Below are 72,089 nucleotides of genomic sequence, written 5' to 3' on the forward strand. Positions count from 1 at the left end.
ATTCCTTTGCCATGAAAAGGAAAATTTAATTAATTAAAATTAAAAACCTTTTCTTAAATCATATGGTCGGCCACAACCAAATCTCCAAGCAAATAAAATTTTAAACACAAATTAAAACTTCCTTATTTGCTTCCGGAAATTTTATAAAAAATTTCTCCAATAATTTTTCCCTTCATGGTGGATTATAAAAAGAAAATTTTATAAATTAAAATCATTCTTTTAAATATGTGGATAATTTTCAAAAAGGAAAGTTATCTTTAAAAAAAATTAAAATCTTCATTTAATCTCCAAATAAGTAAAGATATCAAATCTTTTCTTAATCTCTTGTAGAAACTTATAAAAGAGATATTTAATTTTTAAAATCTCTTTTAAATCATGAACATGGTTAAAAAAGGAAAGTTTTCTCAAAATTAAAATCTACCTTTCAATCTACAAATAAGGAAAGATTTCAAATCTTTTTCTTAATCTTTTGTAGAAAGCTATAAAAGGAAAGATTTAAATTTCAAACTCTCTTTTAAAACCATGATATCCACATAAGAAATAATTTTAATAAAAAACTCTTTTTAATATGATGTGGCCGGCCACCTAAGCTTGGGCTCCAAGCAATTGGCCGGCCACCATAAGGCTCAATCTTTACGCTTGGCCGACCCTAAGCTTGAGCTTCAAGCTTGGCTTGGCCGGCCTCTATAGGTTGGGTAAGAAGTGGGTATGTGGTGGGTATAAATCTCTATATACAAGAGGCTATGATAGGGACCAAGAGGAGGAATTGGTTTTGGTCTCCCGATGAAATTAAGCTTCCTGTGTTCGCCCCGAACACACAACTTAATTTCATCAATAATAATTCATTCCACTAAAGAACTATTATTGAACTACCGCACCAATCCCAAATTATATTTTGGGCTCTTATTATGAGTGTGTTAGTCTCCCTGTGTTTAAGATGTCAAATGACCACTAATTAAATGAGTTACTGACAACTCACTTAATTAATATCTTAGTCCAAGAGTAGTACCACTCAACCTTATCGTCATGTCGGACTAAGTCCACCTGTAGGGTTTAACATGACAATATGAGCTCCTCTTGGGGTCATTCTCAACCTAGATTACTAGGACACAGTTTCCTTCTATAATCAACAACACACACTATAAGTAATATCATTTCCCAACTTATCGGGCTTATTGATTTATCGAACTAAATCTCACCCATTGATAAATTAAAGAAATAAATATCAAATATATGTGCTTGTTATTATATTTGGATTAAGAGCACACACTTCCATAATAACTGAGGTCTTTGTGTCTTTATAAAGTCAGTATAAAAAGAAATGACCTCTAATAGTCCTACTCAATACACTCTAAGTGTACTAGTGTAATTATATAGTTAAGATAAACTAATACCTAATTACACTATGACCTTCCAATGGTTTGTTCCTTTCCATCTTGGTCGTGAGCTACTGTTTATAATTTATAAGGTACTGATAACATGATCCTCTGTGTGTGACTCCACACACCATGTTATCTTCAATATAAATTAATTGAACAACTACATTTATCATAAATGTAGACATTTGACCAATGTGATTCTTATTTCTAGATAAATGTTTATACCAAAAGCTAGGCTTTTAGTATACATCCTAACAGAGAATCCACCCAAGCTACCTTCTTCTCCAAGCAAGTTTCGGCCACCACAATAACTCCAAGAAAGGATGAGGTTCGGCCACCACCACCAAGCTCCAAGGGATGCTAGAAACAAAGCCTCCTTTCTCTCCTTCTCCATGTAAAATCCGGCCACCACAAGAGCTCCAAGAGATGATGAGGTTCGGCCACAAGAAGAAGAAAGGAGAAGATGAATAGGGTAGGCCACACCAAGGAAGAAAAGAGAGAGCAATAATAGATGATATGTTGAAAGATGAGGCACCTCTACCCTCTCTTTTATATTCCTTGGTCTTGGTAAATAAGGAAAGTTTTATAAATAAAAATTTCCTTATATTTCTTGCCATTGTTTTAAGAAGGAAAATTTAATTAAAATCTCCTTATTAAACCTCTAATGGCCAGCCACCTTAATCCCTCCAAATAAGGAATGTTTTAAACATAAAATTAAAACTTCCTAATTTGTTTCTAGAAATTTTTTAAATAAAAATTTCTCTTTTGAAAATTCCCTTCATGGTTGGTCATTAAAGGAAACTTTTATAAATTAAAATCTTTCTATTAAAATATGTGGATGATTTCCAATAAGGAAAGTTTTCTCTAAAATTATGTAACGACCCAGCCCTTTGGCCTCTTGGGCGGCCCTTGTGGCGGCCCAACTGGCGGCCCTTATGTCGTCGGCACATTTGACGACCTCTAATGTCGTCGACCGACGACCCTTAGCCGTGTCGTTACTCACTAGGACTTTCCACCCCTGGCAGTGGATTTTTGCCTCCCCCAGGATTTGAACTCTAAACCTCCAGGCTTAAGCATTCGAGTTTATGAATCCTGGTAACCAAGTGAGATCATTGTAACGCCCGAGAATTCTCAAAACTATTTTAGAAATATTCTAAGGCTAAGGGTCGTCGGTCGACGACATTAGAGGTCACCAAATGGGCCGACGACATAAGGGCCGCCAGTTGGGCTGCCACAAGGGTCGCCCAAGAGGCCAAAGGGCTGGGTCGTTTCAATAAAAAGGCGCCTTTTTATTATAACGACCCGGCCCTCTTGGCCCATTTGGCGGCCCATTTGGCGACCCTCGGGTCGTTGACCGTTGGCCCTTATGTCGTCGGCCCATTTGGCGACCTCTCATGTCGTCGACCGACGACCCTTGGCCGTGCCGTTACTCACTAGAACTTTCCACCCCTGGCAGTGGATTTTTGCCTCCCCCAAGATTCGAACTCTAAACCTCCAGGCTTAAGTATTAGAGTTTATGAATCCTGGTAACCAAGTGAGATCATTGTAACGCCCGAGAATTCTCAAAACTATTTTAGAAATATTCTATGATTTTTCTGGAATTTTAGGATATTTTTATAGAATTTTTAGAGTAGCGGAAGTAGCAAAAACAAATAGAAAACGAAAACGGCCTAAGCGGAAATTGAACCCGAGACCTATGGTTTAGGGGTAATTCTAGTAACCAGTTGAACCCAGCAGGGCCGTGCTGAAAGGAAAGGGAAATATTTATATTTAAGTTTCAGTTGGGCCGAAATACCCACTTAATATAAATAGGGAATTAATGGGTGAAGGGTTATTTGGTTTTCTCTTTGAACGTGACTTGCTCCTCCTCACCCTAGTTTCCGCCGACCCTCTCCCTTTTCTTCCTCCTCTCAGCGCCAACCACAAGAGCAAGCGAGGGTTCCGTCCCAAGGGCTCCGAGAGCACTTTCCGGCGACGACTTCGACACGAGGACGCTCCCCTCTGCGAGAGGAACGCATAGACGCGAGAAGATCGTCAAAGGGATCGTCTTCTCCGGAAATTCAGCGATTATAATCGTAAGAAAATCCTAACAGGAGGTAAGAAACCCCTCACTTGCAATATAAGTAGCTTCCATTTGAATGCATGCTTTTAGATTAGTTATACTCGGATTTTTGTCGACATCTAGGGTGTATTTAACCCTCCTCGCAGCTTTAGGGATTAGTCGAGCACCTCTAGATGGGCCAGACGCGTTTGCCCTCTTCAGTTGAGGTGTTAGACGTTGTCGGGTGCCTAGAGGTGGTCTCCCTACTAGAGAGGAGAGTTAGAGCACACCAAATGCTCGATAAAAAGATTAGGACAGCTTTTGATTCAGTGGGCATTTATTCAGCTCAGTCAAATGCCGTATAGACGTATTGATCCAGTTAATTAGCTTTATTACAGCTTTCATGGGACTAGATGTTCAATGGGTGGGCTCCCACAGTCGCCTCTAAGTTCAGACAACCTAGCTCTAGGTTCAAATAACCTAGAAACGGCTAAATAAAATAGTACAGCTATTCAGTATCTTATTTTCAGCAGTGGCACTGTACAGGATCAGATATCCATTGGGTTGGACTCCCACAGTCGTCCCTAGGTTCAGATAACCTAGTAAACCCTACTAGATTTGGAACTTGCAATCCCGGGTCTAGCTAGGGGTGCGTGCATAGCACGTACAGTTGCCAGGGCCCTTAGCAGCATGATTATTATTTTAATCTACTTATGTATACAGTTTTCAAAACTCTCAGTCACCTATGTGATCAGGATTTAATTCAGTATTAGCTTAGTTTAGTTCAGTTTCAGTTTCAGTTTCAGTTTCAGTTTAGTTCTTCCTGACTGATACCATGAGTTAGCTCCATTCTTAGATTTTGATATGCATGCTATGTTTCAGTATTTGTGCTTAGTAACTTTGCTATGTCATGCTTATCTATGTTCAGTACGTATTTCAAATAGCATGTTTTCAAAACATAAATTACATCGTGTGCATGTTTTGTGAGGTAGCTGGTTTCTTACTAAGCTTTAAGCTTACAGATACTTTTTCCTTATACTGCAGATAAAGGTAAAGGGAAAATGGACTAGCGGAGGCTGGAGGACAATGCGATGAAGATGTGTGTGGAAGGAACTTGGGAATAAAAGATCTTAGGAATCTAACAAGCTTTATTTATGTATTAGAACTTTCAGCAAAATTAGTTAACTGTTAGAACCTTATTATTCTACACATAGTACATTTGCATGCCATGAATTAGTAAACCATGCGTGATATCATGTTTAAAATGTTAGCTAATACATGTTAAAAATGTTTCTAGCTGTTATAGACTTGATGTGTATGAGTTGGGCACGAAATAGTCGAAATCGGGGTTCCGATTCGAAATCGAACCCGGATCGATCTACGATCGATCGAGTGGTTGTGCCATCGGATCGGCCACCGACCAATCCGATCATGACAGAGTTAGCGTCTGTTATGCATCGGTACCCGATCCGTATGACAGAGATAGAGCTCACCGATCGGTCACCGACCGATCGGTGAGCCATCGATCGCCGGCCGATCGGTGTACTCTGGATCGGTCGCAGACCGATCCACCCATACATAAGCAATATAGCTTATGGATCGGTCACCGACCGATCCAGTGCCTTAGAGCTTCCCATCGAATCGATCACGGCAGATCAATCGATTCATGGATCAATTGAAATGCCTGATTACAGCTAGCAGGACATCCGAGAGGCATAGATTATCTTCCCTAGCATGTGTACAACTCCTAGGTACACCTAGAATATTAAGTTCAGATTTTACAGTAATCAGTTTAGTAAAATTTTAATCAATCCAGATTTCTGCAATAGTAATTTAGCACAGCATAATGTAGCGATCGGCCTCACAGCCTAGTCAGTAGAAGGCGGGTCGTTACAAATTAAAATCTTCCTCTCAATCTACAAATAAGGAAAGATATCAAATCTTTTATTAATCTTTTGTAGAAACTATAATAGGAAAGATTTAATTTTAAAACTCTCTTTTAAATCATGAAGATGGTTAAAAAAGGAAAGTTTTATCAAAAATTAAAATCTTCCTTTTAACTACAAATAAGGAAAGATATCAAACCTTTCTCTTAATCTTTTATAGAAAGCTATAAAGGGAAAGATTTAAATTTTAAACTCTCTTTTAAAACCATAGCTTCCACATAAGAAAATTTTTTAAAAATAAAATCCCTTTTATTTTATTTTGGTCGGCCACACAAGCTTGAGTTCAAGCTAGGGTCGGCCACCTAATGAAACCAACTCACCTTGGTTTGGCCGACCCTAGCTTGGGCTCCAAGCTAGGCTTGGCCGACCACCTTAAGGTGGGTAAGAAGGTGGGTATGGGTGGGTATAATACTTTATAAATAAGAGGCTATGATAGGGACCGAGAGAAGGAATTGGTTTTGGTCTCCCGATGAAATTAAGCTTCTCATGTTCGCCCCGAACACCCAACTTAATTTCATCAATAATAATTCATACCACTAAAGAATTATTATTGAACTACCGCATCAATCCCAAATTACATTTTGGGCTCCTTCTTATCATGAGTGAGTTAATCTCCCCGTGTTTAAGATATCGAATGCCCACTAATTAAGTGAGTTACTGACAACTCACTTTAATTAATATCTTAGTCTAAGAGTAGTACCACTCAACCTTATTGTCATGCCGGACTAAGTCGACCTACAGGGTTTATATGATAATCCTTATTAGCTCCCCTTGGGGACATTATCAACCTAGATTACTAGGACACTGTTTCCTTCTATAATCAACAACACACACTATAAATAATATCATTTCCCAACTTATCGGGCCTTTTGATTTATAGAGCTAAATCTCACCCTTTGATAAGTCAAAGAAATAAATACTAAGTACACGTGCTTGTTATTATATCGGGATTAAGAGCACACACTTCCATAATAACAAAGATCTTGTTCTTTTATTAAGTCAGTATAAAAAGAACTTACCTTAAATGGTCATGCTCAATACACTCAGAGTGTACTAGTGTAATTTATCAGTCAAGATAAACTAATACCTAATTACACTACAACTATTTCAATGGTTTATTCCTTTCCATCTCAGTCGTAGGAATTGATAACATTATCTTCTGTGTGCGACACCACACACCATGTTATCTACAATATAAATTAATTGAACAACTACACTTAGCATATAAATGTAGACATTTGACCAATGTGATTCTTTATTTCTAAATAAATGTTTATACAAAAGCTAGGCTTTTAGTATACATTCTAACAATCTCCCACTTATACTAAAAGACTATGCTGCCATAAATGTTGTCATACATCTCATTCTCATTCCTTCATCATGCCTATCAAAAGCTCTTGCCTTAAGGGCCTTAGTGAAAGAATCTTATGGTTATCATCTGATGCAATTTAGGCGACAACAACTTCTCCTCGTTATACGATGTCTCGTATTAGGTGGTACTTACGCTTTATTGTGTTTACTTGCCTTATGGACTTATGGTTTCTTCGAGTTTGCTACTGCACCACTATTATTACAATAAATTATAATAATTTTTGGACAACCCAGAAATCATGTCTAAATCCATCATGAAGTTTCTGATCCATATAACTTCTATGGCTGCCTCAGAGGCTGCCACATATTCAGCTTCTATGGTGGAGTCCAAAAAACATCTATGCTTAACACTCCTCCATTGTTATGATTTTACCTCCTAAAGTAAATACAAAACCCCGAGGTCGATTTACTATTGTCCCTATATGATTGGAAGTTAAAATCCGTGTAACCCACAGGGATCAACTCATCTGTCTTGAAAACTAGCATATAATTTCTAGTCCTTCTCAGGTACTTTAATATATGCTTTACAGCAGTCCAGTGTCCCAGTCCTGGGTTACTTTAATATCTGCTAACCATGCTCACAGCAAAACAGATATCTGGTCTCGTTCACAACATAACATACATTAGGCTTCCTATAGCTGAAGCATAAGAAACTGCCTTCTATCTCTTTTGATGTCTTCGGAGACATCTCTTTAGATAAAGCTACTCCATCCCTAAAAGGTAGAAAACCTTTCTTGGAGTCTTGCATGCTAAAACGAGCTAGGATTATATCGATATATGAAGCTCGGAATAAGCACAACATTCTTTTCTTGTGATCCCTTATTACTTTGATAGCAAGAAAATGTGTGTATTCTCCCAAGTCCTTCATATTGAATTGCTTGGACAACCATACCCTTACTTCTGACAACACTTTGATATTGTTTCCAACTACCAAAAATGACATCTACGTATAGTACAAGAAATACCACCACAATTTCATCACACTTCTTATATACACAAGACTCATCTGGACACTTAATAAATCCATATGACTGGATTACTTCATTATACCGGATATTCCAAGACCTTGAAGCTTGCTTCAGTCCATAAATAGACCGATTGAGCTTACATACTAGATGCTCTTTGCCCTTTGCAATAAACCCCTCTGGTTGCTTCATATGGATGTTTTCTTCAAGACTTCCATTAAGGAAAGCTATCTTGACATCCACTTGTCAAATCTCATAATCCATATGAGTAGCAAAATATAAAAGAATCCGAATAGACTTAAATATGGCTACCGATGAAAAGGTTTCCTCATAATTGATACCCTTTTTCAATAAGCCTTGCTTTGAAAGTTTCCACCTTCCCGTCTGTCCTTCTTTTTCTATTGTAGACCTTAAACCCAATGTCTTTTACACCATTTGGTGGTTCTACAAGCTCCCAGACTTTTATTAGAATACATAGATGCTATTTCTGTATTCATTGCGCTTTGCCAAGATGTTGCATCTTTATCTTGGAGTGCTTCGTCATATTGTTCGGGGATCAGGTTCATGTTCACCAGGGATCAAGTCCAAATACTCTCCCATAACATGAATCTTTCATGTTACTTTATCTTGGATAGGGGAGGGAATTTTTTCTAATTTTACCAAGTGCTTCAAAAAGAAATATCCTAAATTAATAAGTACATTTTCTATCATTCCCCATAAACAATACAAGTCTGAAAGTCTTATAATTCCATCCTTACCGCCCTCTCCAAATATCGTGTTTCTCATCATCATATGGACATATCGAAAGATTGGGTTAATGATACTACTATCATTAAAAACGTGTGAATTAAAGCCAGACTCTCCACCAATTTGCTCTCATAAATTTGATTTTTCAAAAACAAACAAGATTATGTAAGCTCCATCCCTAGGCAAATCATAGCATATATTAAAATCCTCAAGACTCCATTCATAGTCATCATTAAATAAATGAAATTTTAATTTCCCTCCTCCTTGAACATTATCAACAGAAATGGAGCTTAAAATTTCTAAAACAATACGAGGATAAGTTGGGTACCTCAGGGCCATTATGCTAGACCAACCTATTCTATCAAGCAACCAATCAATATCATTTCCAAACCCCAATACTTCTAAGGTTTCTCGGTCCATAAATCTAGTGCTTAAAATGGGACGTTTAGATAAAGAATGATAACGATGCAAGTGATCATCATTAGAGAAAGTAATACCAAAGTTGTTCAATATACCTTCGAAGTGTGCATTCTCCTTGTTTGAGACGACCAACACTTCTTTTCCTTTCCTTTGATGAGAGTTCTTTTTGATGAAGTTCAACATCACGAATGATCGATTGGAATGAGATGAACGTAGGGAAGGAGCGGTAACACCTTGGGAAGTTGGAGGAAGAGAGGAGAGAAAGGAGGTATGGGGGAGAGGGTGAAGGTGGCGGCACGGGCGTGCAAGCCTCCACACCCGTCCCCTAATAAAGGAGGAGTTTGGGTCGGGCCGTGTAGGGTTGCACAACCCCTTCATGGTGATTCTGCACGGCCGTGCCAATTGGCACGACCCCCTCTTTTCTCCACTCGACTGAAGTTGCACGACCGTGCCGATTGACACGGCCAGCTCCTTCTTCCTTTCTACCTTGATCGCACGGCTGTGCCGATTGGTATGGCCTGTGTCTTTTTTCTCACTGGTGGCCTTGCATGGTCGTGCTAATTGGCACGGCCCGTGCCTTTCTCCTTTCTACACTAGCCACACGACCGTGCAAGGTTACATGGCCAGTGGCCTTTGCCTCTCTGTCGGCTTCGCATGGCTGTATATGGTCACACGGCCGACTCCTTTAAGTGCAAGGTGACTCGCCTTTCGCCATTTTAGTTCTTTTGACACCTCCATGCTCATGAAACGGTCACAGCCAGCTCGTGGAGACTATGCACATTCTGAAAATGAAAACCCAAAAGAAATAATAAAAGTATTCAACTCGAACTTACTAAAGAAATAAAACGATAAACGGAACGATAAACTAAAATGAAAACCATTGGGTTGTCTCCCAAGAAGCGCTTGTTTTAGGTCTTTAACTCGACCCCATTTTAACTCATTCAGGTGGACGTGGATCTGAGAAGTATATCAGCATATCTTCCTCTGCCGGCACATCGTGGAGGTATTTTTTTTAAACGCTGCCCGTTTACTTTAAATTCTCCATGCTCCTCGCTCCAAATGTCAACAGCTCTAAACGGGTAAACCTTCTTGACTTGGAATGGTCCTGCCCATCTTGATTTTAACTTTCCAGGAAAAAGTTTCAATCTTGAATTAAATAGCAGCACTGAGTCCCCTTCTTTGAATTCTCTCCGCATGATATGTTGATCATGCCATCTCTTTGAGAATTCTCTCTTTGTAGGATTTGGCATGTTCGTAGGCATCCATCCTCAACTCATCAAGCTCATTTAATTGGAGTTTCCTTCTATTTCCTGCTAACTTCAGGTCTATGTTAAGCTGCTTTATCATGAGTAAGTCTTGTATTCTAATTCTACTGGAAGATGACACGGCTTTTCATATACAAGTCAGAATGGGGTCATACCAATTGGAGTCTTAAAAGTGGTACGGTATGCCCATAAAGCATCATCTAATTTCAATGACCAGTCTTTGTGGGAATTGGACACTGTCTTTTCTAATATTGATTTGATCTCCCGGTTGGAAATCTCCGCTTGTCCATTGGTCTGGGGATGGTAGGGTGTTGCTACTTTGTGGCTAACTCCGTATTCCTTTAGCAAATTTTCAAACTGTCTTTCAATGAAGTACGAACCCCCGTCACTAATAACTGCCCTAGGTACACCGAACCGTGGAAAAATCACCTTTTTAAACAGTTTAATTACTGTTTTAGCGTCACTGGTAGGAGAAGCTATGACTTCTACCCATTTCGACACATAGTCCACTGCCACCAAGATATAATGGTTTCCACATGATGAAGGAAAGGGTCCCATAAAATATACTCCCCATACATCGAACAGTTCCACTTCGAGGATGCAATTCAGTGGCATTTCATTTCTTCTAGTAATGTTCCCGGTCTTCTGACATTGGTCATAGGACTGCACAAAATTCTTCATGTCTTTAAATAGACTTGACTAAAAGAATCCTGCTTGTAAAATTTTTGCAACTGTTTTTCACACGCCCAAATGTCCACTGTAAGATGATGAGTGACAGTGAAATAAAATGTCCTTAATTTCGTCTTCCGGCACACACCTTCAGTAGATTGTATCTCCGCATTTCCTAAAAAGTAGTGGTTCATCCCATATATAGTGTTTGACATCTGAGAAAAACTTTTTCTTCTGCTGCCAAGTGAATTTTGGGGGAAGTACTCCACTTGCAAGATAATTAACAAAATCCGCATACCAAGGAACTCTCTCAGAACTTACTGCCAACAAATGCTCATCAGGGAAAACATCATTTATGGGCGGATCAAAATCCACGTCTTTTTGCCCATTTGGCTATACTCGGGATAGATAATCTGCCACAACATTTTCAACCCCTTTTTTGTCTCTAATTTCCAGATTAAATTCCTGAAGAAGAAAGATCCACCTGATCAAACGAGGTTTGACATCTTTCTTATTAAGCAAATATCTTATGGCAGCATGATCAGAATACACTATCACTTTTGAGCCCAGTGGATAGGACCTAAACTTGTCGATTGCAAACACGATGGCCAACAATTCCTTTTCAGTGGTAGAATAATTCATTTGGGTTGCATCCAATGTCTTGCTCGTATAGTGGATTGCGTGCAGTACTTTGTACTTTCTTTGTCCTAAAACTGCACCTACTGCAAAGTCACTGGCGTCACACATGATTTCGAATGGGAGTTCCCAGTCTGGAGCTTGAATTACGGGAATTGAGATGAGAGCACTCTTGATTTTCTTAAACACCTCATTGCAGTCATCATCAAAATAGAATTCAGCATCTTTAATCAACAGGTTAGCTAGTGGCTTGGAAATTTTTGAGAAATCCTTGATGAAATGCCTGTAAAATCCAGCTTGCCCTAAAAAGCTCCTAACCCCTTTTACATTAAGAGATGGAGGTAGTTTCTCAATTGTCTCTATTTTGGTTTTATCTACCTCAATTCCTCGTTCTGAAATCTTATGTCCTAAAACAATTCCCTCTTTGACCATGAAGTGGCATTTCTCCCAGTTCAGAACTAAGTTCACATCTTCACATCTCTGAAGAACTTTAGAAAGGTTCAGAAGACAAGAATCGAAGTCATTCCCATAAACTGAGAAATTGTCCATGAATACTTCCATAATCTTTTCTGTGAAATCTGAGAATATTGCCATTATACATCGCTGAAATGTAGCTGGTGCGTTGTAGAGTCCAAACGGCATTCGTCGATAAGCATAGGTACCAAAAGGGCATGTGAAGGTGGTCTTTTCTTGATCTAGGGGATATATTGGAATTTGAAAGAAACCAGAATATCCATCCAGATAACAAAAATAGGAATGCTTTACCAATCTTTCTAGCATCTCATCAATGAATGGTAAGGAAAAATGGTCTTTCCTAGTCTACTTGTTTAGCTTCCTGTAATCAATACACATCCGTCATCCTGTAACTATCCTTATTGGAATCAATTCGTTATTTTCATTTCTAATCACAGTCATCCCTCCTCTTGGGGACCACATGGATTGGACTCACCCATTCACTATCTGATATAGGATAAATAATCCCAGAATTAAGAAGTTGCAATACTTCTTTCTTCACCACCTCTTTCAAATTTGGATTTAACCTTATTTGATGCTCAATTGAATTTTTATATCCTTCTTCGAGCAGAATTCTGTGCATACAGATCGAAGGGTTGATCCCTTTAATATCATCAATGGTGTATCCGATTACTTTTCTGTACGTTCTCAGCTTCTAGATCAATTTTTGTGCCTCCATCTCCGTCAAATTGGCGTTAATTATTACTGGGAAGGTGGAATTTGGACCAAGGAACGCATATTTAAGGTTAGGCAGCAGAGGCTTTAACTCCACTTGAGGTGGTACAATTTCAGGCAAGGCTGGTTCCTGTTCTAATAATCGTATTTCCTCATTTACCACGACTTCTTCTGGCACTCCCTCAATTTCTTGAGGCATTCCCTCAATATCATCATCATCATCCAAGTCCTCCTCCATACATGATGCTGAGGTAGATATCAAACCTCCCGGAGATTTTAATAAGACCTCTCCACGCCAAGGAAATATTTTTTGTACATCCTTGCACCGCACACTGATGGATTCCTCTAATTCTACCCGAACCTCATTCCCTACGTATCTTAATTTATTTTCATCCATCAACACTCCCATATCCTCTTCTGCTTTGATCGGGTGTAGAGATAAGTTTAGCACGTCTTGTCCTGACCACTCGCTGAGATTTGACACCACCATATGGATTATTTCTTTTGCTTCATCCAAACTTTTTTTCATGACTGCCCCCCCCAGCCGCTGTGTCCAGAAGGCTCTTGTTCTGGAATGAGAGCCCAATGTAAAATATGTGAAGAATCAGCCAACTCTCAATACCGTGATGTGGGCACTGATATATAATTGATAGGTACCTGTCCCAAGCTTGATGCAATCCTTCTTCATCATGTTGCTTGAAGTGCAGAATCTGATCCCTCAACTGAGCAGTTCTTTTTAGAGGAAAGTATTTGTTTAAAAATTTTCTCTCTAATTCATCCCACGTCCTGATGCTTCTCAGTTGCATAGTGTTGAACCAAATCTTTGCATTACTTCTGAGACTGAATGGAAAAACTATAAGTTGTATTGAATCAGCCGGAACCCCCTCAACTTTTAGTGTGTTGCAATAGTTGTGGAAATCTAGGAGATGCAAGTAAGGATTCTCTGAATGTAATCCCCCAAACTGATTTTCCTGCACTTTAGAGATGAATGATGGTCTGAGCATAAAATTCTTCGCTGGGATTTCTAGAAACACAATGGGCCCTAGCTCTTTAGCAGACTTCGGGGCTCCATAATCCTTTAATAGTTTTAACATCATGTCCTATCCGACCAGACCGGGAGCGCGAAATAGACAGACATATAGGGTAATTGAATCTCCTGCAAGGCTAACTTTTTTCATGCAAAAATAATATATGGAATAAAATGCAGAATGTTAGAAAAAGGAAAGATAAAGAAAAAGAAAGCAAAGTCTAATCTAATCTAATATGATTATCACTAATGTTATAGACGCAGTCCCCGACAACGGTGCCAAAAACTTGTTATGATTCTGCAAGTGCACGGATTCGTCGTCAGTAATAAAGATTATTGATCCCACAAGGACTGGTTATAAGCACAAGTGATGGCACACTTAGGATTAGCTATACTATCGATGGTTGTAAGTAATCTAAGAAAAGAGATTGGGAAGCGAAACGAGAACTAGCAACGAGAAGTAATCAACCTGGTTTATGAAGAGTTCTAGGAGTTCGGTTTCATTGTGGTGGTATTGATGTATCGCATACTATCCTATACTCATTATCCATCAGCATGCATTCGCCCGAAGCTAAAGTAACTATCCTTAAGTACCAAACAAAGACGATCCCTATGAAATCCTGTTATGGTTAACCCCTGTCACTAGGGTGTCTCGGTAGATCACAAGGACACAACTCTAATTGATGTTATCAAGGATAGAATTAAGGAGCTTAGTTTGGTCTCTTACTTCCTTGTGGAGGAGTCGCCTCTCCTTCCAAGGAAGTACTCTAGATGTCCGTGAACGGGTTACCCCTGTCACTAGAGCCCCTCAAGTGTACAATCTAAAGTATTCCTTCTACGAGGTTTGCAATTCCTATACAATCAATCAACACGATATAGAGATCGAGTAGTCGAAACAAAGCAAGCGAAATCATCCAATGAATATAAGCATAATACAAGTCTTACATCAAAACCAATCCATAATTACTCCCTTATCCTAGAACAAGGACTCTAATCCATAGACGTCGGAGAAAAACCCGAAGACATAGTGAATTTAAACATACAATCCTCAAAAACGAAGAGAGAAAGAAGAAGTATGCTTATCCAACGACGACGAGTGATCTTCGGATCCAATCCTTTGCTTCTGGAGTTGATATGGTGATGAAAGATCGCTGGATCGATGTCCTGGATGGCGTTGAACAACACCAAAGTAATTCTCCTGTTGACGGCTCGCTTCCCGGCTCTCTCCCCTTGAGGAAAAGGGTTAAAACCCTTTTATAGGCTAGGGCGCGGTTGCGGCGGCACGACCGTGTAAGGATGGCACGGTCGTGCCCTTCTTTGTCTCTGGCTGCGCTGCACGGTAGTGCTAATTGGCACGGTCATGTAAACTCTGGGTTCGGCTCCTGGGACACGGCCGTGCAGGATTGTACGGTCGTGTGCTGCATAGTTACGGTCATAGGAGGGCACGGCCGTGCAGGGTTGCACGACTGTTCCTTATTTGGTTGCTGGCTATGAGGCACGGTCGTGCAGGGTTGCACGGTCGTGCTCTGATCCCTCTCTGGATTGGCCATACAGCCGTGCAAGGTTGCACGGTCGTGCTCTCTGCTTTGTTTCGGTACGTCGACAATCATCGTTTTCTCTCCAAAAGTTGTCCCTGTTAACACAAAACCAAACAAAGAGCATATATCCGAACACAATAGTATATATGATGAATACATGATAAAAGAGGTGATCATGCAAGGAATATATACGTATAAAGTAAGTGAATGTGCATTAAAATATATATAAACGATCATAATATTTATGCACATCACATATGCAACCCTATCATAAAACTTTCCCTTAGCATTGGAGACATTAGATCGGTATCACAAACCTGATTTATCATTGTTAGTCTTTAACTACCCAACATCATACTTAACCCTCTAGACCAAATATTGAATCTATCTAGGGGTTTCTCCAATTGATCAAGCTTTACCTTCAAAGCTTGATTCTCCCTTTTTAGGTTCCTAAACCTAGAGTCAACATGTCCACCATGGACATTCTTAGACCTACCCTTCCTAGGCATGTGTCTCCCCTTCTTGGGATTAATGCCTTGGTTCTCTATTACCTTATTCTCCTTAGGTAATGAGAGTTTAAATTGTCTAGGTCTATTATGCATAAATTTCCTAGGGTTTTGATCTACATTAACCCTATTCCTATCATAATATTTAAATTCAAAATTTTGCATGGGCATATAGTGATTATCATTATTTTTTCCTAGCATGCATGAAGAAATTTAAATTTGACTTCAAATTTAAACTAGGGTTTACCTTACCCTTTACCTTTGGAGCTCCCCCTTGACATGAGCCTTCATTCTTTTTCCACATCTTCAAATGCGCCAACTTCTTGAGCTCTCTCTTCCTTGGGCATTTGGTGTGGTAATGACTCATTCCACCACATGTGAAGCATCTAATGTGCTTCTTCTCCTTCTTCTTCCTACAACTCAAATTATATTCTAAAGAAATTGAATTGATTTTAGGAGATACCTCCTTCTTACCCATTGGACACCTACTCTTATAGTGTCCTTTCTCATTGCACTCGAAGCAAGTGATGTCGTCCTTTAACTTCATTTCGGTGGAGGTGCTTGCTAGATTGACTTCCAAGACTTCCTCTTCACTTGTCTTGGAATCTTCTTCAATCCTTGAGGATGTAGATGACGCTTTCTCATCCTCCTTCTCCTCCTCGAATGTTGAGCATGGCTCAACTTCCAGTCGGTCCACATCCTCTCCTTGAGCAATTGAACTCATTTCCTTGGACTCTTCTTCTTCTTGTGTAGGCATAAATTCTTTGCCTAAAACTTTCTTTACTTTTCTCTACAAATCGTAGGCATTCTCGTATTCACCTACATCACTTATCATGTTAGGTGGTAAAATATCAATTAAAATCGATATTACCTTTGAATTTGCCTTTGCCCGTGACGTTTGCTCTTCCGTCCAATATCGCGATCGGAGTTTCTTTTCCTTTCTTATCTTTTGGGACTTCAAATGGTTCCTCGACGACCAACATGATATCCCAATCCGTCTCGAAGAAGTTCTTCATTTTCACCATCCAAAAGGTAATGTCCCATAAGCTTCCTCCTTCATACTTCAGCGGTTCTATCAAGTCAGTCATCTTCTTGTAGTTGCTCTTCTCGGCGATTAGTCTGGTGAAGTGTGACCTTGGCTATAATACCACTTGTTGGGAATCTTGTATATGGCTGGCTAGAAGGGGGGTTGGATAGACGGCACCCCCAACTCAATAGCTTCCTACGTATTCGTTAGTGCGCAAGCGAAAATACAATACTAATATGAATACGAAAGCTAAAGACAATAAGGAAAGACTACGCAAACCAATACACATCAATTTACGTGGTTCAGAGATAAAGTTCCTACTCTATGGCTGTCCGTAAGGTGCACGATCCCTATCCGTCGGTGGATTACTCCCCGGAAGACCTTCGACTAGTTCACGTAGCTCCTTGTGGGTGGAGAAATCTTACAACAACTCTCACAAGAACTCTTGAGAAGCTAGGGCACTGATAGACTATTAATAGGGGTTAACCACCTCTATTTCGTCAACCTTAACCAAGCTTCCAAGTCTTGGTTATATAGGCCATGGTTTGGAAAACTCCGCCTATCAATCGACTGCCAAAATCATCAGTCGACTGCCCTCTGTGGATATTCAATCGTTACAACCCAACGACTCAATACTAGTCGACTGGTGAAAGTACCAATCGACTGCTTCACACTGGCCGAGCGAACAGAAGTATTCTGTTTACTCCCAGTTGACTGCCCAATTGACTGAACCAGTCGATTGATGAAACATCAGTCGACTGGTACCCAAGTACAATCTCTCAGCACTCAGACCATCACCCTTACGACTCACTTGACTCTTCATTGCAACCTTGACCTCATGCCTTCAAGCCTACTTCCTTTGGCTCTTGTCCCTCGGATGCATTCAAGCCCGTGGCTCATCCCCAATGTATCCTTTGTGTATGCCTCGAAGTCACTTCCCTCGGCCCTTGTCCTTGTTGCCTTGTCCACGGTCCCTAGGGTGCTCCATCCTTCACTGGACCCGAAGCCGAGTCATATGTGTATCTTGCAAACCTGCACATTCACATATACATATCAAATACAAGGGTGAACCTAACTTAAACCCTTTGCCCAAACACCAAAATACATGGTCGCATAGACCATTAGAATTTCTCCAACAATAGGCTCCTAACGAAAGTCGCCTAGCTCTGACGCGTGAGGTAGCTCCATTTGTTAGCCAGTCGACCAGGACATAAGGGGAATCGATCGGATGAGAAAATAGTGAGATTTCTAGCCTTTATTCGAAGTAAACATTTTATCGAAAAAGAAAGGCTTCATTCAGGCTTGGAGAATAAAATCCCCCACCTCTTATTTCTTCAGAAAATAAAATAGTGAAAGACACAAGGAGTCAGGGGGATACAGTATAAGTGGAAAAGAATAACTATACCACACAGTAGTCAAATGGAATTAGGGGTCAACTGCTAGAGAGAGATATGAAAATATTGAGAAATTTTTGAAAAGAAATGGTGGATGGGAAAATGAAGATCCCTCAGAAAGTGATCTCCAAAAAAGGTAATGTAGTCAGGGGAAGATGGGGATGATAAAGAGTGTTAGGGATTATAATGTGGTAATCTTGAGGGAGTTCAAAAGTTAGCCGGACTTGGTCCACCTCCCCACCGTTGAAATCAGAAAGGGTGAAGGTGTACCACAAAGTAGGAACGTTCACAAGAGCATCGAGAGCCATAGTGCAAGAAAAATTAGGGAGCCAAAAAAACTTAAGGAAAAACTTACAAGTGAAGAAGAAGGTCGAAAGGTTAAATCACCGCGACAGACGATGAGCATTGGAAGGATGTGGTAAGCATAGGCGAAAACCCTAGGCCAACAGAACTTATAAACTCTAAGGGTGTAAGGTATGGTCGTCCAATCTCTAAGGTAAAAAAGCAAACTAATTACTATAACCGTTGGATCGAAAGAGTTTTTATTACAATGAGCGTAAATGAAACGATATCCAAAATGTGTCATTTTAGAAGGGATCAGGATTTAGGGTATAGGAGATCTGAACTGGATAAATATAGGTACACATATGTTAAATATATGGTAGAATAAACCCTATATTGTCAATTGCTTAAAAAAATAATAAAACGGGGGTATTTGTGCAAAGTTAGGTATTGGTAGCGAATTCAGGAACTTTCTCAACCCCGTGTTCTCGCTCACATTTAGCACTACACGGAGACTTCGTACTAATAATGTCACAACCATAGTGTTGTGTTCATCCATATATCTCCACAATGGCATAATATTGTCCACTTTAGGTCTACGCTCTTATGACTATGCTCTTGGGCTCTCCCCAAAAAGCATCATGCCAATGGAGATATCATGCATCCTTTTAAACTTATGATCTTTTCCAAATCTTTTTTAATGTGAGACTTTGATTGAATCCTAACAATCCTCCCCTCACATGAAGGACCACCATTACTCTCATGGTTTGGGCCTCCCCGCGAGCATCCTGTCACTCTGACATACTCCGAGCCTCTCCACGAGCATCCGGTCACCTTGACCCGCTCCCCCCCCCCCCCCCAATCTGGCGAACTTAACCTACTCCGGGTCTACTCTTAACTTCGTTCAAAGTCACCTTACATTGCATCTGGTCTGGACCATGACTCTGATACTAATTTGTTGTACCCAAAGGATGTTCATATATCTCCACAATCGTATGATATTGTCAACTTTTGACCTAAGGTCTTTTGGTTTTGCTCTTGGGCTCTTCCCCAAAAGTCTCATGTCAATGGAGATATCATATATCATTTTAAACCTATGATCTTTCTTAAATCTTTCCAACATTGGACTTTGATCGAATCCCAACAATCATCCCCTCAAATGAAGGACTATCATTCCTCTCATGGTCTGGGCCTCCTCGCGAATATCCGATCACTTTTACATGCTCCAAGACTTCCCGCGAGTATCCGATCACCCTGACATACTCCAGGTCTCTCTGCGAGTATCCGGTCACCCTAACCCACTCTGGGCCTTCCCCGCAAGCAATCGGTTATCCTGATCTGCACCAGGCCTCCTCACGAGCATCCAATCATCCTGACCCTCCTCCTTATACGAGCATCCGATTAACCTGACCTGCTCCTGATCCTACCCTTAATTTCGTTCAAGGCAACTCCATATTATATCAGATCTAGATCATGATTCTAATACTAATTTATTATATTTAAAAAATATTTATATATTTTTATAATGATATAATATTATTCATTATAAACATCTAATAATAATATAATATTATTCATTTTAAATTTAGATCTTTATGATTAGGACTCATGCTAATAAACAGGTATCTTTTTAAATTCATTATTTTTTTTCTAAATCTTTTTGAACGTGGGATTCGATTGAATTCAACCCCATAGAATTCGCGTCGCGGACCCGGCTGTTCGCTGAGCGTTGACGGCAAAATTTAATGCTAACGCCAACCGAGAAACCGAGCGGCTCCACCAGAACGTGAAAGGGCCAACACGAAGCCTAGCAACAGTGGGCTACTGAGTAACTGTGCGCATCAATCATATCGCGCTACCCGCACTACTTTCCCCCTTCCTTCTCGTGATTCCACCCGTTTTCAATCCATTCATTTGATTCCTCCGATCAATTCTTCCATTGTATTTCCATGGCTTCCCCACTCCACAACCGTGGCGGCGACGCCTTCCCCTCCAGGCCGCCGTTCCCAGAACTTCATCACCACCGCCGCAGCCGCCTGCACTTCCTCATTCTGCTGATCCGCATCGTCACCTTCGGCTTCGCTTTGGCCGCAGTCATCGTCACCGCCACCATCTCCTCCCCTTCCTGGCTCCGCTTCAATTCTTTCCGGTACTGAATTTCCTTTCCCCTCTCCGTTTCTCATGTATTGATGTCGGGGAGTGGCCCAGGTTCTTGCTCGCGGCGAACGCCATCGTGGCCGCTTACGCACTCTTCGAGACGTGTGCCGCCGTTTACCAGATCCTGACGGGAGGCGCCACGCTCTTCCCGGAGCCCATGCAGCTCCTCTTTGACTTCGCTCACGACCAGGTCAGTCTCGTATACTATAATCTCAACAGGATCGCTACTTTATTAGTCTGTAAACAATCACTAGATAAACATTGAATATGGCGTAGGCGTTCGCGTACATGGCTGTGGCGGCGGGGGCGGCGGGGGCGGCGGATGCGCGGAGGGTGAGGGGCCAGGGAGCGTGCGAGGGCGGGTTCTGCGTGAAGGCGGACGTGGCGGTGGCGATGGGGTTCGCTGCCTTCGTCTTCCTGGCGCTGACGGCTCTAATCACTGGGTATCGGATCGCCGGCTACCTGACAACAGGTTCCGGCCGGCAACAAATCCGGTAGAGTGGCCGTACGTACGTACGTACGTACGTAAGCAGAGTTCCATTGCACTGTGGATCCAGGATTTTTAGCTTTTGAAAAAAAATAATTATTATATACTGTATTTAAAGGTCATACAGTCAGCAGTGTTAGGTGGCAACGAGCTAGCGTGTGCTAAGCCTCAGTGATTGGTATTGATGAATAAACAACGACCACTCCCTTAATCATCCTCTCAGCTTTTAATTAAATAAATAAATAAATAATAAAAGGTCTCAAAATATATAAATTTTAAAAATATAAAATTTTTAATTGATCAAATAAATTTAATTATAAGTTCAATATTATCTAAATAAATTAATTTAAATCAAACTAAATTGAAATAAAAATTAAATCAAATTTAAACGGCCTAATTCTTTTTATATTTAATTTGATTTAATTCAATTATTTTATTAAATAAAATTAAATAAGTTTAGTTAGCTTAACTAATGCTAATTAGAGTTACTCCTAAGTTCATCTCGTTTACAACCCTATCTTTACTTTGAATCCTCCGCCGCCTTACCCAATGAAACTATTAAGAAGAGATCTTGTTTCCAGGAATTGACTCTTGGTTTGTCGGTGTCAACCATCTTAACGCCACCCCTTGTCACTGCGTGCGCTAGGCAAAGCTCTTCACCATCCGGAACATGGCCAGAGTCCCCGTCATTCATCGTCGGATCTAGCATCTTAGAGCTCGAGGTTTACACACATCATCTATCTCAGCGTCAAGATCACAACCAAAATTACATATCTCTTCAATTTCCACCATGTAAAATCGAAGGGAGATCTGTCGATGGTTGTCGACAATTGCACGGTAGATCCGTTGATGCTCTGCTTAATCTAGATGAATAAACTACGACACTGCATGATAAATTCATCAATGCTCTACTTGATCTTAGTGAATAAACTACGATAACTATTAACATAGAGACAGATTTACACTGGCATGGAGGCATAGTCCCCCTAGTCTCCATGTAAATCCCAGCTGTTGCAGTAAATTTGCTGCAATGGAGTCTATAATTATTGGTTCAGGAAAGACTCGAAGTTTGTATTTATCTTTTTTTTTAATATTTCATTATAAATAACAAATAGAATATGTGATTGTAAATAAAGGGAAAAATTTCAGTTTAAGCCTTAAAAATTATGAAAAAGTAATATTAAAATTAATTTAAAATTCAGATTAATGTTTATATTTTTCTTAAATTATATGATACACGTGCAATGCACGTGGCCTTTCGGCTTGGCGGTCTAGCAATTGTCTGGACATTTTTATTTAAAATTTTAGAGTGTTTACGTTAATTTTCATTTTTTTTTAACTCTTCTCACCGAAGCAAATTACGATGTTAGGAAATATCTTAACTCTCTTGGTAGCGCCATGTTCACACCCCTCACAACTATTTCATATCACCGAGTTCAACAAGAACCTAAATTGATAAATATATGGTTAAGAGTTCACAAAGATGATGAAATCCTTATCGAGTTTCGAATCTCCAATCATTATAGTCATTATCTCATGCACTTAGCAATTGAGTCAGTCCGGGGGGAGGGGGGGGAATATCTTAATTCTCAATATTATAGGATATAATGTTACTCGTAGGGCATATTTGATTAAATATTATTATTCATAATTTTAATTAGTCATCACGCACACGACATATGTAATATAATGCATGAATACACATAAATTAGTGTATCTCAGACCCATAAATTGGACTTAGTAAGGGTGCAACGTAACGGCAATGCTTGAGAACCCCAGCAACAAGCTACTGTAATAGACTCTCTCTTATAAAAAATTAATTAAATTTTTTATATCATATATTAAACTGATAAGAACAGATACTACACTTGAGAATTCCAAAAGGCCGAGAAATATATGCTTTCTAACGTCGTCAACCCAAAGTATTTATATAAATTTCTGTGCTCGCAGTGTTGTCAATTCTAAAATGTAGGATTAAAAAGAACTATGGCAGTGTATATTTTTTATATAAAAAATAACTAGAAAAAATTACTAATATACCTTTAAATTATTTTTAGTGTATAAAAGATATTAATTTAATTTAATTTTGGGTTTCACTAAAATTAGTTATTAAAGAGTTTATATTCTTAATTAAATAGTAAGATTATTTACCTAGTTATATTATTTAACTCTATTTAGTTCAAGTAATGAGTGATTCCTAAGTAATAGAGCATGTCCTCCATATCATCAAGTAGGGACATATAACATGGAATGTGATTACTTTGAAAGTGTGAGATTTTATGTGATTCAGAGGTAAAAAAAAAAAAGTTTTTCAAAATTAGGGATGTAATCGAACCGAACCGAGCCGAGCCAAACAATAAGAGGTTCGAGCTCGAGATCAATTCATTTTACCTAAGCTTGAGCTCGGCTTGAGTTTGATTCGAACTTTAATTCTTAAGCTCGAGCTCGACTTGTAATAAAATTAAATAGTTCACAAACGGCTCGAGTTTGGTTCGAAAATGACTCATTGAAAAGTTAAACGAGCTTAGTTTAACGAACACATTCTCGAGCCTTTAAATGATATGTTCGCAAACTCACGAACTAAATAGTATTAAGTTCGAGCTTGACTCGATAATATTTTCAAGCTCAAAATTAGGCTCCAACTCAACTCGTTAACTTAATCGACCAAATCTTTTTTTTTTTTTGAACTGAGACCTGAATAACTCACTTGTGGGTTGACTCGTTTACACCCCTACCCAAAATTATTCTCTGATTTTTACTCTTTCGGACAAAAATATCCCTAAAACTTTATCAAATTTCAATCCGCTCAAAATATAACAATGCCCTGCATGCCTCTGCCATTGTCAAAACTACCCCCCCCCCCCTCGCCACCAGGCCCACTCGTACCTACTCGTCCTCTTCCATCGTCCATTTACCTTTGAGACCCTCCGGACACCATTATCAGGTACACATCATTTGTCCAAGTGGCCCTACCCCACTCATTGGAGACAAACTAGAGGGAGTCATCCACCGACAACGTCGCCTGCACAACCTCATTGCTATGCCACGACACTTCTCCCTTCCTCCACGTGTTCGACATTCATTCCACCATCACCCCATGACCCCACCTGATATAGGGAGTAAATTGGGAGTTTCAACGTGTGTTGAGAATGTTAATAGTCTTGCCGAGATGGAGGTCAAAGTTCGGATGGGTCAACCGAATCGCTTCCAGTCTAGCTATCCAAGACAAGAAGGGTCGCCATTCAGTTTGGATAACCAAATGCTTAGCTCCATTCGGCCCCACTGATTCAACGCCCTTCTCAACTCATTCGGCTCCATGACTAAGTGCCCTACTCAACTCCATTCAGCCCCACTAACTCAACACCCTGCTTAGCTCTATTCGATCCTATCGACCCAATGCCCTGCTCGGCTCCATTCAACCTTACCGACTGGACACTCCCACTCATAGGACTCCCAGCTCTTTCCTTTGAGGCTCTTCGATCTAATTCTCCCTTTACTTATCAAACCAGGCTCTCTAGCCCAACTGATGCTATGTCTCACAGGCTTGTGACATCATTTGAATTGATGTGGCACATGGGATAGCATGTGGGGTGTCAAAGCACGTGAAGCAGTATGATTATACATATACAAAATATGAGCAATGTGACTATATAATACAGTGGAGATACAACGATGTGACGTTTCCTTTATTATGACATAATATCCAATTAATGAAGAGAGACTACCATTTTAGCAGTGTTATAAAAGAAGCCCATATCAATGAGCCAAGGTACACATACACAAATATGCATACACAAACACACACACATGAACATACATACACTCATCCATTGTTCATCATCTACATTTCTCCGTCGCCGTGAGCCAGAGTGTTGCGCAAAGAGAGGGCAACACCTTTCAACCTCTAAACCACGGAAGAAGAGGAAGAGAGAAAAGAGATCGCACGAAGCAACATGATAAAGACGCACAAAAGGAGAGCAAACACGAGGAAGGAGAAGAAGAAGAGAAAGAAGAAGAGTTACCGTGGTTCGACGATGTGCTTACTCCATAAAAACGGTCGAAGCTTTATTAGAATTCTCTCTACACAAGAGAATCACATCTAATGATTCTTGTATTTGTTATTATACAATAGACTTACAATAATCCCTATAAATAATGCTAAACTCCAGACCCGATAAAATCGTAACAGAATTTTGTTATTAAAAATCACAATAAAATTCTATTATATAAAATCTTAACAGAATTTTATTGTGAAAAATCTTAACAGATTTTTCTTCCATAACATCCCTCATATTAACCTTATCCAAATATGAGTCACCCGTCAACAATCTCCACCTTGGCGAATATTCACCCTTTCGAAGAACATGAGTATCTGAATAAAGCTCCACCTGGACCTCTGGATCTGGACTTCCTTCCTTTAGCATTTAAAGATATGGATTAAGTTCAAGCAATACTTGAACTTCTCTATAGTCACTGGCTTTGTTAGCATGTCTGCAACACTGTCTGCAGTGTAAATCTTCTCAAGTTGAATTTCTCTAGAAGCAATCAACTCTCTGATCTTGTGAAACCTCACATCAATGTGCTTGGTTCTCGCATGATACACTTGATTCTTCGTCAAATAAATAATACTCTGACTATCGCATAACAACTTGACTCCACCTTGCTCAACACCTAGTTCTTTGACCAACCCTGTAAGTCATAAAACTTCCTTTGCTGTTTCAGTTGCTGCCATGTACTCGGACTCTGTAGTAGATAATGAACAATAGATTGTATCATAGATTTCCAACAAATAGGTCCTTCTGCTACAGTGAATACATATCTTGTAGTAGACCTCCTGTTATCTAAATCTCCTGCATAGTCTGCATCTACGTGCCCAGCAATTGAAGGATCTTCCGGTTGTCTACTGAAGATAATGTCATAATCAGTTGTATTTCTCAAGTATCTGAAAATCTATTTCACTACATCCCAATGTGGTCAACTAGGATTTGAGAGAAACTTGCTCACCATACTAACTGCTTGCGCCAAATCTAGCCTCGTGCAAACCATGACATACATCAGACAACTAACTGCACTGACATAAGGAGCCTTTGACATCTCTTGGATCTCGTCATCTGTCTTTGGATATTGTGTACTAGATAATTTGAAGTGATGCGCCAGGGGTGTACTCACCGACTTTGCATTCTTCATGTTGAACCTATCCAGCACCTTCTCCACATAGCTATGTTGAGACAATCATAATTTCCCTGCAACTCTATCTCTGTGAATCTCCATCCCAAGAATCTTCTTAGCCTCTCCCAAATCTTTCATGTCAAATTCCTTGCTCAGTAGCCTCTTCAATTTGTTAACCTCTTTCATCTTCTTCGCAACAATGAGCATGTCATCTACGTATAGTAGTAAGAAAACCAATGATTCATCTTCAAGGCTCTTCACATATATATAGCAGTCATACTCACATCTCCTATATTCATTTTGAATCATGTATGGATCAAACACATTTGTACCATTGCCTAGGAGATTGTTTCAATCCATAGAGCGATTTCTTCAACTTGCAAACCAACCACTCTTGTCCGGGCTGACTAAACCCCTCGGGTTATGACATAAAAATCTCTCCTCCAAATTTCCATGAAGAAATGTCGTCTTCACATCCATTTGCTCAAGTTACAAATCGTGATGTGCCACTAAAGCCAACACCGTTCTAATTGACGTATGTCTTACCACCGGAGAGAAAATTTCTTCATAGTCAATCCCTTTTCTCTGTGAATACCTCTTTGCTACCAACCAAGCCTTGAAATTCACTTCTTCTCCCTCTGACATTACTTCTTTCTTTTTGAATATCCACTTACACCCTATAACTTTCTCTCCTTTAGAAAGTTCCACTAGATCTCACGTTTGGTTCTTATGCAACGACTCCATCTCCTCTGCCATAGCACCCATCCATCTGTCCTTCTTAGAATTGTGTATTGCCTCTTGAAAAGATGTAGGGTCTCCGCTACTAGTGATAAGCGCATAAGATATCAAGTCTTCGAATCCGTATCTAGTGGATGGTTTTACGACTCGTCTCATTCTACCACTAGCTATAGTGCGATGCTCCGTGTGCTTTGAGCTAGAATCATCAGAGTCATGAGTCTCTAGCTCCACCTGCACAATATCTTTCTCCATGTTGCTATTTGGTATTTCCTTTCCTTCTTCCAGAGTACGCTGTAACATAGCTTTCTCATCAAACATCACATCTCTGCTGATCACCACCTTGTTTGCCTTAGGATCTCAAAGCTTGAAGCCTTTAACTTCTTTTTGATACCCCAGAAATATGCACTGCTTTGACTTCGCATCCAGCTTTGATTTTTCCTCATTAGATATGTGTATATAGGATGGACATCCAAAAACTCGAAGATGAGAGTAATCTACTTGATTCCCTATCCATACTTCCTTTGATACTTTGCCTTCTAGTGCTGCCTTTGGTGATCTATTAATAAGATAACATGTCATGTTAACTTCTTCCGTCCAGAAACTCTTTGCAAATCCTACATTCAGCCTGAAACATCCTACTTCTCAATGATTGTCCTGTTCAACCTTTCTGCTACCCCGTTCTACTGAGGTATTGTAACGACCTAAACTAATTGTTTTAATTAAAATAAATTATTTAATTAGTTCGGGTATAGTTAGAATGAAGTTTAAGTTAACTGGCTAGCTTTAATTATGTTTAATCAAATATGTTATAGTATATCCGAACTTAAATAAATTTCATGACCTAAATATGCATAAAAGTTATAAAAAGGGGGGGGGCCTTGGTGAGGTAAATTATAACCTTTGTATGGCTTGGAGGAGTATAAAATAAATATATAAGGTTACTAGATATTAAAAATATGGATAAAGGTGTAAATAATTAAAATCTGGCCTAATTAGATTATTTTAAGGAAAAATAGATATGTTTTCATGGGTGATTTATCAGGAATTAAATTGATATGAATTTATAGAGTTTATTGAAATTTTTATGAATTTTCAGGGAGTTATTTTAGGTTTTAAGGGGTATAATTGAATATGAGAATGTCTGTTTAGGAATACCCAATTAAATTAGGAGTTGGTTGAGATCAAATACCCAAGATTAGGATTTAATTAACGTGAGAGCAGATCCTCTGGTCCGTAAATTACGGACCAGAAGATGATCCATTACATGAAGACCCTTGATTTAGATGGACCCCATCTTTAAATAGGTGGGATCCATCCAAATCAAGGGTCCACATCAATGGATCATCCCCTGGTCCGCAATTTGCGGACCAAAGGATCCCTACTAATTGGAGAGCAGATCCTCTGGTCCACAAATTACGGACCAAAGGATGACCATTATATGAAGACCCTTGATTTAGATGGACCCTATCTTTAAATAGGTGGGATCCATCCAAATCAACGTCCACATCAAATTCGTTTCTCACGCACCTTTCCTCAAATTTGTCGACTTCACACTTCGCACGGTGATTTGCGATGAAACTCTCCACCGTGGATTAGGACTCTGGCCAAGCAGCTCCTCACGTCGGCGAGCTTGTGGGGAACGACGAGCGGGTGAGGAGACCATCACATCGGCGACGCGGCTACGGCTAGGGTGAGGGCTTCAAAAGAGGGACGCGGAAGGGAAGACAAGTATTTTTCCCTATAATTGTATGAGATCCATGAGGTATGGGATTGGTATTTAGGTGAGTTTGAATTGCTAGTCTACTGTCGATTGATTGAATGTGTCGCGACCTAGGTTTTCTTGGTGTTCTTGCTCCATTCTGTGTTCCCCTTCATGGTTTCGTAGTAGATTTTTGGTACTTGCGAGTGGAAATGGTTTAGTTCAATTTCGTCTTGACGATTTGAACAGGTTTTTGGTTGTCTTTGCAAGTTCATACCCTTTATGATTGTGCGAGATCTGTGAGGAAAGGAGGTAGGAACTTAGAAGGTGTGTATCGTTCTCTTAGGTAAGGTGATTGGTGAAATGATTTACGAAAGATTTCTATTCTGTAGAGTCTCGTTTCGGTCGAGATTTCGTTGGGGTTTTCTTGGCTTAAATCACATGGTTTCTGGGCTTTGACTCTGCGTTCTGTTATTGATGGAGTCTGTGCTTTCGGTGGACTATTCCTTTGTGAATCTTGTGGATCTTGCTTGTTATGAAAGAGTGTGTACTCGATTTTTCCTCTGTGATTTACTGATGCGAACGAAGGTTCATTAAAATGCTTTTGGAAACGCCTGATTTCTAGATTTCGTCGGTTGGTCGGTGCTTTATGCTGTTGATGGAGCTCAATTTCCACTGGAATGCTCTTAATGTGAATATTGCAATTTGACTGTGAACGGGTTTTGATTCGTTTTCTGTCGTGTTGTTGTCGTCGTGAGTGTCCTGCAAGGAACCTGTTCGTTGATATGCTTAGCTGAGTTGCAGTGTGGACATAATGTAGGTGTTCTAAATCTTGATCACAAATGAGTCTACCTCTATTTACTTTTGTCTGCTAATGGCGGGTCTGATTTGGAAGGTGAGTGTTTGATTCATTGCTATTCTGTCTCATGGTACTGGTAGTTTTGTGCGGAGGCAATTTGATACTATTTTGTAGCTGTGACTGCTCGAGATCTTGCTGTTTTCTTTTTCGATTCACTGGATTAGAAGAATTTTGATGCGTGCTTTAATTTTATTCTGGTGGAATCGTGTCCTGTTTTGGTGATTGAAGATTTAATTCCGGTATTTGTCTTGCATTAGCTGTGGTTATGAAGTTATTGCTAGCTTGCACGTTGATTAGGATTGTTCTGATAATGGAATTATGGAATTAAAGTTTGCTTTTTATAATACTGATAATGGAATTATGGAATTATGCATGATTCGGATGTAGGTTCTTTAGCTTGATTCATATGTGACAACATGCTTTAGTTGTTCACATTCAAAATAGGGATGTTTACCAATGATATGGACTGCTATTGGATTGTGTACAGAATATAGTCATGGACTGGTTATAGGACAGAACGAGAGAATGATGATTAATTGAAATACTGGTTACGTACCTATTGATTGAAGAACAGTAATTTGTTGTTCCACTATGCATTTTTAAGTGTATAGCTCTATCTATATCCAGTTTTGTGCAGCATATTACAAATAAATTATGTTTTACTTATATGGCTAGTGGGATGAATATGAGCATATGGGGTGACAGTACGTTGGGTGACCCAGGATGAGCTTCGGGGGGCCCCATCCAAACTTGACTGATAATTTATGTTAGCTTCGGCTATATGATATGACTGCATGTTCTCCTAGAAGGTACCTCGAGGATCATGGGACTGTTGACTGACTCTTTCAGTGGTTACCGGATATATGACATATTCACCCTTATTAGCTATGTAGGAAACTTTACATATCGAACCTTCTTTTAGTTTACTGTATTTGAGATAATTTATATGTCTACTAGTTACTATACCTATTACTTTATGGATATCATCATATTATTCATAGTGGATTGTACTTGCTGGGTTCGTAGACTCATGATGCCTACGTTATAGGTGAGGACATCACCCAGGTTATGACGGAAGGCATGCGGACGGAGTAGGCGAAGAGGCGAGATGGATGCAAGACACTGTCCGGACTTTAGGAGTGCAAAACTTACTTGTTCCTGTTATGGGAGGTTCTTTATTTGTATAGGAAGATGTTCGAGAATACATTGTTCTTATTTGTTGAACTCATGTTTGGGATGCTGTCATTTACATTGGATAGGATAGTTTATTTCAATGGAATTGTACTGCGGTTATCTACATAGCAAAAGCCGAAAGGGGTGTTTTTAAAAAAAAAACTTGAGAGATAAGCTAGGGATGTTTTAGGTATCTTGCGAATCTAGAAATGGCTCATTATCCCATACTGCTCACAAAATTCCTGAAACTTTGAATCTGTATACTCAGTTCCATTGTTTGACCTAAGACATTTGATTTCCCTTCCGGTCTGGTTCTCCACTTCAGTTTTCCATAATTTAAACTTTGCAGAAGTTTCCGACTTGTGACTCATAAAGTATACCCAGACCTTTCGTGAGAAATCATCAGTAAAACTCACAAAATACAAGTGCCCTCCATGTGATGCTACACTGCTGGTCTCCAAAGATTCGTATGTACGTATTCTAGAATCCCCTCTGTCTTGTTTGCTGCCATCTTGAATTGTACTTTTCTCTGTTTCCCAAGAACACAGAATTTGCATAATTCAAGCTTGCACATCTTGACACCTTTAAACAAATCTCTCTTATGAAATTCTAGCATCCACATTCACCCATATGTCTAGTCGCATATGCCACAAGATAGTACTATCTGATTCAGATTCCACCGAGACGACTCCACCTACAACTGTAGTCCCTATCAACTTGTAGATATTTCCTGCTACCTTTTGTTCTTTCATTATCGTCAGAGCTCCCTTGCTGACCTTCATCACCCCGCTCATTGATTTGTAATTGCAACCAATACCATCCAGTGTGTCTAGTGAGATCAAGTTCTTCCTTAGCTCTTACTGACATCACATAAAGTTCTGATCACACCATCAAACATCTTGATTCTGACGTTCCCTATGCCAATAACTTTGCATGACACATCGTTTCCCACAACACTGAACCAAAATCCACTGCCCTATAGGTGTCAAACCAATCCTTGTTTGGAGTCATATGATATGAACATGTAGAGTCTAAGATCCATGTATCTGTCAGCTACTCCGAACTTGACATAATTGATAGCATATTTCCATCACCGATTTCTGAATTTTCTTCTTCAACTATGTTTGTAGACTTTGCCGAACTATCTTTGTTCTCTGTAACATATTTCTTTATCTCTGGATAATCTCTCTTGACATGACCTTTGCCTCCACATTTGTAGCACCTGATCACCTTTTTCCTTCTTGATTTAGAACGAGCCTTGTTGTTGTTACCCAATCCATGTCGAGATTTGCTCATACCACGCTCTTGGTTGCTATTTATCACAAGTCTTTCTCCCTGAGAAAATTTATCGCTTGTTTTCTTCCTTTGGTGAAAACCTAGCAATGCACCTGTGATCTCCTCCAATTTGAGAGTTTCCTTTTCCCACATCAAAGTAGTAATCAAATTCTCGTACGTAGGAGATGAATGTAGAGAATTCAACAACATCAGCGCCTTATCTTCGTCTTCGAACTTCACATCAACTCGCTCCAGATCACTTACAATCTGGTTGAATACGTTGATGTGTTGACTTAGATCGGTTCCTTCTATCATCTTCAGCCTGAATAATTTCTACTTAAGATATAGCTTGTTTGTCAATGACTTTGACATGTACCGACTTTCCAGCTTTTGTCAAACTGCCACCGGTGACTCCTCGTCCATGACATGGTACATCACACTATCCGTAAGACAAAGTCTGATTGTTGCTACTGCCTTCACCTGAAGTTATTCCCAATCTGATCTCTCCATGTTTTCCGATTTTCTTTCTCCTAGCACCTTCACCATGCCTTGTTGCACCAACAAGTCCTTGACTCTTCTCTGCCATAATCCAAAGTTTTTGGTTCTGTCAAACTTCACTAGATCAAACTTCGCAGAAGTTATCCCCGACATGTTGAAGAAATCCGCCAAAACCTGTAGCTCTGATACCAATTGTTGTGCAAAGAGAGGGCAACACCTCTCAACTTCTAAACCGTGGAAGAAGAGGAAGAGAGAAAAGAGATCGCGTGGAGTAACATGACAAAGACGCATAAAAGGAGAGCAAACACGAGGAAGGAGAAGAAGAAGAGAAAGAAGAAGAGTTACCGTGGTTCTTGTGTTTACATCTAATGATTCTTGTGTTTGTTGTTGTACAATAAGCTTACCATAATCCCTATAAATAATGCTAAACTCCAGACCCGGTAAAATCGTAATAGAATTTTGTTATGAAAAATCATAACAAAATTCTGTTATATAAAATCTTAACATAATTTTATTATGAAAAATCTTAACAGATTTTTCTTTTATAACATCCCTCATATTAACCTTATCCAAATATGAGTCACTCGTCAACACAGAGCATCCCCTGATTTCCATTCTAACCCTCCTTCCCCCTCTTTCATTCTCTCCTTCTTGGGATTGGTGAGCACCTTTGGCAACCCATTCCTCTTCTTGGTGATTTGAGACTTCGTCAACATCAGAAATAGTTCATCCGTGGCTCATTCGTTGGCAATCTTAGGTAGGAACACCACCGTTGTCACTGGCCAAGCAACCCCTGTTGTCATAGGCATCTCACCTGCCCGCCCTTGGCCTATCCACGTCGGCGCTAACGTAGTGGTGAGCAATTTTTCAGATCTAGCGCACCTTTGTTCCACCGTCATGTCATCCTTCCTCTTTGGAGTCTTAGGAATCAAGGAGAGAGTCATGATTGTGAGTGACGAGGATGTTATCAACGAACACAAGGCCAAGTCCTCCTTTAACGAACAAGACCAGCCAGTCTCCATCTTCCTCGCCTTCCTCCCTCTACAACCATCAGAGCCCTTCCTCTTTGTCTTCCTTTCGGTGGAGGATGACACTACGACGACATAGGCGGAGGCTACCCTAACGAGTTGACGCCTAGCTTGGGAGTGATTGGACGGAACCTGAGCATGATTCGACCCATCCTTCAAGTAGCCTCGACATCGCTGTTTCCATGCAAGTCGATGTAGCAACCACTCCTCTGCTCCATCTTCACTCTTTCGCTCAATTTCCTTGCTTTTGATTGACTCTCTGTGCTTGACTCGTTCTCAGAATCAATGAGCAAGAAGCTTAAATAGCAAGCTTTTCTCAAATCTCAATCCGTCCGAGTAAAATATTAAACTAAGTTACACATTAAAATCTTTAAATAAATAAATTTTTATTGTCTAGAATTGAATTTAAAAATATTAGGTTATGTTTTATTCTTTGTAATCTTGATTATGTACGATAATTTGAAATAAATACATCTTTAGATATATTTTTTTTAAGATTCTCTCACAAGTGAGATTTTCACATTTTCTATATCGTTTTAAGGGATGATTTTCAAAAGAATTTTGAGGGTATATTACATAGGGTCGGCCTATGCCTAGGGCCCATATATATATATATATATATATATATATATATATATATATATGATCATGTCCGAATCGCTGAACCAACGAATGCTGGGCACGTGGCGCTCTCATAGTCGATGGCGTAGGCCTCCGTCTGGTCGCACGAATCTCCGGCGAGCCTGCACAAAAGTCGGGCCGGGAAGGGGTTCCCGGTGACGACCCTCCGACGCTCAAGTCAGGCAAGCAAGCAGTGAAAAAGTGGCTCTCCAAATATTAGAACGCGTACCTCCGGCGAAGGATGAGGGCCTTTATATAGGGCAGCGGAGAAGCGAGTGTACACATACCGAGGTGTACACGTGTTCGCGGCCCATACCCCAGTAAGGGCTTGTCAGTGAGCTTACCTGACCCATACTGCTACAGTCCAAGCATGTCCTCGATGGGACAGCGGAACCCCCTGTCATAAGATTAGGAGTATGACCTACATGTGGAACATACCCGCTGTCAGAAAAAGATGTGTCACTTGTCCTTTTGCCCTTACTCCCTTGCCTAACATCCGGTCGGACAGCCTTCGACCTACGTCCGGGCGGCCGGATATGTATAGTGGTTGGGAGATCCTCAGTCGTGCTTGGTGGATACTGCTAGCAGCATGCTACCTCCTGTCTTCAGCCGAGCGTGCCCTCCGCTCGGCCCTGCGATCTTTGTCCAATGAGCGCCGGAATCTTGCTTTTCGCCAGGGTGCCTTTGACCGTCAACTAGACACCGGCCGGCCGGCCGGTCGCTGCCCTCTCCAGCCAGCCACCTGCCCTTTGACTTCCCCGTGGCGTTGACTCCACAGAACGGGGGTCCCCTGTTCTTACCGCCGGATCAATATATATATATATATATATATATATATATATATATATATATATATATATATATATATATATATATATATATATGGCTAAAATACATTTTAGTTAATATTTATTTTCATTGATAATTTTAATTTTTTACTAGCTAAATTATATTTAGTCAAAATTTTTTAATTTTTTATAGAATAAAGTTAAATTTGATCATTTTTATGTTTTTACATGTGTTAGATTTGATTGATAATTTTAATTTTTTAATTTTAAAGTTAAATTTGGTTGATAAATTTTTTATTAAAATTTGACTTATAATTTTAAATTTTTTACTGATAAAAATTTAATTTAATACCAAAAATTAATTTTGGTTAATAAATTAAAAATACTTTGGTTATACTTAATTGATATTTTTTTATAAAAATATTTTATAAACTCAAAAATATATTTAATATTGTACTATTATTTCTCTCAAAATTTTATTTTATTTTTTTCTTTTCTTGTATTATCATTTTTACACCATCATTATTATTGTGTCCTTGCAACGAGTTATTATGAACATTTTTTTAATAATTTACCGTCGATGTTTACTAGTTAAATATGTTTGACTAAATAAATTTAATTTATAATTTATTGAAGTTAAAATTGATAAAAAGAAAGCTTAGTTCACGAAGGTTCTACCAATATACGATCCTAGGGAAGGGTCTATTGTACGCATTACCTATATCTACTACTCGAACCTATTACATCTAGATCACACAATAAGAATTTTTAATATTGCGTTAAGATTTTCCTTCATCAAAGTTAAAATTGATTGATAATTTTTTAAAAAATAGTAATTAAAATTTATATTAATAGTATTACAATAATTTATTACTTCAAATTAATTAACATAAAATATTTTTTATTTTTAAAATTCTACCAATAAAGAAATAAAGTTTAACATGAGATAAAGTTATTATTATGCCTAGGGTTGAGACGGCCCTGATATTACATAAAGTCGACTCATGTTGCACAAATAGGTTACAGTTAATAAAAAAACTTGTAGGAATTCTCCGCTGTAGTTCTCAGCAGACAAGTTTAGGTTGGCGCATGATGAAGACTCTGTTCTGATGTCGTGGTGAGTTGCAGTACTTGACTTTATCAGCCTCGTGAACTTTCGTCTCCATCTTCCTCCTCGATCTATCGTACAGAGCAATTTGTGTGATCTAAAATTGATGGTAGGCAAGAGCTGCCAAGGATTATTGGGATGTAGGAGGCGATCAGAAGAGATAAGGTGATCATACAGGGCCTCCTTCCTGCTCCAGAATGTCGGTATAAAATATCTCAATGAACCTCTTTCGAATAATTCTGATCCTTTTGTTCGTCAGCACCGTCGTTTTTGCCCTCTCTCGATTTGTCCTTTGCACATGCCCTCAAAATTTGTGGAGAACAATGTGCATCTCCTACCTAGCTAACAGGAGCTAGTCATGCTTAATTATTAGATCGTTGGATTTCTATTTCGTCACTGGCCACTCAATGGGCAATCAGATAACAACATCCCATTTGTCAGTGTAGATACAGTTCTGGTGGTTTAATTCTCTCGATAATTATTCTGTACGTTTTCTTATCAGCCCTACCTTCTCCTTTCTGGTGTTTTGACGTCGTCGTCGTTTTCTCAATTTGTTCTCTGTTTTTTTCTTCTCAGGTTGCACTCCACATCGTACGACAGACAGCGCAAAATATACGCAGTCGATCGATCGGTGTTCCATGTGCACCCATTTGCATCCATAATTAAGGCCGATAACGTCATCGCTTATCGCATGATCCAATCAGGCGGTGAATACACAGGCGATCATTTAATTCCTTTCAGAAAAATAGCAATCTGCTGGTCACAACAGATAGCGACGACCACAGCTCGTTGTCTCCGATCGTGCATGATTCTCCGATCGAAATGCTTTGGCAGCAATTTGATGGCGACTACTCCTCCGTGGTTTTGCACTTCGATGGACAGCGCGGGCGCAGGTAGTTGGCGTGCGATCGATCAGAACATTCCACCCGTACCTTTCACGCATTTCGTGGGTATCTTCAAACATTAGTTAACAGCATCATTAATGACGCATACTAGGGAAGGAGGAGGACAGATGATTTAGCCCGAGACGGCAGCTCCTTCCACCGTCAATCTCCTCCGTCGACGTACGCGAGCAGCGTCGATCCAAATCCTGCTGTTCTCGTTTGCTTCCGTGGCACAATCCCATTCGTCGGCCAGCGGTGGCAGCGAAGCGAATCCAAACCGTGAGCGTCATTCTAGATCTCCTTATCCGATCCCTGCCAATGGCGTCGCGTCGCCCGCGTGGCCGCGGGTCCACCCGCGTCGCCTCGGCTAGCTTCTCGCATCTTCTTTAAAAATGAACTCCATTTTCACATTCCTCAGCTCGTGGTCTTTCATGGGTGAGCCTTCATCAGCTTCCTACATTAGAAAGGTATTGAGATCATGATCGATCATGTTCTTGCCCACCTTAAAACATCTATTACCTATTTATTTATTAATCTTAGGTGCAACATTTGATCGAGCAATGCCTGGTGTTCCACATGAACAAGGAGGAATGCATCGAGGCCCTTTCCAAACATGCCAATATCGATCCCGTCATCACTTCCACTGGTACACACACATATATATATTATATAGCATCGTTCTCATTCTGTATTGCATGCATGCATGCATGGAAAGGTATATATACAGTGCAATAAATGAACAGTTTGGACGGAGTTGGAGAAGGAGAACAAGGAGTTCTTCCAGACGTACATGAAGGGGCAAGAGGAGAAGGCATTGGACATGGCTACCGAGGAGAGGGTGCAGAAGATGCTGGCTGAGGAGGCTGCCAAAGATTTGGACAAGGATATATAGTGAATAATTATTAGTTAAGATCGATCGGCAAGTTTATGTTTTAAGTACTTATTTATATTTATATTTATATGTTCTGTTAATATTATAAGGTTTACTGAATTAATTAAAAGTTCAAGAACCATTGCTATGAAATTTATTGATTCACTGAAATTAAGGAAAGCAGATATTGCAATTTCATGAAGGAATTTTCCTTTATCTTTTTATAAAAAATAATTATATGCAAGATTTTATTGTTACATTTCCGTGTAGACTCAAGTTATCAAAATAAATATGTTTTTTTTAAAAATTTTTTCCCCATTCCTTTTGGTTTTTTCTTCTTCCAATTTTGAATTGAATATATAATGAACACTTATCAAATTGAATTAATAACTGTTTATCATAGTTTTGAAATATTTTCTACCGTAATTTCAAACGAGAGAGGGCATTAGAGATAATTATCAATTGTCAATAAAAAAATTATATCCATGGTAACATATATAATGTTTTATCGCAAGGAAACATGAATCAGTAATACTTCATTGGTAATGATTAATACTTAATGGGACAGATCAAGTCTTCGAAGTGGCTTCTTAAGCGACAGCAATCCGTTCGTGAGCTCCTCCTTGGAAAAACCAAGCCTGGTCGTTGCTCCTGCCATCGCTAACTCCTCCTCCCTCTTCGTCTTCTTCCTCTTCAGCATCCCACAAAAACTTGGCATAAGAAGCGATCGTGTAGCTGCGGTTAATCACAATTAGTCTATAACAAACAGCCTCGTTATATTACTTGTTTCCGATGCAATTTGTTGTTAATTACCAGTCATCGGGAGCAGCCTTCATGGCCCGATCGAAGTAGCTCTCGGCTCGGGGAGCATCATGGTTGTCCTCCCATACCAAATTCGCATACATGGTGAGTACCTCGGGGTCGCTTGGGTTCACTACCATTGCCCGCTCGCAGTGCTCCTTTGCTTTATCAATGTCACCTCGGACCTATAACACAGATCCAAAAATTAGAGATGGACTGAACTTTGAGCGATGAAAATGTTAGCTGTGTATAAAAATAAATAAAGAGAGAAAAAAAAAATGTATAAACATATCAATTCTCAAATTGTAAGCCAAGATATTGTGTTTGGAATTTTATGTAATTATATTAGTTAATTAATTATAAATCTAATTTATTATTTAATTCTAGAAGGCATTCTCACTAATTCAACATTCATAACGATACAATGATGACATTAACCATTAGACCCTTTATTTATATGAAAATTGAGCTCACCTCCTTCAAGTACTTGGCGTAATTGCCCAGGAGAAGAGAGTTTCCCGGGTCCGTTTTGATCATCTTCGAGTAATACGCATCCATGGCGTCGCTACCGCAGTCATTTCCTCCTCCGCCTCTCGCCACCCCGCGTCCCCCGCTTTCGCCACCGGATCCTCCGTCGCCCACTTCAAAAAAGGTGGGACGCCCTCCGGTCTTGGGGGAGGCAACAGTAAATCGGCGCTGGTCCAATCCCGAGCTCGTCAGGAGGACCCGGCCGAGCGGCGAGGAAGGGGATGAGCAAACAGAGGACCGGGCCTTGGAAAGTGCATCGGAAATCTCGCGCTCCTCCACGGAGCGGCACCTGGAGATGTGCGGCGGTGAGGCGGAGAAGCAGGACGCGAAGTGGGCCGTCGAGCGCGCCCGCGGCAGCTGCTGCCGCACTTGTAGCTCCGCCGACCCGGCCCCTCCGGATAAGTCATGCGCCGGGACCTGAGGCCATGGCTGGCTGAGCAAAGGCGTAGAAGCGCTGCGAAGGAGCATTGTTCGCCTCCGGCCAAAGCGATTGACGGACATCGAAGCGACGACCGGTATATAAAGCAGTGGATTCCGAGCAAGGCAAGAGATCCCTACCGTCCGTTAGACGGGTGGACCCACTGCAATTTGCCAATTAATAGTCAACCGGATCGCCTGCTTTAGTCCCCAGCAAGTTAAATTTTACCATGCTGCATAAATACAGACACGTGGACTTTCGGAATGTTAAACGGACGATTCGACAGTTCTAAAAGGGAAAACGCGATCGAGCGTGACAATGAATCCGATGCGATGCTAAAAATAGCGTTCGGGATGGCGGACGGTTGGATAAATTGCCACTTGGCATTGACGCGTGGTGGATGCTGAGTGATCTGAAGGATTCGCTGTCAGCTCGCGGCTAGTCGGTTTAGCGCGATGATCCTGTTTGTGATTGAGAAAAAGACAGGGGACTTCGGCCTTGCCCGGCACCTAACTGCGGTCGCACGACGCGAGCAGGCGGAGTTTTGGCAGCTAGGCATGCGCTCTCCGCTGTCTTCTCCTATCTTCTGGTACGTATAAATCTCATGACCCGCATTGCTATTGGTTGAATTATGTGAGACATACCTCTACCTGGAAGGTTTAAATGTGGGTGACGGGTGCCCAGGCAGACGTGAGTGACGGGTGCCCAGGCAGACGACGTACCGCTGTCTCTCCACTGGTAGTCATCTCTCCCCATCCTAAAATAACCCAAAACAGACGACGGATTCCTAACCGATCGATCGCCTGCCCTCGTCCAAAGGGAAAATACAAAGGTGAGAACGACGAACTCTAATCGGCGAATTCTCGCTTTCGGCTTCGATTTTGTCTGTGGATTTCTGTAAATCTTTATCGAAAAGTTACATTCTTCTGTGGAAAACATTTGTGTGCTAATTTAGGCATATGATCTCTGTCCTGGGCTTCCTTTTTCCGACATGTAAATTACCTTTGTGATTGATTGATCCTTGCGCTGGTTTTCATGAAACTATTATTGATGATGATCTGTGTTGATGGTTTGCCAGGGAGGAAATTTTTAGTCTAGATCTAGCAAAATGTCGCCGGTGGAATCGCCCCGTGAGGAGAATGTTTACTTGGCCAAGCTGGCTGAGCAGGCGGAGCGGTATGAGGAGATGGTAGAGTTCATGGAAAAGGTGGTGAAGACGATCAACGGGGAGGAGCTCACTATCGAGGAGCGCAACCTCCTCTCAGTAGCCTATAAGAATGTTATTGGAGCTCGTCGGGCGTCCTGGCGAATTATCTCCTCCATCGAGCAGAAGGAGGAGAGCCGCGGCAACGAGGACCATGTTTCTTTGATAAAAAATTATCGAGCCGAGGTCGAAGCAGAACTCAGCAAGATCTGCTATGGTATTCTGAAGCTACTTGATTCCCACCTCGTCCCCTCCGCCACCAGTGCAGAATCAAAGGTCTTTTATCATAAGATGAAGGGTGACTACCACAGGTTAGATAAGCGCATTTGTCTTATTGCATATCTTTGTACTAAAAATTTATCAATATCTCTTTTTCTCCCCTTCTCTTTCTTGTTATCTTATTTGGTTTACTTGCATAGGTACCTGGCTGAGTTCAAGACTGGAGCAGAGAGGAAAGAAGCAGCTGAAAACACTCTTTTGGCATACAAATCTGCACAGGTATGCAATATTACAGATTGAGCTCCTGTTGCTTATTCGTTCTTTGTATTTTCCTTGATGTTTTGATCCAATTCTTAGGTAAATAAATATATGCAAAGTCATGCAGGATGGAGTAATGAAAATAAATACTAGCTTTTGTTTTTTGTTGGAAACCAAGTAATTGACTCTGGGACCACATAAATAGTGTCTTAGTATCTTTATATGTGTGCAAAGGAAGATTTTTCTCTACTATTTATGTTTTTTATATATTTTCTAGGTTTGCATTGAACTAGCTTTAGTAACCCCCTGGTTTGTAAAAAATCTTTTCTCTGCGCAGAGCCTATATAATGTGTCAGTCATCCATTGTGACATTATGTTTAAATCATATTTCTTCTATAACTGCTTTCCGACATTTTTTTTTTGTAAATTCTGTTACAAGTATCTGACTTCAGCTATAATGCATAACAGGATATTGCTTTAGCTGATTTGGCTCCTACTCATCCTATAAGGCTTGGGCTGGCACTGAACTTCTCTGTCTTCTACTATGAGATTGTGAACTCACCAGATCGTGCTTGCAGCCTTGCAAAGCAGGTTTGTCTCTCAATTTCTTCACGTAGATCTGAGAGTAAAACTTCAGTCTTTACTTTCATGACATTCCTGACACACTATGTAATGCTTGTTTGAACATGTGTGAATCTATTTTGATACTAAGAGCAATGAAGCAGATTTTTTATTGTTCGTGAGCAAATGTAGCTCCTTAAATAAAAAAATAGGCATAATCTGGATATGAATATGTATGGTAGTTGATTAATTAAATTGTAGGCGTGAGAGATAAAACTAATATTGGATGGTCAAAACGATGATCAAAACAATACAGGTCTTATTAATTATCTGGCCTATGCATATGGTTGAATGGCAGGATATGCCCTACTCTTCTAGCCTTAAGTAGTTGCAATACATGGATTCTTGTTATTTACTTTTCTTGCATATGAATACATACAAGCATAATAGTGTTGTGACTAGGAACATTTGAGTCATACACATACTTTATTTTTTCTCTATAATATTGTGAACATCAAGTTGGGAACCTAAAAGCCTTAAGGAAAATAGTCATGATGTTTAAGAGTTTGGAGCTCAAATGATGATCAGTTCAGATGAAGATGAATTCTAAACTGGTTCAAATACCACTGCATTATTTTTTATTTGATCAGTTATGAAGTTATCTTATTTTTTAAAGTTTTAGTAATATATTTAAAATTGCAAGGAAAACATGGATACATGATGAAAAGTGGACATATGGACATTTCTGCAACTTGAGATCCAGTTCGTCTGTTACATTATCCTCTTGTATTTCATATCTGGTCTTGTAATTATGAATGGTTACCGAACAAACAACCAAGAATGAGTCATGTAATCGATAGCAGAATCAGAATCTTCTCTTGGGTAAAACCAAACAAGTATAACAAGTAACTGTTCAGAAGATTAGAACTTAGCAATAGCTAAAACAGAAGAATGTTTAAGCTTTGTCATTTACAAATATGACTTTCACAAACACAAATTAACACCATAAAAAGAAAAACGATCTTGAATTGGTTTTTGATTAACAATGGTATACTGGAAAATAAAAGTAAATTGATGCATACTTGTGCATGAGTACCACAAACATTAATTGCTACTGTTACTACAACACCTTATCAAAATTAAGGTCTAGGTATGTCAACTCAAACCATTCATACCTTGTTTAAATCTCTAGTCATCTTAGAAGCCTCTCAAAGGAGACTACTGTGTCTAGTTTCTAAACTCTTTAGTCAGCATTACCATTATGTCAGCTTCTTCAGCCCATAATCACAAATGAGAAAAATTAAAGAAAAGAAAGTATTGAGAAGTTATCATTGGGCTTATAGTTATCCAACTGTACATATTTTTCCAGTACATGGGTTTTAATACCTGTTGAACTAAGTTGTATAGTGAAAGCTGATAATAATTTTCAATGTTTTTGACTATTAGAACGCCAAATGGATTTATATTGTCTGCATCTGTTTCACTTGCTACGTGAGATCCAAAATAATTATTACTATCATCATTATTACCTTCAACAAAGGAAGCGTTTCCATTGTCAAGCCACATAGGAGGGATTCCACATCCACTCATATATGAAAATGAAGTATGTTTCCTAACTTAAGAATATATATTTAGATGGACAAAAAAGAAAATCAAAGATGTCGACCTTTCTGATTTTGGCCCTGGCCCAACATGAGCATGGGTCTGGTCAGCTTGTCTTGTGTATAGGGAAATATTGGAACAGTTTGAGATTGTTTAGGCCACACTTGACCTTTGACGTACTGTCAGCTGTTTATGCACACTCTTTGGAATGATCAGGATCCATATGTTCAATTTTCAATATACTTACCTTGGCATGGGATCAAGATGGTCTAGTGATAATCTAGATGGTCTTGCAATGTCTAGGCCGTTGTCTTGATCATCAAAGTCCAATGATAAGTGTTTTTTTATCCTGTTGGCAATCTTTTGCATCCAACCAATCCTTGTAGCAAATGCATCCATCATCTTCTTGTTTGGTCAACCCTTCTCATCCCACACTCAAGTACATGTAATGAAATAAGACCAGGACTGTTGTAGCCACTTTGAACTTTTAGTATATCTTGTAGCATGACAGTAAGGGCAGAGTCATCTTTGTCTAGGATGCCGTTTGATTTCCTATTCAAGTAGAAAGTCTAGAATATTTAACACATTTACTTCATAATTTAATTCAATCTCGAGTCCCTTTCATGTTGGCTCAAATGATTACAAATCAATGACCTATATATGGAGGAGAGGCTATAACCGCCGTAGGAAGTTCATGGTGTTTTATATCTCACACACACTTGTGTATTATCATACTTCTCATGGTATAATGTGCACATCTTATTTAATAAATGTTCCATACCAATTTTTTTTTTATAAACATTGGAAATTTGCATATTTTTATAATGTTAAAAAATAATTTCATAAAATCCAAAATCTCTGACTTAAGGATCTAAAGTAAAGATTTGCAAAATAACTCACATATATAATCACTTCAATGTTTTTTAGCTTGTCTCTAACCGTAAGTATACTAGTTAAATGTGTAGATAACACAAATGAGTTACTAAACAGAATATACATGTGTGTGTGTATGAGACTAGTTTTAGCTTTCAATTGTAGCAAAAGTGATTACGCTCATCCCATCCCCACGTTATATGAAGGGAGGTAAATCACCAGGTTAGCTTATAACAGAACACCAAGTGGTTAGAGGGTTGGAGTTTTTTCCTGAGGGCATACGCTCGTTGGGAATTGATCTTTGCCCCATTATAGCAAATCTACCACCCTCTAACCACCTGGGCACCTGAGCACTAGTTTTAGCTTTCAAACTCATTATAATAACACCATTTTTTTTGATGAATTATCAAATATAATGGGAAATATTTTATTGGTTATGCCATATACATATGCTACATTATGAATATTCACATATGTTGAAGATGTAATTTGGGAATATTTTAAACTTTTAAAACTAATAGTAAAAAAGTTATCATCTATCCTATGTCGTGTAACAAACATAAGGTGAATTATGCATGGATTGCTAATCCAAATATCAAATGTTAATGCAATGGTTAAAAAAATATTGTAAAAGGATGAGTTTTCAGTTAAAGTTCTTTTAAAAAAATAATTCTCAATTGCATTGTATTTTTAAAGTTTCTCTTCTATGAAGGTGTAAATACACAATTTATAGAATAAATTATTGAGAATGGTGAATCAAACTTCACTATATATTTAGTGAGTGAAGGATACTTCTAAGAGTGAAAGACAATGTTACTTCTGGTAACAACACTAATGAGATTTAACATGGTAAGGTTGCTCTTGTGTGACGATGTCACGGGTTCGAGTCACGAAAACAAGAGAGCAGGGTAGGGTTGCGTAGAATATAGACCCTTCCTCGGGATCCTATATTGACGAGAGCTTTGCGCATCGAGCTCTCCTTTTTTTAACATGGTAAGGTGATGTTTCACTCAACATGTCCGTACCATCTCTCGAAGTTTCTTTCAATGAGTGTAAATCTCACTTTCTTTCTAATGTTCTTATTTTTTATGTGTCCATGCTTGTATGATCGTATGCCCACTTTAACATTCTCATATTTGCAGCTTTCATCTTCTGCTTGTGTGCTCGCTTCATAGCCCAAATATAAAATGGATTAAGAGAATCAGATTTTAGAATAAGAGTATGGGAATTGAGTGTTTGAGATGGGAAAGAGAAAATTAGTAATTAGAATAAGAGTATAGGAATTGAGAGTTTAACATGAGGATGATGGGTGGGACACACACACATGCACACATTGAATTCTAAATATCATTTTGGTTTCTCAGCCAAATGGTCGTAATACTGCAGGGATTTAATGTTTTTTAGCCATTGGAGGGATATTTTGATCATCTAAGACCATTAGAAAGATGTTTTAGGAGGAAACTGGTTTTGGATCGAGCCCTTGTCAGGCTCATTTGTATGCTATATCAAACATGGGTCCATGCTATTCTTAGACATGATTATGGTGTGGATTGTGTTGAGCTTAGTATGCCGTCCTGGGCATTGCCGCCTGGTCAGTTGCAACTTGGCCCATTTGGCACCCCCAAGGATGAATTGAATATATTGGAGATGAGGTAATAGTTTTTATTTATTTATTTATTCAGTGATTTATTTTTGCTATTTGTACATCATCACTAGTGTGCCTTTACTTGATCATCCCATAAATTATCTGCGACCTTTCTCTCTAGTGAAGCATGATTGGACAACTAATTATTCTAAACCAGCAGACATCCTTATTTCTTCCACATACCTTGTATTAGCTCAAAAAGCCTTTCTCAACACATAAAAAATATGAAATACCAGAGCCATTAAGCAAACTAAAGTTGCTAAAATTCATGTGTAGGAGTAGAGGAGAGGAAACTAGAGGAGAGGAGATGGTCACAAGACTGTAGGAGTAGGGGGCTGAAGGTCATTAGCATTGTTCTAAAAATCAGCCTTGGCGGCCGCCTAGGCACCAGCCAGCCGTACCGAAAACATGCTGGTTGGCCAGCCTAGGCGGCCCTAGGTGTCGACTAATCAATTGAATCGTCTAGGCGTTGCGGAAATAGTATAGGGTTTTCATAATTTTTTTAGTTTGGACTTTTTAATTTAAGCCCAATTAAAAAACACTAAAATGTAACCCTTTTTTTTGTATTAGTCTTAAGTTTTATAAGCCCTAAACTTTGGTCCAATAAGAAAATCAATTTGTTGGCATGCCCTAGGTGCTAGAATCAAACTTCATCTTTGTCGTAAGTAATCAGAGCTAGAGAAATCATAGTGAATGAAAAAGCCCACATTTTAGAGAAATCAGAGAGTTAAAGGCCAGAGAAATCAATTTGAAGAAAAATTTGGTATCTAATCTTTTCTCAATTTAGTGACTTGGAAGGGATTGAATTGAAGATTGGCCAAAGCCTCATCCTTTGGAAACTTCATTTCATTGGACATTCACAATATTCATTGAAGTTAAAAGGTAGTTTGTTTTAATTTGAATACTTGCAAATTAAAAGATAATTTATTTTAATTATTATATAATTTATGTTAATACCGTAGAATTCACCTAGTGGTACCTAGTCCCCGCTGAGGCGGCCTAGACATGCTAGGCGTTGGTCTAGTGCCCGACTAGTGCCTAGTGAATTTTAGAGCCTTAGTCATTAGGAGAGGAATGAATGGGTTATTAGTAGATGGCCGCAGTTAAGTTGCTAGTGCCGAACCGGATGGTAGGTGTTGATAGAAAGGAGTAGAGGTGAGCATTCAATTAATTCGGTCAATAATCGGACTGAATTAACTGCTTTAATTTTGACTAACCGAACCAAAACTAAGTTTTGCAAAAATGGTAACTGAACCAAATTAAAAATCAGTTATTTCAGTTAACACTGAATTAATTGAATTTGTTTAAAAAACAATATATATATAACTGAATTTTTTAATCCGAAAATCGAAACCGAATTAATCAATATTTTTAAAAATAAAAACCGAATTTCTAAATTGACCAAACTAAATTTCTGAAATAAATTGGTTTGGTCGGTTTTTTTTGTTCAGTTTAACCGAATAGTTGCACACCCCTAGAAAGGAGTGCCCAGAGTGCCGGGGGCTGTGGCCTTTGATTTTAGAGATTGGGATGGGAGAGATCACATAATGAGAGGTAGTGATGGCATTGGTGGGTGATGGTATCACCTGATCCGGAGAGGGAGAGTAGGGGGATGACATATGTTCCAGCAATTTGCATCATGGAAATTGGATGCCAACTAACCTGTTTTTTTTTTTTTGTTATACATAAGATCCTTTAATTATGAAATTCCAATAAAGCACCCCTGGAATTTACAGGAGTGCTTTCACAGATTCTCAAAAGTACAATAGGCAACATGTCTTACCGTAATTCAGCCCCAGCATATAGTGCATTAATAGATCATTGACACCCCTGGGGCAAAGTTGAGTTGGCTAGTGCAGGGTAGAGTTGCTACAATAGGGCAAGGGTTCGAATCTCGGCAAAGCAGAGGAAAAAGCCCTCCCCCACACTAGTCAACTACAGCTTCCTGATTTACCTCTTCACAGATGGTCGTGGGGCCGATCGTGTGGGGCCGCTGGGGTGGCGGATTCCACCTTTTGCTACAATTAATAGATTATTGACTGAACAATGGTGAGAAAAGGGTTCATAAGCTTGTGATTGTAGAAGGTTTAAGGATATTATAGTTTTCTGTGTCTATCTCTAAAGATTGTTTCTGTTAGGCACTTTTCTCCTCTATTTGTGATAAGTCATCCAAAATTTTTTACATAAAGCTAGTATGATTTATAGCATCTCCATTTGGCTTTTCCCGGGCATTCTATATATAATATATTTTTTATTTTCTCTCTAATGGCTTATTTTTGGTTTATCTTGTAATTTATTAGTTGGTGGAAATGTGGATCGCAGGCTTTTGATGAGGCTATCTCTGAACTTGATACTTTGGGAGAAGAATCATACAAGGACAGCACCTTGATAATGCAGCTTCTTCGAGACAACTTAACACTGTGGACCTCTGATATCACGGTCAGTCTCCTTTCTTTTATCAGTGTAACAACAATACTGATATTCTATCAAGGTGATCATCGTCTGACTGGATTTTTACTGGCAGGAGGACGGAGCCGATGAAATCAAGGAAGCTACAAAGAAGGAATCAGGGGAGGGCCAGTAAAATTAGTTTATCAGCTAATAGAACAAATTCTTCTGCTTCTTGTGTCTTCTTTTGCATCATTAAGCAACAAATACACCCCAATGGATTCTTGTTTCTATTTCAGTGTTTGTTATTTGTGATTTTCTACATGCTTGTTATTATGAACGATCCTAAGAAGATGTGATTCTGAATGGATTGTTTACGGACTAGCTACGGATCCGGTGGACACAAGTTTCATGGACTATTGATCCGAATGAACCTGTTTCTTGAAATCACTCATAGCTGCTACTTGGTTTCACTCATGGTGATCCTTTACGCGAAGGTAAACATTGTTAGGCCGATTGTCTTGTGCCGGTGTGCCATGACAGGTCAGCGCATTGGGTTGTGATATATATATAGAGCTGATACGTTTTCTGATTCTCGCTATGCGATTGTGCCTGATTTTGATGGTAGTTGTGTTCTGTTATCAAATTTAATTATTTTTCTATTGTACTAGCATCCCGACTGAATTAAAAAATAAATTCTAAATTCTTTTTTTTTTCTTAAAAATTCAAACATTTCGAATCCCCTTTGAACTCCTTCGTTTCCTTTGGTGTTGCGATTGTGTAGAGTTGTCAATCATCATCTTCACTAATTACCTCCTTCAGTGTTGCATCGCCAAACTTGTATGTTGCCGTTCATCTATAGTGTGTTCTCTTCATGTATTATCCTGAACATCTTGTCTTTCCATAGCTATTACAATGTTCTTATAGAACCACAAACAAGAACGTGCAGTAGTTGTGGTTCCATAGCTGATATAATATTTTGATCTAATCAAATTAACATTCTGGTCTAATCATATTGTAACAGCTATGATTATGCAACTGTTATAACACTCTTAGACCAACATGTTATAGTAACCACAGAATCGTAGTTGTTACAACGTGCATAGACCAGAATGTTGAAGTCTAATCATGTAGCAACTACAATTTCATAGCTACTACGTGTTGGTCTAAAAATATTGTAGCAGCTACAATTCCGTAGCTGCTACAATGTGCTGGTCTATTATAGTAGCTATGTAATCATAACTGTTACAATATGATTAGACCATAACATTATAGTAGATAAAAAAAAAGCCGCTACAACTAAGGGTGACAATTCGGTTCGGGTTCGGGTTGACGGGTTCGGGTTGGCAGGTTGGCGGGTTGGAAAATGACAACCTGAACCCGACCTGATTATGAATTCGGGTCAAACTATTCAACCTGAACCTGATCTGTTTATTTGCACTTGACCCGAACCCGACCCGTTTGACCCGTTTAACCCGTTTGACCCGTTTGACCCGTTGACCTGTTTAACCCGTTTGACCCGTTTGACCCGAACATGACCTGAATTCAATAAAGAAATTTTGTATATTAAATTAAAAATTAAAAATAACATTTATCTACATAAATTGAAAATCCATATCATGAATGATAAACCATAGCAACATTGCAATCAATAACACATCTCTATGTTTAGGGTTTTTAACTTTTTTAATTTTGCAATTTTAGTTTAAATTTATAATTATAAACGGGTTCGCGGGTCATAATTGGGTCATTTCAGGTTGACCCGAACCCGACCTGTTTATTAAATGGGTCAATTGGGTCGACCCGATTTCGACCCGAACCCGAAACTACCCAACCCTAACCTGATTTTTTCGTGTTCGGTTCTGGTCGTGTTTTCGTGTCGGGTCAAAAATTGCCACCCCTAGCTACAACATACTGGTTAGTACGTATATTTGTAATACCGCGAGAGAAAATTACTTTGGAAAAAATTATTGGAGTGCTTTGATTTTAAGTTTTTAAATTGCAAGGCTTAAGCAATTTCTTAATTTCTAACAACTTGCACAATATACGAGATATGTTATTGTTGGAGTTACCTATTGTCATGTATTGTTTAAAGTATATTGGTAATCCAGAGTATAACCTCTAGTCTTCTTAACAAGCTTGAATCTGTCTGCTGCAACAATACCTAGTTTAGAATTTTAGATAATTGAAGAATCTAACATTCCCCAGTAATGGAAGAAAGTGGTGACAAGGGGCAGTTATACATTCCCTAAGTTGCAAATGATAGAAAGCAAAAAATTGGGATAGAATTCACATCAATAGAGGATGTATTTTCATTCTATAACCAATATGCACAAGAAATCGTATTTAGCTCAAGGATAAACAATAGCAAGAAAAATAAGAGGACAAATAAAGTTGTGTGAAAAAATATTTGTATGTTTTAAAGAAGGGCATGCAAATCAAATGTAGTGGAATAAACATGCAAGAGGTGAACAATGGACAAATGTTAGAGCACGTGGTAAAATTAGAACTAGTTATATGTCAAAGATTTCACTTGTCAAGAAACAAATTTTACTTAATAGGGTTGTCACTAACCATAATCATCCACTCTCAACTCTTCAAATGTGCATTTGCTACGCTCACATCATAATGTTTCGGCAGCAAAGAAAGCTTTGACTCAATAGTTTTCAAAGGCCAATGTGCCAAATTATCAATGATGTGGGGAATGAAGGGAGGCCCCAATAGTGGATCAAAGTAGAAGAAAAGCAGTGGACGTGAAGGTCAAAGTCAAAGCAATCAAAGGCCTCGGCCCGGGAAGCAAACCAATTAAGTCGAGTGACGCATCATCTATCCAGATGGGCATGACCACCCGGTCGGCCCAAACCGTGTCTGAATAGTCGCTCTGAAAGCTCGCAATTAAGGCTAATAGCCAAACAACAACTCCCCTGGACCACTATCCCCGAGCGGGAGGCATGCATGTACGGTCGGACAAAGGGCAACCCTCTGACAATAGTACAACCAAACGGAAAGTAAGACAATACTCTATGCATTACGTCCAGGCGGGGACTAACCAGCCGAGTAGCGACATGTTGGCCACGTGTGGGCCCATTAACTATCTTGTAATATCTTTTGGGGAATTTGTGCTGTTGACATCAGAACATGTCCAGCATGCAAATCATACTTTAGAAGCTTCCAGGCTATCACATCATAGAGTTGCATGACTGCTTAAAGGATGGTGTTAGGAACATTTTTTGACTTGTCTTTTCCTACGATGCCTTGAAAAATGTGCTTATGCTTTAAAATGCGTGTATGAATACTATAGTGACACTATAAAAGAAGGTTCTCATCTACATGCGGAGGTATACACAACTTCATTTTCTACATGCTTTAGCTATAGTTTTTCATTTTTCTAGATCATCGGAGACTGATTTGAGTGTCGGAGGGCCAATGCCGAGAACCTCTTCCCAACCCAGCACTGACACTTTGGTGTCACAAGACTGCGAGGAGTTTGGGCTTCGTCAACCTTTAAGCTACATCCTTAGCTTGCCATCATCATCGCATTCAGACAGGATCATATTTGACGCCGTCTGTGGAAATTTTTACCTGAATCCGAAGTGTGAAGATGGAGGACGCTAGACGACTTACTATGGTAACACTAATGCAAGAAGACTTGGAGTTGCTGCTACAAGCCCGAATGACGAAGATGATGGAGCAGCAGCAAATAGCAGCTAGCCGTATAGCGGATGACTCCGCCGTGTCAGGAACAGGACAACATGCTGAGCCTAGAGCCTGAGCGGAAGATCAGGCCGGTCGGAAGCAAAGCAACAGGCTGACCAGCGTCTCCCGAGACGCACCCATCCCTTACCACTGCGCGTTATTCCTCATGCCATCAGAAGTGCAGGTCTGAGCGGAGCGAACACGCAACTCCTCATCAGATGATGCGCCTGTCTGAGATAAGTGAAAAGGTAAAGCACCAAGGCTCGATACCTCTCCCGAGCAGATTAATCGACAGTTCTACTAGAAGATCCTCGACGACCAGCTGCCATGCCATTATAGGCCTTTGACGATCGGGGAATATACGGGGGCAACCAAACCCGAAGATCCATCAGCCACACCAAAGAAGTTCCTCACAATGATGCCTTGATTGTGAGGGAGTGTGGTGAATAATATATCAAAAGGTTTAAACAAGTGGTCATAGAAGTTCCATCAGCCACACCAAAGATCTTGATAAGCTCTTTCTTCCAAGGACTTGTAGAGGGCGAGTTTTTTTCGGTCACTTATCCGGAGTCCCCTGAGAGACTTCGATCACCTGCTCGGGTTGGCTACCGAGTACATCAATGTCGAAGAAGTCCAAGCGGCTCAGAGGAAGGAAGTAATCCCTGAGCTAGTCGTTGTCCCAGAGTGCCGATCGACCTATGCACATAAACTACCAAAGGGGTCCCGAGCAGGAATAACACAACATCACCAAAAGCCCTAGACCCATGCGGTCCAACATGTGGGGGTTGAGCGAGTGAGGCCCATTGAGCCCCTGCCGTGGACCTCACTTTTCCGTACTTATCATCGGTCAGCAACACACAACACCAGAGATTGCTACAGTTTCAAATCGAAGCCCCGCCGAGTGGTTTCATCGAGATTCTGCCGCCAATCCTACTCTTTTGATAGACAACATCACCCACGAGCAAGAGAGCGGCTCGAAGAAAGGAGGCTGGTGATTGAAGAGCACCAATAACAACATCAAAGAGAAAATTATCAGAGGTTTATTAGAGCATCTGCAGAACGGGAACGCCTGTTTGCTCAGGAGGAGGAAAATCGCAGCAATGCCACTCAAGGCGATATTGGAATGATTGCAGGAGGCTTGACCGATGATGACTCTAATTGAGCTCGGAAATCATACATTCGATAGTTAGAGATTCACGCCATCAGATGTAGCAGAGCAGCGGTAAAGGGATCAAAAATCTATTTCGGTCCTCAAGACTTGGAGGGAGTGGAAGTCCCTCACAATGATGCCTTGATCATTAAAGTGGTAATTGCTAATTATATTATTCACCACACTTTTGTGGATTCAGGTAGCTCAGTAAATATTATTTTCAAGAAGACATTCGACCAACTACAAATCCATTGCGGTGAGCTGCAGCCTATGACAACTCTTTTGTACGGATTCACGAGCAATGAGGTATTATCGATCGACTAGGCTAGGCTAGGCTGGCCATATCCCTCGGAGAGGAACCACTCAAGAGGACGAGGAAGACGAACTTCATTGTGGTGGACACCCGCCCGCCTACAATGTTATTTTGGGCCGACCGGTGCTGAACGAGTTCTGAGCGGTCGTGTCCGTGTTTTGCTAGAAAATCAAGTTCTCCATGGATAACCTAGTCGGAGAGGTCAAGGGCGACTAGTTAGCAGCTCGGTGTTGCTACGTCAAAATAGTGAAAACAGAGTCTCAAGCTGCGCGGAAGGGTCAACGGCTGGAGGCAAACGTAATTCTAGAAGAGCCTCCTACCTTGGTCTATGATGAGAAAGAAGAAGTCCAGGTGCATCCTAGCCGGCCGAAAGCCACAACTTTCATCGTGGCCGACTTGGGAGCAGAATAGAAGGAGGAGCTAGTTGTCTGTCTAAGGAAAAACCACGATGTGTTTGCATGAGTGACGCACGAGCTCCCGGGCATCTCACCGACCATTACCAAGCATGAGCTACATGTCCGGTCGGATGCAAGGCTGATGAAACAAAAGAAAAGATACTTCAGTTTAGAACAAAATCAGATAATATGAGCAGAAGCAGAAAAGATGCTAGAGGCGGCCACATACGTGAAGTACAATTTCCGAGCTGGTTAGTTAATGTGGTGCTAGTCTCCAAATCGGGTAATAAATGGCAGGTCTGCATTGACTTTTACAATCTGAACAAAGCCTGCCCGAAGGACTATTATCTGCTACCATGTATTGACCAAATGGTGGACTCCACAGTAGGTTGTGAGCTGATCTGCATGTTGGATGTGTACTAGGGCTACCATCAAGTCCCGCTAGCCAAAGAGGATCAGGAGAAGGTTAGTTTTATCATGGCCGACGGGACCTTCTGCTACAATGTGATGCCGTTGGGATTGAAGAACATAGAAGTCACATACCAGAGGTTGATGAATCAGGTGTTCTAAGGGCAGATCGATGGGAACATGGAGGTATACGTTGACGATATTTTGATAAAATCTCTCCGAGCCACTGATCTCTGCGTAGATATCAAGAAGACCTGCTGAACTTTGAGAAGGTATGGAATCAAGCTCAATCCAAACAAGTGCTTGTTCAAAGCAAGGAGCGGGTGCTTCCTCAGTTACATCGTGACCGAGTGAGAAATCAATGTGAATCCAAGCAAAGTGAAGGCGCTCCAAGAGACACCTCCTCCCCGCAACCTCAAGAAGGCTCAACGGCTGACCGGACATATCACAGTGTTGTCAAGGATCATCTCCAAATTTTCCGACCAGAGCCACCCATTCTTCAAGGTTTTGCGTTGAGCTACAAAATTTCAATGGGATGTCGAGTATGACAAAGTGTTGGAGGACCTGAAGAGTTATCTAACCTCCTTACCTGTATAAGCAAAGTCCATCGCCGACGATCTACTTTGGATGTACTTGTCATCCATAGAGTGGGCGGTTGGCTCAGTGTTGGTCTAACATAACAACATTGAACAACAGCGGTGTATTTTTTAAGCCACATATTGAAAGATGTCGAATGCCGCTACACCTATCTTGAGAAGCTGGCGTATGGGTTGGTCCTTGCCGTTTGGAGGTTATGCCCTTACTTTTTGTCACATCCTATAATTCTGTTGACCAACAACACTCTAAGGAGGGTTCTCCTCAACCCTGAAGCATCCAGCCGGCTCAGTAAGTGGACCATGGAGCTAAGTGAATTTGACATACAGTACCAGCCTCAATCGACGATCAAGGTGCAAGCCTTAGCCGATTTTGTGACATAGGTGTAGAATGTTGAGCCGGAGGAAACTTGGAAGATCTATGTGGACGGATCGCCCACCAGGCAGGGCAGCGACATAGGCATACTTATGATATCACCATGCGAAGATAGAATGCAGCAATCCGTTCGGCTTAACTATCGAGCCACGAACAACGAGGCAAAATACAAAGCGTTAACCGTCGAGCTGCAAGCGGCTCGGCACGTAGAAGCCACTCGAGTACTCATCCACTCAGACTCTCAATTGGCAGCACAACAGTTGTCAGGGACTTCGAAATAAACAATTCCAAGCTAAGGTTATACACTGAGGCGTTTACAAATTTGAAGGCTAGATTTCAAGAAGTAATTATCTAAAAAATCCCCCGAGCGGAGAATCAATATGTGGACGAGCTGGTAAAATTAGCAAGTTCCTTAACCCCTATAGTGCTAGACAGGCCAATCGAGCAGATAGCGTTGGTGGCTCATATCGACAGGCCAGCTAAAGGAGGGACCTTGAATGACTGGAGGGAACATTTGATCGAGTTCCTCCGGTCGGGCAAGCCAGCCGACCGAGAGCAAGCTTGGTTGCTAAAAAAGAGGGCTGGATGGTTCACATTAATTGGAGACCACTTATATAAGAGAACCTTCTCGAGGCCACTGTTCAAGTGCGTCGGATCGGAAGATATTCAATACATCTTACAAGAAGTTCACCAAGGCTCCTATGGCAGTCATCTGGGTGGATGTTCATTGACAAGAAAAATCCTCCTAACGGGGTACTTCTTACCTACCTTGCAGGCGGATGCCACCCGGACAATATCCACTTGTCTCTCTTGTTAGAAATACCAGAATACCGGCCGCTTGAAGAACTGAAGGCATCTTCAACCAGTGGGGTATGAACATTGTAGGACCTTTTCCCATGACGATCAGTTAGAGAAAATTTTTGCTTGTGGCAGTGGACTATTTTTCCAAATTAGTAGAAGTAGAACCGCTTGCCAAGATAACCGAGCAGATTGTTATCAAGTTTTTGTGAAAAAATATCGTATGCTGGTTCGATGTCCCTCATAAACTAGTCTTTGACAATGGAAGATAGTTTCAGGGATGGAGACTCAAAGAGTGGTGTGTCAGCTATGGTATTACATGGACCTTCACTTTAGTGGCTTACCCCCAAAGCAATGGCCATGCAAATGTCATTAATAGAGAAATTTTTAGAGGGCTCAGGGCTTGGCTAGACCACATGGGACTATGGGAGGAAGCTGGGTGGACGAGCTGCCAAGCGTACTGTGGTCTTATCGCACCACTCCTCTAGAAACCACTGGCATTACTCCATTCCACTTGGTGTACGGAAGAGAAACAGTGGTGCCAGTTGAGATTGACATAGAGTTCGATCAGCGCTAGCTATACGACAAGGATAATCCAGAGTGGCGACTTATGAGGTAGATCTGATAGACGAAGTTAGAGATAAAGGCATCGTACGACTCATGGCGTATCCTACTTCTGCTACTGACAGTCCTCGTATCGTCACTACCTAAAACTCTGTCGCTGTTGCCACTACTCTAATCTACTACTTAGGTTTCTTCCTCTGACCATCTCCTATAAATATAATTTGGCTACCACTATTAAATTAAATTGACCAACTATCTTTTATGGTCACATTTGTTTGAACTATTCTTGGGGTTCCACAAGAAGAAGGAACATATTTTGTCTGACTCTCCTAATCTTAAAGTTTTGAAATATTCAGATTGGGTTTTAAATGATTGTTCTATTATGGCTTGGCTCCTCAACAGTATAGAGAAGTTCGTAAAAACTAATGTTATGTTCGTTGAAACTTCCAAAGAGATGTGGGATGCCTTATGGGTATGTATTTGAGTGACGAGAATGTTTCTCGTGTTTTTAAATTATATGAAAAACTCTTTGCTTTCTGCCAAGATGGTCAGTTTGTTAGTAATTATTTTGCTACTATTAAGGGGGTTGCTAATGAAATTCTACTATATCATCCTCTCTTGTGTGATGTTCAAACTCAAAAGAATCAGTGGAATGAATTCTTGGTTGTAAAGTTTGTATCTAGTTTATAAAATTATTTAACATGATATTCCAATAGATATTCCTATCTAGACCAAATGATATTCTGATAGAGGTATGGAGTGTCTAGGGAAATAAGGTATTTAATGACTTATAAAATTATTTAATATGATATTAAAAATAAAAAAAATCTGATCAATAGAGGATAAATACTCTAATTCTCTTATATAAGAAAAAGGGAGACGTACAAAATTGTACAAATTATAGGCGTATTAAACTAATGAATCATACCATGAAACTTTAGAAAAAAATAATATAAAACAGACTAAGGAAGGAGACCTCGATGACCAAAAATCAATTTGGGTTCATGCTCGGAAGGTCGATAATAGAATCTATATATTTCTTAGATAATTAATTGAAAATATCGAGAGTAAAAACAAGATCTACACATAGTATTCATTGACTTAGAAAAAACTTATGATAGAGTCCAAGAGAAATTATATGTAGAATTCTAGAAAAGATAGGTGTTAGCATAACATATATTAAACTAATTAAGGATATGTATGAGGATGTAACGACCAGAGTAAAATCTTCAAACAGAGTAACTGAAGTATTTTCAATAAAGATAGGATTATATCAAGGATCAGCTTTGAGTCCCTATCTTTTTACACTAATTATGGATGAATTCACTGTACATATTTAAGATACAGTACTATGGTGTATATTATTTATAGATGATATTATTTTGGTAGATGAGACACGTGAAGGAGTAAATGGTAAACTAGAATTTTGATAGGAAGCACTAGAAGGGAAAGATTTTAAGCTTAGTAGAATAAAGATAGAATATATAAAATTTAAGTTTAGCAATATTAGATGTAATAAGATAATTGTTAAGATAGGAAATAACGAGTTGCCTAGAACCAAAAGTTTTAAATATTTAGGATCATTTTTATAAAATGATGGCAGGAATGAGAGAGATGTCTTACATAAAATATGAGCAGAATGATTGAAATGGAGGAGAGTGTCAATTATTTTATCTGACCGTAAAGTACCTCTAAAACTTAAAAGAAAATTCTACAAAACTACAGTTAGACATAGTATGTTATATGGAACTGAATGTTGGCTATTACTCGAGAATATGAGAAATAGATGAGAGTTGCAGAGAGAAGGATGCTAAAATAGATGTGTGGACATACGAGGATGGATAGAATAAGAAATGAGAGCATTAAAAAGAAAGTCAGAGTTATATCTATCAAGAGAAAACTTTGAGAGATATGTTTAAGATGGTACAGACATATACTTAGACTACTAATAAATGTTCCAATTAGGTAAGTGATAACTTTGAGAATCATATAGATGACCCCACCTAGTAGGATAAGGCTTGGTTGTTGGTGTTATTTTAAAATTTCCTATCTGGTTTAGATTCTACTCTATGATAGATTCAGGATAATCTACTGGCAAGTGATAACATTCCCAAGTTATCAAATGCTTTGTCTCGGGTTCTTCGTGTGACCATAGGTAATGCTAACACCAGTTCTTCCCCATCTTCCGACACTTTGGTTATGGCTGCTCATGGTCGAGGCTCTCTTGAGATCATAATAATGGTCATGGTCGTGGTCATGGAACTGATGCCACTAGGGGTGGTCGTTCGTGTGTTCATTGTGGTTGTTCCAACCATGTCTCCGAAAAGTGTTGGATGAAGTTTGGTAAGTCTGATTGGATTAATATTGTATCTATCGAACCATCAACACCATCACCTAACAACGATATGGCCTCTATTTCTTGTATTGATTATGAGAAATTACTTCACTCTTCTGCTGGCATTCCTTCTACCACTACTGCCTCATTCTTTTATAGATATTTTTACGGTATCTCATGATAAGTCTTGGATGCTAGATTTTGATCCTTCTACCCATATTACTGGTAACAAGTCTATTTTTTCTTTCTCTTTTGTTTCCTCATCTCTATCCCCTATACGTCTGGCCAATGACACATGTTCTCTAATTATGAGATTAGGTGTTGTCAGGCCCACTACAAATATCATTCTTGATAATGTTCTCTTCGCACCAAAATTTCCTATTAGTTTACTGTCCATAAGCTAACAAACTAAAACTCACAATTGTTCTATATCATTTTATCCATCCTATTGTATCGTTCAGGACCTACAAATGAAGAGGATGATGGGTGGAGAACATGAGCATAAGGCCTATAATATCTAGATTCTGTTACACCTACATGTTCCCATACACTCTCAGCAATGGTGTCTCCTTATCGGTAGTATTGTGGTCTAGGTCACCCATCCCCTTTCTCTCTTAAAAATTTAGTTCATGTTCAATCTACTAATTTCCAATGCGAGTCCTATGAGTTCAACAAACACCATCATACATCTTTTCCTTCTAGAGTTGATAAAGGTAGTTCTTTTGCTTTGACCTTGTTCATTGTAATGTTTGGTGACCTAGTAGAGTTGAGTCTAGAGAGGGCTTTCAGTATTTTATAATTTTTGTTAATGATTATTCCCAACTGAAGTGGTTATATTTACTCAAAAACAGAAGTGATATTCCTAATGTTCTACAATCATTTTATAATGAAATAAAAACCTAATATTTTGTTAACTTGCACACTCTTTTTTACTGATAATGTACTTGAGTTCACTCAAAAAACTATTTCTACATTCTATAATTTTTATGGCATAATTTATCAAACATTTTGCTCATACACTTTCCAACAAAATGGGGTACTAAATACAAATATCGTCATATTTTAGATGTAGCTCATACACTTCTCCGTCACATCCATGCCCCTATGTATGTATGGGGTGATATGTCCTCATAGCTTGATTCCTCATAAATCGGATGTCATCTACTATGTTATGTGGACATATCCCATTCTCATGTCTTCATCCTAACAAATCTATTTTCTCTATGCCTCCTCGCATATTTAGTTGTGTTTGTTTTGTATATAATTTTACTCTTGGCTTGGATAAATTGTCTCCTCACTTTATTAAATATATCTTGCTTGGATATTCTCGTACACAAAAAGGATATCTGTAGTGTCCGAAACCATTTATTATTAAGGGTATTCCTTGGATTAATTGTAATTAATTAGAATTCACATTTAATTATGAATTTAATTATATTAAGAAGATGGTAGAATACAAATATGTATAAAATTGATAAAGACTTATAATTTTTACTATAGGCTATTCAGCTAAACATATAGAAGTAAAATAAAAAATTATATAGTGTACACAAAATTAAATAAAAGAGTAATAAGTAATCACTATACTAATATGACTTATGGATTTTTATATATGTGGATATATATGGAATTATATAACCATAGATATAGGTTTCTATTTAGGCTTAGTATTAAGTATTATAAGAATAATATATAGGACTTAGCATTTAGGAAATCTATCTAGTATTTAAATAAAAGTATAAGAATTTATATAAGCCTCACATGTAACATGTATATGTTGTAGATAATAACTAAGAACTACAATATTATCACATACAAATTATATATGAAATTCATATAATTATGGATATGGATAAAGGATAGAGATAAGAACTTAGTATGAGGTTTTATATAAAAATTTATAGGAATTAGAGATTGAGACCAAGTTCTAAGTTCCCTCTTTTATTTAAATCTTACCTTCAAAGGCCTCCGCTTGGATGTTGCTGCCAACCCTAAGAAGATTTCCCTCTTCCTTTGTTTCTCCACCGATGCTAGAGCTTCAAGGGAAGACAAGGAGTTGGTAGCTAAGTACTTAAGACATATTCTCAACTATGTTAATGCTTTAGATTAGTTTCTATGTCTAGTGAATTTCGAGTACCATAGGTTGAGGTATGATACTTTAGTTGAAGTTCTTTCCTTAAAGCTTTTAAAGGGTTGTAATAATGAGGGTTTCATATTCATGAGGGGAAGTTCCCTCACTAATTTGTTAAGGATTGTTCATTATATTTTTCCTTTACAAATTTTGCATGTTCCCTACCTTAGTTGATGGTAGGCTCTATAAATTGTGAAGTTTCGAATCTTATAGCTATAATGATGGGCTTGTTTTCTTGCTAATGACATCATGTTTAGGTTCTTTCTTATGCTCTAAATTGATTGTGAAGAGGTGGGATTTCGGATGTTATAGGGGTGTGTTATAAAACCTTTTGTTTAGTTCATACATCTTGGTTTGAATTCTGTTTTGATGTTTAGTCATCAAGATGTTACACTATAAATTGCTTCAGGTTTACTATTTACCCATAGAAGTTGGAGAACTTTTCATTCTCACATGCATTATTAGGACTAGTAAGTTTCAGATTCTTTAGAGCTTAGTTTAAATTCTATTTTTAGAAGTCATATATTGGGATGTTGCACTACATTTTAGCTCCATGCTTCTAGTTATTTTCCTTTAGAAGATAGAAGAGCATTTGAAGACCATTTGATGCTCAATTTGAATTATAAAACTTATAAATTTCAGATTTGTAGGAGTAGTTTAAATTCTATTTTTAGAAGTCATATATTGGGATGTTGCACTACATTTTAGCTCCATGCTTCTACTTGTTTTCCTTTAGAAGATAGAAGACCATTTTATGCTCAATTTGAATTATAAAACTTGTAAATTTTAGATTTATAGTAGTAGTTTAAATTTTGTTTTTAAGAGTTAATTATCATGATGTTGCACTACAAGTTTCTTCATGTTTTACTAATTGTTTACCCTTAAAAGTTAGAGGACTTTGCATGTTTAATTTATAGAGTAGAACTCCCAAGTTTTGGATTCTTTAAGGCTTTGTTTAAAATTTGTTTTAGGGGTTTAATTATCATATTGTTGCTCTATGATTTCTTCATGTTTCTCTCATATTATGTTTTATTTTAGTTCCTCAAGTTCATGTAAGTTTAGGAACTTTAAATGATTATGCTCTACGTATCATGATGACTATATATGCTACACCTAGGATTCAGACCTCTAGCTTAGGCAAGTTCATGTTGCTTCTTGCTTTTTATTATGATGCTCATGAAATTAATCCACTTACCATCATGCACCTATTAATATTTGCATTCCATGCTTAGGTAGTGATCACATTTACGTATATGTTTATGCGCATTCCTATGTAAGTATTATGTTTAGGTTTATTGTACATATTTATATTCATGCCTTGTGGTTATCACATTTATGTATATGATTATGCACATGCCTATGTAAGGATTATGTTTAGGTTTACGCACATGTTTATATTCATGCCTTTGTAGTGATTGTGATTATGATCATGCTTATGCCTATGTTTATGTTTATGAAATGAATGTGGTTAGTTGTACCCAGGGACCTAAGTCCGAGAAGCATACCAAATTTTATTATGGATTAAGTAATAAATCGGGACCTAAGCCCGGGGAGCTTGTTAAATCTTATTATGGGCTAAGTTATGAATCGCAGATCTAAGCCTGGGGAACTTGCCAAATCTTATTATGGGTTAAGTTATGAACCGGGGACCTAAGCTAGGGGAGCTTGCCAAAGAACTCTAATGAATTGGAATGGTGGGATGAACCGGGGACCTAAGCCTAGGGAGTGTGCCAAAATCATGTATGGGTAGGGGATTCATTCCAAGGAGCGGTCCTCGCCAACCTAGCGCTAGGATAGTTGTTTGATCAGCAACTTATGTTATAGTACTGCTAAGTGCAACCATGCCACCATAACAATATGTTTATAAGTACGCATGCAAGTATGTTCAAGTCATGTTCATGTTTATGTCTACATTTACGCTTATGTGTATGTTTATGTTTATGCTTATATTTATATTTATGCTATGCTTATGCCTATGCCTATGGACATGCTCATGGTCAAGTCTATCATTATGCCTAGTTCATTTACCATGCTTACATTTATGCTCTTATGCTTATGTTGCTACCTATGCTCAGTTCATAGTACGCTAATAGGAAGGTCCCAAGTTACTTAGAATGTGGTTTCCCTTGGTACACTCGGGTATAAGTGCTAACTATTGCATAACACGATTTTAGATATGTTGAGTCTCTTGTAGGAATTATATAATAATTGCATAAAACAATTAAACACTTACAACGATCTCCCGTAGATCGACAATCGACGACGGTAGGACTTACTATCAGAAGAACGATCACAAAATCAGAAAGCTCTTTATGGTTCACAAACTAAATCCCTCTCTAATGGATGCTCTCCTTCTCTACAAGACACAGTCTTGGTATAATTCTAACAGCACTTCTGTTGTGCTTCGATCTCATATGCGTACACAACGCAGCAACCTTTTCTTGAAGCATGCACTCCTTTCATATCATCCACCAATTGCCTTGGATGTTCTTTTATATAGAGGAATATGACTCTTCCTCTACCTCCATTAATGGAGGAAGGTGAAAGGGTTGGAAGATGAAGGGGAAGAGGCACCCTTTCACCTTCTTAACAACAACATCTCCAACTCGTCCAAGTCAATCCTTAAAGGTTAACTGGTCACATATACCATGTTAGTCACATAGACTATAAGGTGATCATGTCACAATGCCAAAGCCAAACATTAATTGGTCACAAAGACTGATTAAGTCATATAGACTATTTGATGATTAAATCATGAAGACCAGAGCAAAATTAATTAGTCACAAAGACCAAATAAGAACATCAATTTCATACATTAGGGAAAATGGTTCATGCAATAGAAATCACACTGAGTAATTATTGCTAAGAAGATTGTTACACCTTACATAGCTGCTCTTTGAGTGATCAGTGCTAACAAAGTTGTTACACTTTACTTAGCAGCTCTTCCAAATGAATTAGAGACACTCTCATTATGACACATAACCTCTCTCTTGGTGGAACATATCTGTTACCAAGGAAATATCCAATCTCCCAGTGGCACACAATCATTATTTAGGATATATCCATATCTTGTTATTTACCCAGATTAAATAATCTTCATTCACATCAATATGAACATCTCTAATCCCTCATAATGACTATTATGTCAAAAGCATGTTCCATATTTAATATTCACAATCATTTATATACATAACAGAAATGGGTCGACCAATGAATAACATCAAAAGATGCAAATCTATTTAATCTTCCTTTTTAGCTAGAATCTATTCATTTTAATCAATCACTTTCCTAATTATGCTCTATAGACCGAATCATCCATAACCAATAGGAAACATTCTAAAGTAGCAGACACTGATTATAACTTCAAGTAGACAACTAAATAATCACTAAGGGTAAAATTGAGATTAACTTATAATTTCAAGGGTCTCACATAGTAGAGAAGTAGAGATCCATTCTCCTACTACCCTTCTTGTCGCCATAGCACATATGGTATGAATCACATGCTATGATGTTATTGTTTTTACTAAACAGGTAGTCAAGCGGAAGACGTAGCTAACGAGAAGGACGACACGCGGTGCGTCCGAGGGACGAGGCGCTACAGAAGAGTACACCGGCGGACGAGAAGGAAGCGTGCGGTAGTTCCGAAGGACGAGAAGCTGGAGCGGAAGACTGCTCGGGGAGTAAGAGACGCAGCTAGCGAGAAGGTCGGCATGGTGTACGACCGAGGGATGAAGACTGCGGATGAGTACGCTGGCAGATAAGAAGGAAGCACGCGACGATTCCGAGGGACGAGAAGCCGAAGCGGAAGCCTACTCGAGAAGACCAGAAGTTGGGTTCGGGTGAGCCCTATTCCTGATGGCCAAGATCACCCAAGCGAGCAAACGGAGCCAGAGTAGAAGACCCGGGCTGAAAATGTCAACAATGTTGACTTTCCCCATTCGGGGCATCCAGAATTGTCCGGGGCGCCCGGAACATTCCGGGGCACCCGAACCGAACAAATATCCAGATCTCGGTCAAACTGAGATCTGTGCATTGGGGATAAAGTTTAATCCCTCCCAGGGTGCCTGGAACACTTCGAGGTGCCCCGACCAAGGCTATAAATACAGCCTTGGTCCAGAAACTTGGAATCAACTCAGAAACTATGTAATCCAACTCTTGTGCGCCTCATTTTTTGTTAGCTTCTTTCTTTTTGCACTTCACAGCTGTAAGAGGCTTCTCCGCTTGAAGGAGAGAGTTAGTGCGACATATTCCTTGGATTAACAATCTTCCCGATTGTAACCAAGTACAACATCCTTTGCCTCTTCTTTTACTTTCTGTCTATTTAATTATTATGCAAGTGTTAGTTTAAGAAGTTCGAGAAAGGTTTCGTGTTTTTATTTTTCAGGCTATTCAACCCCCCTTCTAGCTGGCCGCCGCGATCCAACAAGTGGTATCAGAGCGAAGGCGCTTCAGGAGGACTAACCGCAGAACGAAGCAATGAAATAATGGTCGGACCGAGTATCTATCCACCGAAGTTCAAAGGGGAATTCACTAGCTGGAAAAAGCAAATGCAGGTATTTTTTAAAACTACATTTGATTTAATGTTAATTATGGAATTCGATTTTACAACACCGGAAGGTAAGGAGAAATACCACTGGACGAAAAAGGAGCAGGCTGACTACGTGGCAAACGGCAAAGCAGAGTACCATCTGCTAAGCGTTCTCCCGCCACAAGAAATCAACCGAATCCGCAACTATGACTTCGCAAAGGATCTTTGGGAGAAGTTTCTTGAGCTGCACGAAGGAACGTCCGAAAGCAAGCTCGCTAGACGGGATATACTTCTCAATCAGCTCACCAGCCTGTGACTTGGGGAAGACGAGACAGTTGCGCATCTGCACTCGAGAATTAAAGAAATCATCACTGAAATTTCGAATCTCAGAGAAAAGGTAAGTAACCGAGATTCGCTCAGGTACACACTAAAGTCTTTTCCTAGAAATACAAAATGGGCATCACTAGTAGATGTCTTTTACATTTCGAAAGATTTAGAAAAAATTATATTGGAAGAATTATTCTCGACATTTGAAGTGCACGAATCAAGATGTGCAGGTACGAAGGAGCCCAAGAACAACGTCGCCCTCAAAGCATCGAGAGACGAACCTGAGTCGGAGTCTTCTCTCGACGACAAGGAAATGATATAATGATGGTAAGACGATTCAAGAATCTTTGTAAGTCTATAAAAACTAACCATTCGCAGGGTAGATAGAAAAAGACCATCCTCTGCTACTACTGTGACAAAGAAGGGCACGTCAAGGACAACTGCCCCAAGTTAAAGAATAAGGACAAAGATAAAGGTAAGAAGCCTGTTCAAAAACGCAAGCATTAAAAGCGACGTGGGACGATACGTCGTCCGAATCGAAAGTCAAAGCCTTCTCCGGACTTGCACTAATGGCAAGTCATCAAGACGACGACTACAAGTCAAGCTCTTCCGAAATGAGCATTGAGAGCATCGATGAAGGTGGAGCCACTTCAGAAGATAACAGTAGTTCAGGGGGAGAAACGGACAATGAGATCGACAAGGTAAGTCAGGTACGATCTCTTCCTCCCGACAAACTATTTAAGTTTATTAAATTGTTAATTAAGGATTGCTGTAAATTAGAAAAAGAAATTAAGAATTTAAAAACAATATTAGCTAAATCTTGCCCAATAGAAGAATTCTACAGAATTAAATTAGAAAATGAAAAATTAAAAGTAGAAAATGATAATTTAAAAGTACAAGTAAATAACTTGAAAAATCATGCATGCTCATCTAATACCAATGTTAGAAAATTTAACAATGTAAATCGGTATTTTAGGTATCATAAGGGACAAATTAGGAACATTTCAAAAAAATATGTCCCTAAGAAATTCTTAGTTAATTTAGTTGACTGGAACCTATATTAGGTTCCTAAGTCTTGCTTAATCTAAATTTTAATCGGATTTAGCGCTCTCAATGAGAAAATTAAGCAGTGAGTTTTTTTATGAGGCTTTGTCTAGGGAAGTGGTTGTTGCTCCAATAACCAAGAAGGCCTAATGCCTCGCCATGACCTGGAAGCCAAAATATTGAAATAAAATGTTTAATTAACTTTCTGATAAAGCATTAAGGTTGAAATTTAATAATGCTTTAAAAAATCTTTTTAACATTTTTTTTTGAAAGTTTGTCAAACATGTTTTAAAAAAAAATTTAAATTATTTTTGCATAAGTTAAAATTTCTTCTGAGATTAGAAATTTCTACTTAATTTTTTTACTTAGGAAAATTTTCAAAAATATTTTTGCAAAGTTGCCTAAGTCAAATTTTTTTAAAAAAATTCTCTTACTTAAAGTCTCACTTAAAAAATTTTCTTACTTAGAGTTTTCTTAGAAAAATTTTTCTTACTTAAAGTTTACTTAGAATTTTTTTTTACTTAGAGACTCTTTATATGAAAATTATTGTAAAATTTTTCAAAGTTTTCAAAATTTTTAGCCTTAGAGTTTTTCCTAGAGCACCAATTTTTTATGTGATCAAAGGGGGAGAAGGAAAAGTATAAGTCTAGAGGAAGGTAGACCAAACCAATTTTTTCTATCTTTTTGCACCTTATTTCAAAATTAGTTAGTTTATTTATTATGTCTATTTACCTTAGCTTAACTTGGGTTGCTCACATCAAAAAGGGGGAGATTGTTGGAACCCCAAGATTATTTTGGTATGATCAACAAGTTAAGTTAGGTTCTGTGTGTTTTTAACCTTGTGTCTAAGTGTGCAGGAGCTTAGGAGCACAGGTAGTCGAGCGGAAGACGCAGCTAGCGAGAAGGATGACACGCGGTGCGTCCGAGGGACGAGGCGCTTTGAAAGAGTGCACCGGTGGACGAGAAGGAAGCATGCGGTGGTTCCGAGGGATGAGAAACCGGAGTGGAAGACTGCTCGGGGAGCAAGAGACGTAGCTAGCGAGAAGGTCGGCACGGGGTGCGACTGAGGGACGAAGACTGCGGATGAATACGTTGGCGGACTAGAAGGAAGCACGTGACGATTCCGAGGGATGAGAAGCAGGAGCGGAAGCCTGCTCGAGAAGACCGGAAGTTGAGTTCAGGTGAGCTCTATTCCGGATGGCCAAGATCACTCAAGCGAGCGAACGGAGTCGGAGCAGAAGACCTGGGCTGAAAAAGTCAACAATGTTGACTTTCCCCATCTAGGGTGCTCGGAACTGTTCGGGGCGCCCGGAACAGTCTGGGGTGCTCGGACCGAACAAATATCCATATCTCGATCAAACCGAGATCTGTGTGTTGGGGATAAAATTTTATCCCCCCAGGACACCCGGAATACTTCGGGGTGCCCCAACCAAGGCTATAAATACAGTCTTGATCCAGAAGCTTGGAATCAACTCAGAAACTGTGTAATCCAACACTTGTGCGCCTCATTTTTAGTTAGCTTCTTTCTTTTTACACTTCACAACTGTAAGATGCTTCTTCGCCTGAAGGAGAGAGTTAGTGCAACATATTCCTTGGATTAACAACCTTCTCGGTTGTAACCAAGTAAAACATCCTTTGCCTCTTATTTTACTTTCTGTTTATTTAATTATTATGCAAGTGTTAGTTTAAGAAGTTCGAGAAAGGTTTCGTGTTTTTATTTTTCAGGGTATTCAACCCCCCTTCTAGCCGGCCGTCGTGATCCAGATGATCCAACAGAACTGACAACCACATTGGCTTGTCCAGAAATCCTTACGGATTCAACTCGCTCCGCCTCCAATTCTACATGACGTGAGATGTCAGTAAAAGTCTTGATACTCTCACTGTGAGTTAGGGTCTGCTTCATGGTCTCCTTGAAGGCGCTGGAATTCCATTCTATTTAAATTTCCCTGTACAAAAATTGTACAGTAATAGCAACTTGCTAGAAGCATGTTCGATATGTGTTTGATCAATCAAGCAAGTTCTTGACGGATCAAAGCACACCTTGATCATAGTGGTCTCTTGTGTTGGTATTCAAAATCGATACCTTTCCTTTGTAGCTAAAGTCCTCTTGATCTTCTGCCGTATTCCTCTCATCTTCTTGAATGTCATGTGGGCGACGATCTACCAAGACAACACCACCCTTCTTCTCTTCTCTTCCAAACCGCTAGTTACAAAAGGAGGCTCTAGGATGGGACACCTTGTAATCTTTTTCCTTCTCTTCTTCTTCTCCAATCCGCCGTCCACTAAGGAGGAGGGGGTGTTGACCACCAAGGAGGAGGGGGGCGCTGGCCACCAAGGAAGGGGGGGGGGGCGCCTCCGGTCCTAGGTAAGGAAAAGAGGAGGCTTGTGGGAAAAATTAGGTTTTAGGGGCCACCACCTACTCCTTTTATAGCCTTTGTCGTCGGTTACAAAGAAAGAAAAAAAAATAGAATTCTATTTAGAAAAAATCTTCCTTTCTATAACCTTGCCGCCAGCCCTAGGAGAATGGAGAAAACCAAACCAAAACCAAGTTAAACCAAATCAAGTTAAACCAAACCAAGTTATGGATGGGTGGATGTGATGCTTTATATAGAGGCTACAACAGGGACCTAGAGAAGGAGTTAGTTTAGGCCTCTTAATGGGCTTGGGCTTCCTGTGTTCGGCCAGAACACCCAACTCAAATCCATCAATAATAACCCATACCACTAAAGGGTTATTATTGAACTACCGCACCAATCCCATATTATAATATGGGCTCCTTCTTATCATGAGTGCGTTAATCTCCCCGTGTTTAAGATATTGTATGCTATTAAATGATTCTGACGACAACCCAATTAATTAACATCAGATCCAAGAGTAGTATCACTCCAACTTTATTATCGACTAAGTCCACTGTGGGTTTACATGATAATCCTTATGAGCTCCTCAAAGGGACATCATCAACCTAAATAATTAGGACACAGATTCCTTCTATAATCAACAATACACCATATAAACAGTACTATTTTCCAACTCATCAGGCCTATTGATTTAACGAATAAATCTCACCCATTGATAAGTTAAAGAAATAAATACTAAGTATACATGATTGTTATTATATCGAGATTAAGAGGATGCACATCCATAATAACAGAGGTTCTGTTCTTTTATATAGTCAATATAAATTGAACAACCTCAAATGGTCATGCTCAATACACACAAAGTGTACTAGTGTAATTTTATAGTCAAGACAGACTAATTCCAAATTATACTATAATCGTTCTAATGGTTTGTCCCAATCCATCTTGGTTGTGAGGTACTATTTATAATTTATAAGGAACCGATAACATGATCTTCTGTGTGGCACCACACACCATGTTATCTACAATATAAATTAAATGGACAACTGCATTGACATATATATAAATATAAAATGTAAACATTTGACTAAAGTGATTCTCATTTCAAAATATTTCAAAATAGATGTTCATACAAAAGCTAGGTTTATAGTATACATCCCAACAATCTCCCATTTATACTAAAAGACTATGCTGCCATACATCTAATTCCCATCCCCTCAACATGCCTATCAAAAGCTCTCGCCGAAAGGACCTTAGTGAAAGGATCTGCCAGGTTATCTGCTGATGTAATCTTGGCGACAACAACCTCTCCTTATTTTACGATGTCTCATATTAGGTGGTACTTGTGTTCTATGTGTTTACTTGCCTTATAGGCTCGTGGTTCCTTCGAGTTTGCTACTACACCACTATTGTCACAATAAATTGTGATAACTTTGGGCAAACCAGGAATTATATCTAAGTCCATCAAGAAGTTTCTGAGCCATACAACTTCTTTAACTACCTCAGAGGCTGCCACATATTCAGCTTCCATGGTGGAGTCTGAAACACATTTCTGCTTAACACTCCTCCATGCTATGGCTCCACCTCCCAAAGTAAACACATACCCCGAGGTTGATTTACTACTACCCCTATCTGATTGGAAGTCTAAATTCGTGTAACCCACAGGGAGCAAATCATTTGCCTGATAAACCAACATATAATCTCTAGTCCTTTTCAGATACTTTAATATATACTTTACGACAATCCAATGTCCCGGTCCTGGGTTACTTTGATATCTGCTAACCATGCCCATGGTAAAACAGATATCCGGTCTCGTACATAGCATTGCATACATTAGGTGTAACGACCCAATTTTCCCTATTTTGAGTTCTGAATATCTTTAAAAATATTTTAAAATGCTTTTGAAATATTCTAGAGATTTTTAAGAATTTTTAGAGTATTTTTATGCAATTTTTGGGGTCCGTTTGGTATTTTTACCGAGTGGAGAAAGTTTTTTAAAAAAAAAATGTTGAAGGGGAGACTCGAACCCGAGACCTTGACCAGAGCCGAATCTCAGCCGAACCCAGCCAACCAGCTGAGCTACACGGTTTTACTAACCTAGTATGGAGAGAAATAGATTTAAGCATAGTTGGAATCGAATTAAAACTAAGTTATAAAGGGTTAAGTGTTTTTCCCGTGACCTAAACCTAAGCTTTTCCTCTCTTTTTTCCTCTCCCGACGGCGCGATTCTTCTCTCGGGCGAAAATCACAGCCAAGGCTAGGGTTTCCTTCCTCCGGCGTCGGCGAAGGGTTTTCCGGCCGGTTTCCACCCGTGGGTGACCATTCCGACAAGGAGAACTCGGGAAATACAAGGAACCGGTAGAATCGAAGCTCCACCGAAACCCTAAAGCATTTCCCTTCGGTTGTAAGTCCAAGAACCCGATGTAAGTGCTTCTCACCTACAGTAGGAGTAGCTTTCGGGGTTTTCGTTTGCGTTTTTGTTGTTGTGTAATGAACAAGAGCAGCTTTTCATTCTAGCATATGGTTTTGGTTTCAAGCCTTGCTCTAACAACTCGGTTTAAGACTTGGTTCATGTCCTTTTGATATTTTCTTTGAGCACGGACAGAATGTTTAAGGGTTTTCCTTGAGTGTTATAACATGTTAATTTAGATGTGTTTACCTCACAATTCAAGCATGTTTAAGTAGATATAAATTACTTCAAGCTACAGCATGACGAAAGATTGTTAGGTTCATGAATAAGTTAGTGGTTACAAGCTTGATGTGTGGAAACTTTTACTGCTGTGAGCCTAACTAAGGTTACCATCTATAACCATGTAGTTTT

At 39.4% G+C, this 72,089-nt stretch overlaps 4 protein-coding genes and 1 pseudogene across 4 annotated transcripts; 3 read left to right on the forward strand and 2 right to left on the reverse strand.

Annotated features, from left to right (window-relative positions):
• The first annotated feature begins 20,235 nt into the window (after positions 1–20,235).
• Positions 20,236–21,259, forward strand: LOC121977642 (CASP-like protein 4C1). The gene is made up of 3 exons (XM_042530101.1): positions 20,236–20,550; positions 20,610–20,748; positions 20,835–21,259. Exons 1-3 carry the CDS (start codon positions 20,351–20,353, stop codon positions 21,054–21,056), a joined length of 561 nt encoding a protein of 186 aa, XP_042386035.1. The 5' UTR covers positions 20,236–20,350; the 3' UTR covers positions 21,057–21,259.
• Positions 21,260–22,766: 1,507 nt separating this feature from the next.
• On the reverse strand, positions 22,767–22,939 carry LOC121978924 (annotated as a pseudogene).
• Positions 22,940–36,629: 13,690 nt separating this feature from the next.
• On the forward strand, positions 36,630–37,909 carry LOC121975255. The gene is made up of 4 exons (XM_042526802.1): positions 36,630–36,894; positions 36,998–37,352; positions 37,426–37,531; positions 37,629–37,909. Exons 2-4 carry the CDS (start codon positions 37,278–37,280, stop codon positions 37,775–37,777), a joined length of 330 nt encoding a protein of 109 aa, XP_042382736.1. The 5' UTR covers positions 36,630–36,894; positions 36,998–37,277; the 3' UTR covers positions 37,778–37,909.
• Positions 37,910–38,208: 299 nt separating this feature from the next.
• LOC121975253 lies at positions 38,209–39,601 on the reverse strand. Its single transcript, XM_042526800.1, has 3 exons — positions 39,032–39,601; positions 38,570–38,742; positions 38,209–38,491 (listed from the first exon to the last, which is right to left on the reverse strand). The coding sequence occupies exons 1-3, from the start codon at positions 39,584–39,586 to the stop codon at positions 38,347–38,349; spliced, it is 873 nt and encodes a 290-aa protein (XP_042382734.1). The 5' UTR covers positions 39,587–39,601; the 3' UTR covers positions 38,209–38,346.
• Positions 39,602–40,176: 575 nt separating this feature from the next.
• Positions 40,177–48,637, forward strand: LOC121975254 (14-3-3-like protein). The gene is made up of 6 exons (XM_042526801.1): positions 40,177–40,335; positions 40,582–41,018; positions 41,127–41,205; positions 41,653–41,775; positions 48,188–48,304; positions 48,390–48,637. The coding sequence occupies exons 2-6, from the start codon at positions 40,612–40,614 to the stop codon at positions 48,447–48,449; spliced, it is 786 nt and encodes a 261-aa protein (XP_042382735.1). The 5' UTR covers positions 40,177–40,335; positions 40,582–40,611; the 3' UTR covers positions 48,450–48,637.
• The last annotated feature ends 23,452 nt before the right edge of the window (positions 48,638–72,089 follow it).

The sequence above is a fragment of the Zingiber officinale genome, chromosome 4B (assembly GCF_018446385.1).
Source record: "Zingiber officinale cultivar Zhangliang chromosome 4B, Zo_v1.1, whole genome shotgun sequence".
Lineage (NCBI taxonomy): Eukaryota > Viridiplantae > Streptophyta > Magnoliopsida > Zingiberales > Zingiberaceae > Zingiber > Zingiber officinale.

Excerpts from the sequence above, each read along its gene's own strand:
- LOC121977642 (XM_042530101.1), top strand. The coding sequence starts at position 20,351 with ATGGCTTCCCCACTCCACAACCGTGGCGGCGACGCCTTCCCCTCCAGG. Across the intron at positions 20,551-20,609 it reads CTCCGCTTCAATTCTTTCCG|GTTCTTGCTCGCGGCGAACG; the intron begins GTACTGAATTTC and ends GGAGTGGCCCAG. Across the intron at positions 20,749-20,834 it reads TTGACTTCGCTCACGACCAG|GCGTTCGCGTACATGGCTGT; the intron begins GTCAGTCTCGTA and ends AATATGGCGTAG.
- LOC121975255 (XM_042526802.1), top strand. The coding sequence starts at position 37,278 with ATGAACTCCATTTTCACATTCCTCAGCTCGTGGTCTTTCATGGGTGAG. Across the intron at positions 37,353-37,425 it reads CAGCTTCCTACATTAGAAAG|GTGCAACATTTGATCGAGCA; the intron begins GTATTGAGATCA and ends TATTAATCTTAG. Across the intron at positions 37,532-37,628 it reads TCCCGTCATCACTTCCACTG|TTTGGACGGAGTTGGAGAAG; the intron begins GTACACACACAT and ends ATAAATGAACAG.
- LOC121975253 (XM_042526800.1), bottom strand. The coding sequence starts at position 39,586 with ATGTCCGTCAATCGCTTTGGCCGGAGGCGAACAATGCTCCTTCGCAGC. Across the intron at positions 38,743-39,031 it reads ACGCCAAGTACTTGAAGGAG|GTCCGAGGTGACATTGATAA; the intron begins GTGAGCTCAATT and ends TCTGTGTTATAG. Across the intron at positions 38,492-38,569 it reads AAGGCTGCTCCCGATGACTG|CTACACGATCGCTTCTTATG; the intron begins GTAATTAACAAC and ends GATTAACCGCAG.
- LOC121975254 (XM_042526801.1), top strand. The coding sequence starts at position 40,612 with ATGTCGCCGGTGGAATCGCCCCGTGAGGAGAATGTTTACTTGGCCAAG. Across the intron at positions 41,206-41,652 it reads TGGCATACAAATCTGCACAG|GATATTGCTTTAGCTGATTT; the intron begins GTATGCAATATT and ends AATGCATAACAG. Across the intron at positions 48,305-48,389 it reads TGTGGACCTCTGATATCACG|GAGGACGGAGCCGATGAAAT; the intron begins GTCAGTCTCCTT and ends TTTTACTGGCAG.